At 42.9% G+C, this 72,089-nt stretch overlaps 1 protein-coding gene across 1 annotated transcript; it reads left to right on the forward strand.

Annotated features, from left to right (window-relative positions):
• Window positions 1-3,457: 3,457 nt before the first annotated feature.
• LOC141148037 (lysosomal dipeptide transporter MFSD1-like) lies at window positions 3,458-48,513 on the forward strand. The gene is made up of 9 exons (XM_073635194.1): window positions 3,458-3,767; window positions 7,329-7,487; window positions 7,911-8,026; window positions 10,241-10,341; window positions 10,428-10,539; window positions 12,075-12,212; window positions 29,782-29,921; window positions 30,552-30,663; window positions 45,273-48,513. The coding sequence occupies exons 1-9, from the start codon at window positions 3,458-3,460 to the stop codon at window positions 45,387-45,389; spliced, it is 1,305 nt and encodes a 434-aa protein (XP_073491295.1). The 3' UTR covers window positions 45,390-48,513.
• Window positions 48,514-72,089: the final 23,576 nt, after the last annotated feature.

Below are 72,089 nucleotides of genomic sequence, written 5' to 3' on the forward strand. Positions count from 1 at the left end.
GGGGATGCTTTCCTTCATATAATGCTCAGGAACAATATGACGGCAGAGAACGCCAATAGCTGATAGAAGTGGGCAAAGTCAGAATAGATCAGGATGTGCCTGGGATTCTTAATGATTGATATCATTTGGGCATTAAGTGAAGGTTCAAGATAGCTGCTGCACCAAGGGATATAATGTGGAGATCTATGTTTCTATGGAATTGAGAGTAATCTGCTCTCTGCTGGCAGCACGGTGAAGATCTGGACTGTTGCTCTCACACGGTGAAGATCTGGACTGTTGCTATCACACAGAGCTTGATCTCCAGTGGTCTGACACTTCCCCTGCACTGTACCCTAGCAAACAATGCTCATTCTTTGTGTTGTGGATTGGAGCCTTTATTACACTGAGGGTTGTGTCGGAGCAGCGGTGATCTCTAGCATGCTACTGTAAGGCAGCTTTTTCCAGTTTAGGGCAGAAACATAATTTTTTAAAAATGCCATATTCTTTACTTGTTATGCAGCCTATCTGTATAGAGAAAAAAACAAGACTTTTAATTGTGCTTTAACAACTGCAATCAGATTGGTGCAAGAGCGCATCTTTCATTCATTTCTTGTATGCATAAAGTTTAGGGTGAACTGGTGTGTTCATATTAAGTAATTCAAGTTTTTTTTATCTGGCATGTTATTATACAGTGTTTCAAGTTAAAAGAGAACTATTCATCATGTTGCATAGCTGCACAGTGCCTACTGCTTAATATACTCCAAAGCTGATCTGTCTTGCTTTGTACCATCCTATGCCCAGGAGACAGATTGTAATGTACCCCACATCTGCGTCAATGAAGCAGGCTTCTCTAATAGATTGATTCATAGTGGTTCAGGTGCCTTAAAGCATTCGGGACCATTGCTAGTAATGTACCTGCACTGGGAGTAGCTTGAGGCCAACTCTTGCACAATACGTTGTCCTTTGCATACATGTGAATGGCAATAAAAGGCTATACGGGGTAAGGCTGAACCACACTGGACACCGCACAATATCTAGAAAACTTCACCCTACATTTATACTCTGAACCAGCTACATCTTGTTCGAAACAAACATGGTTCTAAAATTTGTTCACAAAGTTCGTTCCACATTTCAGCTTTTTTTTTTTTTTCTTTTTCTTTTTCTTTTTTTTTTCTTTTTATTTCTCAGCAATGCATTGGCTGTGATCATGGCGGGGTTTCTCATCGACAAGCTAGGGAACAGATGTGAGTTCTAAAGTATTTATTTATGTTTATATTGATTCTTCTGTAGATTTAAATATCAGTTATGGTGATAATATATTTATACACACATACACACATGCAGCTGAGGGAGGCACTGAGAGCCAATCAGGTGTGCTGCATGCATGTGTGCCAACATGCCAAGAGCTCATTAGTCAGCTGCAGCATTTTAACTGTCCAATCACAGACCAAGTTGTGTTACACCACCGGCCTACCTGGTTGCGCTGTGTGGCACATCTATGTAAATCTACAAACTGAATTGACAGAATTACAAACCCTCTACAAGTATATCCACTCCTGTATATTTAATTCAAGTGTATTTAGCTGTATGCTTGGAGTTTGGCTTTAATTTTATTCTACCAAGAATGAATGCCTGGTAGATATTCCTAAAATCTGCTGTGCCCTCATTCTGCTCCAGGATGGAATAGACATATTGAATAATTATTCGAATACAGGAGGCCATAAGAAAAAAAAAAGACAGAATTTAACAATCAGATGTTCTACTTATTGCATTTACTAACTGAAACGATAGCTGAATGTGTAGGGTTATGAAAGAAACAAAGCATTTACATTTTTTTTTAAAAAAGGTGTGATTTTGACTTTTTCTAGTTGGACTTTTCCTCTTTTCCTTCCTGATTGTGCTGGGCTCCTCTATTTTTGCGCTGGGATCACACTTTAAAGGAACCCCTTCCTTGCTGCCTCTGATGTTAACTGGACGATTGTTGTTTGGCCCTGGGAATGGATCACTGTTAAGTAAGATGCTATAAAACTCTCCCAAGGCTGTACAGATCTAGTATTTTCCTTATAAATGCAAAATAAAAAAATATGCTTTGGTGACATTTCCTGTTTCCTGGCGCAAGATGAGAGAACATTTACACTCATGAAAAAGTAAATACACCCCATGGAAAATGTTGGCTCGTTCATTCAAATAGTGCCTACAGATAAATGTGATCTACTTGAACAATTGACACATAATATTGCTTTATAATAATTTCCATGATATAAATTAACAAAAATGAAGATTTGTCATATGGAAATGCAAGTACACCCCTACATTAAGCACCACTTCAAATCCATTAAGTTATAATCTGATAGGTGCCAATGATTTGTACCTCTCTAGGGAGTATGCAGGTGGAACCTGTCATATTTAAACCTCAGACATCTAGGCAGCACAGTGGATAAGTGGTTAGCAATTCCACCTAGTAGCACTTGGGTTCAAATCACAACCACGGCACTACCTGCCTGGAGTTTGCATGTTCTCCCTGTGCCTGCGTGGGTTTCCTCTGGATACTCCGGTTTCCTCCAACACTCCAAAGACATGCTGGTAGGTTAATTGGATCCTATCTAAATTGGTCCTAGTATGTGCATGTATGAATGTGAGTTGCGACCTTTTGATTTTTAAGCTCCATTAGGGCAAGGACTGATGTGAATGTATAATACCTATGTAAAGTGCAGCATAAATTGATGGCGCTATATAAGCACCTGTAATAAATAAATCTAGGGTCTAATGTTTTCTTTGCTATTCATCTGTGTGGTGTCATCATGCCAAGATCAGAATAGCTCTCTAAGGCCCTTCATAAAGAATATGGATGCTTGTGAGTCTGGCAAAGTATTTTAAAAGATTGCCAAGTATTCTAATCATTCCACTATAGGGAAAATAATCTAAGTGGTGTTGATTTTAACAAAATTGCTCATTTGTACTAGGAGTCTATATGCAAGAACGAGTAAGAACATGATAAACGATCAAGAGCAAGTGACCTGGGGTGTACCAAAAGGTTTTCCAGGCCATGACATAAGGCTTCTTGGTGTTGACTGATAGAGATTTATCAATCAACGCTGCTGCGTTGGCCCAATGGGAACAAATCCATCAACAGTAGAGAGGACTGCGAGGATGGCGTGGCACAGGTGCCTGCTTCTGGAATCTGTCGGAAAAACAAGAGGTAGTTAAACCGTGACAGAGCATCTGCTACCACATTCTCTGCCCCACTAATGAATCTGCAATGGATATGGAAATGAAACTGCAGAGATACCCAAATCAGCCTGCGAATGAAGGACATGATGACTAATGACCTAGATCTGCCCTTGTTGATGATCTGCATGGCAGCTTGATTGTCCGTTGAGAAAACAACGTATGCCCCGACTACAACCTACCCCATAACTGGGCTGCTGACATTATAGGATAGATTTCAAACAGTGCTGAAGACTCTGTGAAACCCGGGATGGCCAAGATCTCCTCTGGTCATGGCCCTGCAAAAAATGGCAGCATAACCGGCAGTGGCCGCTGCATCTGTCGCAACCTGAGGAGAGGATATGGACTCTGCGGGGATGAACATGGCAATCCCATTCCAACGCTGGAGGAACTCGTCCCTCATGCGCAGGTCAGTCAAAGCTGCAGCATCCAGCTTGACCCGAGAGCCAACAGCAAGGGGCTTGAAACCATGGGGACTCCAGAACCTGCTGTGATCCCAGAAACCTCAAGTTCCACCGGGGCCAGATCCGGACGGCCCTCCAAAACCTCCACCCTGACCCGTAACTCCTGGAATGAGGCAGCCAGAGAGTTTAGGGTGGAGTGAATTTGTGTGAGAGACGTAGCGACCATACACAGGGTGACCTGCTCAGCACTGGAACCTGAAGAGCTAGGAAATAAAAGTCTAAAGTTCTGCCTTGCGGGCTGACGCAGGGTATGAAATACCCCTCAGCCGTAACTCTGCCATCAGTCTCGGGACAGTCCAGGGCCTCAGAGAAGACGTGCCGCTATGTTCCGAACCCCTAGCTGGAGAAGGGGGGATGGAGACAAAGTCCTCTATGTCCGCTGCTTGAGACATGACCTAAATAAAACCAAAACAAACCATCATAAGCAAACATCAGGTACCAACTGATTTCCCGAACCCTAACCACCCCCTTTTTTTTTTTTCCCAAAACGCCCCCGGCCACCTCCTACCCCATCATAAACAAGCCCTCGTGTGTCTATGAAAGCATGCCCTATACCAAAATGAAGGCTGAGTAACCTGCGGTGCAACAGGTCAATTAAAAACGCTCAACTCAGGCCTTCAGAAACCTGAAAACGAGTGACGAAATGAAAACTGGCCTAACTTAAGTTAACTGAGAACCGGGTGAGGAGACTTGCCACTACACAAGCCAATTAGAAACGATCATCTCAACCCGGTGTACCTAAAACGTGATAGGTGAATGCTATAGTGGTGAAACTTGACGACAAAGGGCGCTGGAGTGAACAATGTATAAGCAGTCATGGCTTACCTCTGGTCGTGAATCCTTCTCACTTAAGCGGACGAAGTCTGCCTGATCGATGTGTACCCTGAAAACATATGAACGGGGCTGAAAATGTGTCAGACCCCCGAAATAGGGATCAAAGACCCCAACCTACGAAAAACCTGTGTGCAGGTGACTGCAACATGCGTTAAGACTTGGTGTGATGATCGTGACATGAACGTGTATGCAATGGATGCGCGGACTTGCCACTGCCCCAAGTCAATTAAAAACGAAACATCTCAATCCGATAATACCCAAAATGTGATGGGTGACCCCGCAGTGTTTGAACCGTGAGGCCTATACGGTGGACCATGACCTTTTTGAATGTGAATGACAGCTGAAAGAATATAACCAACAACACCTATCTGAGCTGCACTGCAACCGAGCAGGAACTACAGGAAACAGAAACAAAACATACAGAAAAAGCAAACATCCGGAAAAAGCTGCAATGATGCGATAATCATATAGGAAAAGAAATATCTTATGAAAATGAAACGCATGAGATGCCTAGGGACCCCTGGCAGGTGCCCTGGAAGTACGTGACTGCCGAGGATCCCCCATGTGAATGGACCCTGTGACCATCAGACTGTGAAAGTTTAAATGTACCACTTACTGAGCACACTGTGGCTGAACGCATCTACACACTGAACAGAAACCTAAAGAAGAAATCACAGAAATATGACGTTCGTGTTGTCTGACAGTCAACATGGAACAGCTAAGTGAAACAACTACATGAGAAACAAAAATGACAAACAAACCAGTAAGTTGTACATGAAATACGTGAATAACCGGATGGACTAGGAGATGCGGTCCGTGTGACCAAGTCTAACCCCCCTATACACCTATGGTTGAACGAGAGCCATGTACCCTGATACACCACATGAAAGGAGCTGTAACTACAGGGCAAGGGCAAGTGCCATGTCATGGGGCTGCTCTGGGCATGACCTGCTGACCCATAGTGCTGGTACTGGAGCACCCGTTCGCACCCTCCCGGCCTGTATAGCAGACACCAGACCCCCCCCGTCATCAGGCTGTGGCTCAACCAACCCCCCCCCCCTACAGCCCAAGAAAGTAAATGAAAAAAGGAACAGCCAAGCCTAACGCAAATATGACTGACCCTCGTGTAGCAACGCACAGATAGACTCAAATGCCAATCCGATTTCCTGCTGAACATACCGCAGAAAATATGCTTGGCACGTGGTCAATATGACAAGTAATATGGACTGCGGGGATGGCAATACAGTAGTGTCATAGGTGCTTATCTGATTTGTTGATCTGTCAGAGGTCAGAGTGGAAAAACCTGTACCTCTCTGCCTCAAGGAGCATGTAGACAGGCTTTCATGACACCTGGAGGTTGTAAACCCTCTTGCTGATGAGGACAAGTAAAATATTATATGCTTTAAAGAGGCATCCCTTCCTAAATGCATGTATTTAAACAAACAACTGCCCATCCCAACCTACATGGCAGTCAGTAAAAGGTTATTGAGACCCCCTAAACTGCTTCAGAAATGCTGACCCATTACCGAGAATTAAGAAGACAGCTCTTGATCATGCAATAATAGAAATAAATATACACTGATAGTTTCCCCGATAATCTATCCGGAACCACAGCAGACAATTAATAAAATACTGTAAAATAAATACATGTTAACAAAGCTATGCAACACTGATACATGCATGATCATTTGCCGAAATGACCCAGCCCCCCAACGGGCCGTCTACCGCCAGTCACCGATCCCCACCGATCAGTACCGGATACCGGAGTCCCCCGACCCTTGCAGCCGCCGCACGACCACCTCGCGGCGCTGAAAAATGGAGATGACGCAAAACGTCCGCAGCGTCATACGAGAAGGAAGGCTGACATGAGAAAGGAGGAGGAGGGCGAGTTTAAGTACAGCCCGACTCCTCCTACAAATTCAGGCCGTCCTCCTGCCGGCCTTCTCATTTGTCCAGGGCTGGCGAACCTAACAAAGTAAGCCCAAGAGCTGACCGTTTGCTAAAGAAGTCTGCAAGATCCCCAGTATTTCATAGCGGGTATTTAGGTAACTTGCAACAGTTGGGGTCAAAGTACATGCATCTACAGTCACAATGAGATTGCACCAATTCAACTTGCATGAGCTGTGCTAAGAAAAAGCCTTTCCTGTCCAAAAAAAACAGGCAAGATTACAGTTTACAATTGAACATATAGGAATAAACCAGGCCTTCTTCAATATGTTGAAGACTGATCAATTAATGATAGATGTTTGGTCTCAGTAACAGTAGACATGCTTGCTGCAAACCACAGACAGTATCTTAAGAGAAGAACCTTATAACCATTGCAAAGCATGGTGGTGGGAATGTTTTATGGTTTAGAGTTGCTTTGGTTCTTCAGGACATGGGCATCTTGCTGTCATTGAGTCAGCTATACATTCTGTATCATGTTAAAGTCTGCTTAATGAGCATGTGATGCCATCTGTGCAGAAGTTGAAGTGGAAATGAGTCTTTCAACATTATAATCGGCACGCTAGCAAATTCATGAATGGCTAAAAAAGAGGAAATAGAAGATTACAGACTGCCCTAGTCAAAGCTGCGATTTTGATTTCCATTGACATTTTGTAAGAGGATTTTGAAACAGGCTGGTCATGCAACTAATCATCCGTAGGCACTGTTTGAATAAAAGACCCAATGCTTGCCTATTCAAGTGTGTTTTGAAGAAGTCAACAATTTCCACGTAGTGTACCTAATTTTTCACATGACGGTGTATGTATAAATGGACAATAGATGATTTTTGTTGCACCCAATGCCCACCAATCTTAACTTGGCTTTCTTTGATTTCTTCAGTTGTACAGAATCGTATCACAGCCTTTTGGTTCAAAGGCAAAGAGCTGGCACTGGCCTTTGGTTTGACCCTGTCATTCTCCCGCTTGGGTAGTGTTCTCAACTTCTTCCTCACACAGAGGTTTGAAGCTCACTTTGGAATCCAGTGGACACTTTGGGGAGGTGAGTGGCTTTTTTAAAGGTAACCTATAATTGTTTTGAGTCTGTTTTCTTTTATTAAGCTAAAATAACTGAATGAAAATTCCTGTCTCAGTCTGATCCATCTGGTCCCTCCTTTCTGTCTTATCAAGTTGGTGCCCTTTCTTCAGTCTTATCCAATTGTGCCCCTCTCAGTCCTATCCAGCTGGTGTCCCCTGTCCCGGTCTGATCCAGCTGGTGTCCCCTGTCCCGGTCTGATCCAGCTGGTGTCCCCTGTCCCGGTCTAATCCAGCTGATGTCCCTTTGTCCACACTGCTCCAAACTTAGCTCGCCATCCCTCTGTCAAAAAGCAGCTGTTTTCACTCTGTTAGCACAGGTGCTTTGCTTTGTGGCATACAAGTCATAGGAAATTTCTTGCAGTCCTTATTTAGCTGTGTTTGTTTGCAGGAACCATTCTATGTGTCCTGGGTTTCTGTTCCGCTGTCATTGTCAGTGTATTAGATAAAGTGGGCATGAAACAGTTGGGTCTCGATGGAACCATCCAAGAAGCGTCCAAAAAAGTTGTAAGTAGTAGTTCCCGCAATCCAGGTATTTATGTGGATTTCCCACAAACCCTTTGCACCACCTATGTTTAGGGCAAGATTTCTACTTCTGGTTCCTCCTAGGCCCGCTGTCTTGTTCCAGCCCACATCCAGCTAGCTAACATTAGTATTTTTTTTTTTCTATAACAATTTTTATTAGATTTTTCATTTACAAGGATAAGTTACAGGCACTATACTCATAGTGAACAGGTTGCAGTCCTAGCATATCAAGGACATGAAGAACTTTGACAATAAGGCCTAGTCCATGAAGTCCTCAACGGAGGCCAGTAGTATAGGCAACATAGAGTACAAGTTGACAACATATAATGCACATCATGCAGATATTCAAGTATCGAGAGAGAGAAAAAAACATGGGGGGGGGGGCTCCATGCTATGACTATATAGCAACTGGATAATAAGCAATAGAGATTTATTCCTGCGCTACCTTGGAAAAAATAGTGTACGTGGACAGCTGCAGACACCGAATGGGATCAAACAGGGCCCATAGGCAGTGTAAGGCTAAAAGAAATGGGTGCTGCGCTAATCCAAAAAATGAAAAAATGTGATAGCTTATAAAAATGTAAATCAACTAAATAAGGTAAACGGGTAACACGCTTGTATGCACAGTGTCCTGTGATGAATTTCAATAGTAACAGTGTAGCGATAACTAACCTATATCAAATTAACCTTATGTGAAAACCGTGACAGCACAGTATGTGTAGGGAACCAGCCTCATACACACATACTATCGTTGTGACATGTGCAAAGTAAAGCTTAAAGTGCTAATGTGCCCCTGTGCAATCCTCAATAAAATATAATCATAAATATGTGTACAACAGACATAAGTATTATCACAAGAAATAGGACAAAAAACATATAATGAATATAACACATGTATATATGATACCTAAATAACATGTGTAGCACAATAAATAAGTAAAAAATGCAAAACAAGCAAAATAAATAATTGAAAAAAAGTGTAAAAAACGTATCTGTGCAAATAAAAGTGTACCATATATCTATAAGCCACAAATAAACAAGATAAGGTCTAAAGCACAGGGACCACCGGCTCCGGTCCAGGGACCCCAAAGAGAGACCATCTCCATTTGTTTTCTATGCGGTTGTCCCATTACCGCAAGGTAAGGGGCCATTACCCACCTGTGTGTGTGTTCAAGCACGAAGAGGATACACACTCTCTCTCTTTCGGCACCCCACTGGTTATTTATTGCACATCCAAAGGATCACTATATATTGCACGTTAGAGCTGTCACTGGCACATATGTTGGATGTGTTTTGGACTGTGTCTGGACTTTGAATGACAATATTTGTGGTCACTTTTTATGTCATTTTCATTTGTGGTTTATGAATATATGCCACACATTCATTTGCACTGATGCGTTTGTTGCACAATTTTTAATATATCTTATCTTGTTTATTTGTGGCTTATAGATATATGGTACACATTTATTTGCACAGATACGTTTTTTACACTTTTTTTCAATTATTTATTTTGCTTGTTTTGCACTTTTTACTTATTTATTGTGCTACACATGTTATTTAGGTATCATATATACATGTGTTATATTCATTATATGTTTTTTGTCCTATTTCTTGTGATAATACTTATGTCTGTTGTACACATATTTATGATTATATTTTATTGAGGATTGAACAGGGGCACATTAGCACTTTAAGCTTTACTTTGCACATGTCACAACGATAGTATGGGTGTATGAGGCTGGTTCCCTACACATACTGTGCTGTCACGGTTTTCACATAAGGTTAATTTGATATAGGTTAGTTATCGCTACACTGTTACTATTGAAATTCATCACAGGACACTGTGCATACAAGCGTGTTACCCGTTTACCTTATTTAGTTGATTCACATTTTTATAAGCTATCGCATTTTTTCATTTTTTGGATTAGCGCAGCACCCATTTCTTTTAGCCTTATAGAGCAACTGGAGCGTTGTAGTGCAAAGTATCATTAATTGGAAAAAGTAGTAAAAAGAAAAATGTAGAAAGAAAACCGTAAAAAGATAGAGGACCACTGCGATGTCTCAACCTCTCTAACAGAGGAAAACTCTAAAGTAGGAGCTAAGCTTAAGATTTTCAGTATGGCATGTTGATTTTACTGTATTATGTGGCGGTAATAACAACTGAAAGTGACATTTATTTTTCTTCTCACTGTACAGCGAGTGCAGGACATTCGGCGATTACCACTACGATACTGGCTGCTAGTCCTTACCATTACGTTCTTCTATAATGGAGTCTTTCCATTTGTTGCAGATGCCAGGTAAATACCTTGCTGTATACATCTCTAGATTGTGAGCGCTTCTCCTTGTTGAAGACTAACACTGTTTGTTTACCTTAATTCACCAGCAAATTCATTCAAGACAAATACCCAGGATATGACCAGCAGACAGCGTCCTATATTGCCGGAGCTGTATATGACAGCTCTCTGGTACTATCTGCAATTGTGGGAATACTGATTGTAAGTGCCGTGTAATACCCTTTATGCAGCTTTCTGATACAGGGCTGTGTTGTCATATTTGCAATGTGGCTGCAACCCAACCTGCATGTAGATCATATTTGGACCATGTGGTTTTAATCAACGCAATCAGAACATAGTGTCCCTAATACTGTGGTTGGAAGTTGACTCTGAATGAAATAATCAGAAATGTTCATTATAATCTCTATAGCTTTTGCTTTCCATCATTTTGAAATGTAATAATTACTTTATAAATGCTATGTAAAGCCACTTTTTTTTTCTTTTGTCAGGTTCATACAGTATTTTTTCTGTCTATGTATTGTCTGGGGGATTTCCTTTCACTTCCTGTCCCAGAGACATGGCAGAAAGTAAAAGTTTGTGTCTCCAAAGCGAGGGGGTAGTCTCACTTTGCTAGCTGTCACTAGGAGAGGTTTTACCTCTCTTCTGTGCCAGATCAAAAAATTGGATTTAATCATAATTTTCTGTACCATAGACAACGATCACCAGGATGAATATTCTGAGGTATCTTCCCAGATGGAACACAGACGGCAATAAAAACCTGACAGGGTTTCAAACCCTTTCCTTACAGAGCTAAATATTTTGTCTTTACATTAACTTTAATTGATTCTAAAACTTTATAGCAGTGCAGAAAATGGCAATGATGGCACAGTGCTGCAACTTATAGCAACCAATATAGAATTCAGTTTCTTAAGTCACAGCAACAAAAGATGACTTGTGATTGGATGCATTAAAGAAGATCCATCATTTATTAATTTATTTATTGCAGGTACTTATATAGCTCTGTCACTTTTAAGCAGCGCTTTTACATATACATTTTACATTCACATCAGTCCCTCTCCTCAAGGAGCTTACAATCTATGGTCCCTAACTCACATTCATACATACACATACTAGGGCCAATTTAGACAAGAGCAAATTAACCTACCAGCATGTCTTTGGAGTGTGGGAGGAAACCCATGCAGGCAAAGGGAAAACATGCAAACTCCAGGCAGGTAGTGCCATAGTCAGTATGTGAATCAAAGACTCTAGTGTTGCTAGACAGAAGTGCTAACCCCTTAGCCACTGTGCTGCCCTATCATTATAATTTTTTTTTTACAGTTCTGACACCTATGGGACAAAGTCGATCTACATGATACATGTAGAACTTTGTCCCATATTTATAAGTGCTTTCTAACCCTAGTTATGAGGTGCAACCTGTCTCCCTTTCCTCCTGCTGCGGCCAATCCGACAACAACTACAAAGGAGATGGCTAATTCAAAGCTGCAGCTCGTCTTGGATCTGAGCATTTACCAGGAGGGGGGATGTCAGCCTCTGCATTCCTCTTTAAATAAGGGACAAAATTGTAAAATAAAAATGATGATAGATCTTCTTTAAGCTTCTGTACTTCTTCAAATGTAATTTGCAGGAACAAAATAAGGGAAATGGTATTGGTAAACCTTTTTGCCATTGCATTGATTATACATGCAGGTTCTGTGCCCTTGTTGCTTGGCCTATACCAGAGTGTTGTTCTCTTTCAGGACTATGTGGGCATGAGAGGGATCATGGCTGTCCTTTGTGCGGTCTTCACGTTGCCAGTTTTTGCTCTCCTGGCTTTTACCTTCGTCCCTCCGCTGGTCTCTACCTTGTGGCTCGGGGTGACATATTCCTTTGCTGCGGTAAGACTATAATGGTTCCCCTAATTACAGCATGCCAGTCACAAGAACAATTTTATGTAAACTTGTGGGTGTAATTTAGTTACTGTAATAGATGACAATTTCAGGGTAAATTCTGTCAAGTCAAAAGGTACCATGGACAGGTAGCTCTAGGCATTGTGAAAGTTCCTAAAATCAGCCAGTCATCCAATGTGTAAGGGTATTGGGTGTAAAGCAAATAGATGGAGTGGAGTGTCATTGCTGGCAAGTGGAGATGAAGTTTACCTTAACTGGAGAAATCAAGTGGGAAAAATACAAACAAATAGGGGGGATATAAGATAAGGGAAAGAGGGGATAGGGTTGGGTGGTAGTGGGGATAGGACCCTTTGGGGAGAGCTGGATCTCAACCCTAAGTGGATTTGGAAGACAAAGGTGAAATTATAACTTACGGGTTTCTGGCAAAGTCCACTAAAGGGTGGTTTTTGATCCCAAGTCAGCGTACATGATTGCATTGTTTTTCTTTTGGATGTTGTTAGTGAGAAATGCAGATAATTGTGAAACCTTTTTTTTTTTTTTTTTTTTTTTTTTTTTTTATATATGACTTTATACTGAACCCTGGAAAGGGGGCATGTCTAGCTCTAGCTCTCTGCAATGAGCTGAAAGGCGGAGTCAGCTGTCAGTCAGGCAGCCAGGTGGATCCTGAAAATATTGCAAAGATAAATTGGTTACAGGATTAGTTTTATGCCCCGTACACACGGTCGGACTTTGTTCGGACATTCCGACAACAAAATCCTGGGATTTTTTCCGACTGATGTTGGCTCCAACTTGTCTTGCATACACACGGTCACACAAAGTTGTCGGAAAATCCGATCATTCTGAACGCGGTGACGTAAAACATGTACGTCGGGACTATAAACGGGGCAGTGGCCAATAACTTTCATCTCTTTATTTATTCTGAGCATGCGTGGCACTTTGTCCGTCGGATTTGTGTACACACGATCGGAATTTCCGACAACGGATTTTGTTGTCGGAAAATTTTATATCCTGTTCTCAAACTTTGTGTGTCGGAAAATCCGATGGAAAATGTGTGATGGAGCCTACACACGGTCGGAATTTCCGACAACAAGGTCCTATCACACATTTTCCGTCGGAAAATCCGACCGTGTGTACGGGGCATAATACTGTATTGCACTTATTGACGGTGTTGTGCTTTTTAAGGACAGTTTTCCCGCACATTATTTATTATTGGGTAATTTTTAAGATACAAAATCAATCTATATGACACAGTCTATACATATGAAACGTATTCACGGAGACATGAAATTAAAATACCGATTGCGTTACATGAACGTCTTGAAAATCCATAGAAACACCTGCAAAATGGGCGTGCAGTCCCTTTGACATAATACCACCATGCTAACTTCTCGGTAGAATCAATAACCTTGTGAAATTGACAATTAAACAGAATGTCTGTCTGTATTTCACACGTCCAACTGTTACTATACTGCAGGTAAGTAAGTGGTTAACAATGTGAAATAAATTAGACGTTTGTTTTGTCAATAAAAGTGGCAACTATGCAAAAAGAAAAATATAATGAAAAATTGAATCATTAGAGAAAGAGAAATTAGATTAGAGAAATTGAATCATTAGAGAAAAATCTACAAGGCGGTTATTGATTCGGGAGAACGATTATCAATAGTATACCATTCAATCAATCAATATTTTAGAGAACATACATGGAGACACACACTCTCTCCACACTCTCTTTGGGGAGAGTGTGTGTCTCCATGTGAGGAGGCAACTAGGAGCATGGCTGCTTGTTTTCCCTAACTTTGGATACAAAGTGTTTGTGTTTGGAAGGACATTTTACTACATAACCAAGGACTGGTCAGACTACGGACACAGGCACATTTGCGGAGGACTTTAAAAGAGAGAGATACCATTGGCTCCAGCTGCAGTATATACAGTACCAACACAAATCAGAAGTATCTGAACAACACCAATTACTTCTTGATGCGAATACTACTTAGCCTTAAGGTGAGAGTCTTGTGAGACTATAATCCAGGAGACACTATATGGAATTTGATTTGAATAACATCACTGATCAACTCTAACAACTACACCCAGTCACATATTTGAAATACTGTTGATCTATTACTGTGACTTGGAGAATGCATTCATTATATATTTTACGGACCATTTATCATTAACATTATTTGGACAATCTAATATTGATTATTATTCACTTATCACTTTTTTCTTAATTATTTTTTACCTGCTATTTTTTAGCTGCTGCTGTTTTTTTTGTGATTAGACTCAATAGAAGACACTCACAAGGAATATTTATCAGTATTTGCACATGACACTTTTAATATTTATTTATTGATGATTTTTACTCTTCTTGATTCACTCATTAGTTTTATTGCGTTGTTATTTATGTATTTAGATAATTTATTTTGCGCAAAATCACTTTATATATATATCATGAACACAAAATGACCTCAACATGGCATAATTACCCATTCCAAAATGGCTACTGTTCCTAATGGCTGGTTACCAGAGTTAAGATGACTGCCGTTGCTTTCAAAAATGGATACTTTTAAAGAGGATTTATTTTTTGCGACCTCCGAATTCCAAAGCATAAGGTGTTCAGGAGTCTCCATGAATGTAAACGTGTGAGTAGACGCATGGTGTATGTGTCTGCGTGTATGATTGATGGTAATCAGGTGTCTTCAGTATCTTGAGGGTGTGTGTGTGTTCGAGTCTCCCTTCATGGCATCTTTCTTGCTTCTAAATACCATCTTAGACAATAAGATCATAAAACTATAATAGCTCTGCCCAAAAGGTATGGCTTCTTTTTCATTGGCTAAAAAATCTAATGATCTACTTTCCAGGGAGTTCAGTGAGTTTTAGGTAATATCACCTTCAACCTTTCTAGAGTGTGTCTGATAGCAGAAAAATGTGTTCTGAACTATCTTTTGAATAAATTGTTCGATTTTCATGACATGTATTTGTTTGTATCTTGGTGAGAAGAATATATATCTTTAACTATTCTGGTAACTGGTCTAATATAAAATACGCTCAGTATAATTTTGATTAATCACCATTACATAAAATGTTTCTATATATATTTTTATCTATAATGTATATCTATAAAATCTGGTCTATCTATGAAAGACAGATGATATATATATTAACCACTTCAGGCCTGGAAGAACTTACCCCCTTCCTGACCAGAGCACTTTTTACAATTTGGCACTGCGTCGCTTTAACTGCTAATTGCGCGGTCATGCAATGCTGTACCCAAACGAAATTTGCGTCCTTTTTTCCCACAAATAGAGCTTTCTTTTGATGGTATTTGATCACCTCTGCGGTTTTTATTTTTTGCGCTCTAAACGGGAAAAAAACGAAAATTTAAAAAAAAAATGATATTTTCTACTTTTTGTTATTAAAAAAATCCAATAAACACAATTTTAGTCATACATTTAAGCCGAAATGTATTTGGCCACATGTCTTCGGTAAAAAAAATGTCAATAAGCGTATATTTATTGGTTTGCACAAAAGTTATAGCGTCTACAAACTAGGGTACATTTTCTGGAATTTACACAGCTTTTAGTTTATGACTGCCTATCTCATTTCTTGAGGTGCTAAAATGGCGGGGCAGTACAAACCCCCCCAAATGACCCCATTTTGGAAAGTAGACACCCCAAGGAAATTGCTGAGAGGCATGTTGAGCCCATTGAATATTACATTTTTTTGTCCTAAGTGATTGAATGATGATAAAAAAAAATTTAATTTTACAAAAAGTTGTCACTAAATGATATATTGCTCACACATGCCATGGTTATATGTGGAATTGCGCCCCAAAATACATTTAGCTGCTTCTCCTGAGTATGGGAATACCACATTTGTGGGATATTTTGGGAGCCTAGCCGCGTACGGGGCCCCGAAAACCAAGCACCGCCTTCAGGATTTCTAAGGGCGTAAATTTTTGGTTTCACTCCTCATTACCTATCACAGGTTTGAAGGCCATAAAATGCCAAGATGGCACAACCCCCCCCCCCCCCAAATGACCCTATTTTGGAAAGTAGAAACCCCAAGCTATTTGCTGAGAGGCATGTTGAGTCCATGGAATATTTTATAATTTGACACAAGTTGCGAGAAAATTACAAACTTTTTTTTGTTATTTTTTGTTTTGCACAAAGTTGTCACTAAATGATATATTGCTCAAACATGCCATGGGCATATGTGGAATTACACCCCAAAATACATTCTGCTGCTTCTCCTGAGTACGGGGATACCAGACTTTTTGGGAGCCTAGCCGCGTATGGGGCCCTGAAAACCAAGCACCGCCTTCAGGATTTCTAAGGGCGTAAATTTTTTATTTCACTCCTCACTACCTATCACAGTTTTGAAGGCCATAAAATGCCCAGATGGCATAACCCCCCCCAAATTACCCCATTTTGGAAAGTAGATAACCCAAGCTATTTGCTGAGAGGCGAGTGATGAGTATTTTGCAACTCTCATTTGTTTTTGAAAATGAAGAAAGACAAGAAAAATGTGTTTTTTTTTTTTCTTTTTTCAATTTTCAAAACTTTGTGACAAAAAGTGAGGTCTGCAAAATACTCACCATACCTCTCAGCAAATAGCTTGGGGTGTTTACTTTTCAAAATGGGGTCATTTGGGGGGGGGGGGTTTGTGCCATCTGGGCATTCCATGGCCTCCGAAACTGTGATAGGCAGTGAAGAGTGAAATCAAAAATTTACACCCTTAGAAAGGGTAAAAACGGCCTGGGATCCCCCACAGTGCATTACCAGGCCCTTTGGGTCTGGTATGAATATTAAGGGGAACCCCGAACCAAAATTTAAAAAAAAATGGCGTGGGGGTCCTCCCAAATTCCATACCAGGGCCTTCAGGTCTGGTATGGATATTAAGGGGAACCCCACGCCAAAATTAAAAAAAAATGGTGTTGGGGTCCCCCTCAAAATCCATACCAGACTCTTATCCGAGCACGCAACCTGGCAGGCCGCAGGAAAAGAGGGGGGGATGAGAGATCGCCCCCCTTTCTGAACCATACCAGGCCTCATGCCCTCAACATGGGGAGGATGTCCCCATGTTGATGGGGACAAGGGCCTCATCCCCACAACCCTTGCCCGGTGGTTGTGGGGGTCTGCGGGCGGGGGGCTTAGCGGAATCTGGAAGCCCCCTTTAACAAGGGGACCCCCAGATCCTGGCCCCCCCTGTGTGAAATGGTAACGGGTACATTGTACTCCTACCATTTCACAAAAAAGTGTCAAAATTTGTAAAAAACACACAGACACAGCATTGGACAAATCCTTTATTAAAAAAGAAAAATTCCAGCGATGTAATCCTTCCTCATCCCGGGATACGGAAAAAGACGCCACCACAACACGAGCTGCCTCCATGGGAGGAGCCTGCTGAATAACGCTGGAACTGCTGTGACAGTTCTTAAAAAGCTGAGGGTGGGGCCACCCGTAAGGTGCGCAGGTGACCACGCCCCCTCTGATGCAACGGGGAAACGCCACGGGGTTACCCAGTGACATGTACAGGTGACCCCCGCCCCCCTCTGATGTTACGGGGGTTTCACACTGACAGAGAGAGGAAATCGTTCAGCTGTAATCACACAATTTCATTTGTCAGTCCCGACTGCAGGGGGAATTTCAGAGACATCTGTGCAGGTTTCTGCACTAATATCAATACAAATTGCACCCCAAAGTCGCACCAATTAAAACAGTGCAATTGCCACCGCTTTGACATGTCAAATCGCACCAATGTGAACTAAAGCTGACACATACAACACTACCAATCCACCAGCTGAATTCATTACCTGCAATTCCCCACAGCTGTTATATATAAAGATTCCACCTTTATCATTTACTTGCAGGTGTGCAGAAGCCTAGGTTTACATTGGAGCGATTTGTCATGTGATTTGAGAGATCAAATCGCATGACTATTGGCAGCAATGGCACTGTTCCAATCGATGCGACACCGATTTTGTGGTGCCGCCCCAATTTGCTAAAGTAGTTTCTGCACTACTTTTGCCGATTTCAGGTGCGACTTCAATAGACATTTGTGTATGAAGCCACACAGATGTCTATCAAGTAGCACCTGAAATCGTGCTACTTCAAGTGAAGTGAAGATTTCAAAGTAGCATCAATGTGAACCAGGGCAAAGAGATTAGTTTTTTGGTGCACAAATACATATTGAAATAAAATATAAGATATTGCACTTTCCCAAAACCACAACCCACAAAAACTAAAGAGAAAGAAAAGTAGAAAAAAACCCACCACAACAAAGCTCAATAATGTACTTTTATTTTACCAGCAGAAAAAAAAAAATACATTGATTTAATAGCATCAAAAAAATTTGGACAGGATATATGTTGCTACATTTAGCAATGGGATTTTAAGGGCCCTGCTCATAGGAGCTTACAATCTAAAATTTGACAAAACCTTAGAGTGGACACAGCTTTAATTTCAGTGTATAATGGGCAACACCTGACCTTCTCAGGACAAACGAACCCCCCTACTGCAGGCCTTTATATAAGAGAGGTTGTATTGTTAGCACACTGACAAACGCCCAATAGAAGTATATGCCCACCAGTATCTTTCAATCTATCTCTTCATGTATGTCTAAAGTGATTGCACCTGATGAGCAGGAACACATAATACTATTCGCAACTGTGTTAGCTCTTGGCTATGTGCATCAAATCTCCAACTACAGGCCAAAGTTCGAAGTCCATTTGCATCCACATAAACAAAGCAACAGTTTTCTAAGCATATGTACCTGTGCAGTGTAAACCCTAAAATTTGAAATGTCCAAGTCCCTGGGCATGATTAGTGCTAATAAGCATTAACATCAGTCCCTGGCTGCAATGAGCTTCCAATATAAAGTCCAAAATTTACTTTCTTACATTAGAACCTATTTTGACAGGAGACAAATAAAGTGCCAGCATGTCTTTGCATTGTGGTGAGAAACCCCACACAGGGAGAACATATAAACTTCTACACAAGGATTAGCATGTTGGGGAATTGAAGCAGCATTCCAGGTGCTGCTAGACAGAACTGCTACCCACTTAGCCACCAGGCAGCCCCACACATGTTCTCTGCATTTCTGTGGTGTGAACCAGCCCTAAGTCCATAGCCAAGCTCAGTGTCTCAAGCAATATACAATATATTGGCCTAAGTACTGGGACGCCTGCCTTTAAATGCACATGAACTGTAATGGCATCCCAGTATTAGTATTGGGTTCAAAACTCATTTGGCCCACCCTTTGCAGCTATAACAGCTTCATCTCTTCTGGGAAGGCTGTCCACAAGGTTTAGGAGTGTGTCTATGGGAATGTTTGACCATTCTTCCAAGTGCATTTGTGAGGTCAGGCACTGATGTTGGACGAGAAGGCCTGACCTACAGTCTCTTCTCTAATTCATCCCCAAGGTGTTCTGTTGTGTTGAGGTCAGGACTCTGTCCAGGCCAGTCAAGTTCCTCCACCCCAAAATCACTCATCCATGTCTTTATGGACCTTGCTTTGTGCACTGGTCAAAATGATTTGGTGGAGGGGGGATTATGATGTGGGGTTGTTTTTCAGGGGTTGGGCTTGGCCTCTTAGTTTCAGTTAAGGGAACTCTTAAGGCGTCAGCATACCAAGACATTTTGGACAATTTCATGCTCCCAACTTTGTGGGAACAGTTTGGGGAAAGCCCCTTCCTGTTCCAACATGACTGCACAGCAGTGCACAAACAAGGTCCTTAAAGACATGGATTTGCAAGTTTGGGGTGGAGAAACTTGACTGGTCTGCACAGAGTCCTGGCCACAACCCGATAGAACACCCTTTGGCTGAATTAGAGTACAGACCCTTTGGCTGAATTAGAGTACAGACTGCGAGCCAGGCCTTCTCATCCAACATCAGTGCCTGGCCTCACAAATGCACTTCTGGAAGAATGATCAAACATTCCCTTAGACACACTAAACCTTGTGGACAGCCTTCCAAGAAGCTGTTCGAGCTGCAAAGGGTGGGCCAAATCAAATTAACCTTACGGATTAAGACCGGGCTGCCATTAAAGTTCATGTGTGTGTAAAGGCAGGCGTTCCAATACTTTTGGCTAAATAGTGTATCTGGAAAAGACTTACAATGGTGGTGGAACCCTCCTACACATAAATACTACCTTTAGACATAGTTATAGGACCTGGGAGATGAGACAACTCTTCATGAGGCAACATGGTTGGGATTATGAACCCAGACCCTCAGGGATACTAAGCAGAAGTTCTAACCTCTAAGCCATGGAGCTGCCACATGTGAGAGCCTCCTACACATAACTACACATAAATACACATAAAAACACATAAATACTGCATTTTTTTGGACATACAAGTGATGGAATTACATTACTCAAGAGTTATTCTTCTTGATTTATTCTGTGATATTTGGTGTTTTTTTGTGGGTGAGCGTAGAATATTACCCTCAAAATTTTGGGAATTACATTTTGCTTTCTGATGTTGGTACACATATCACATTTTTTGGGCTCAAATTATGAATATTTGGAAATAATAAAAAGCACAAAAATTGTGATTCATTTTAAATTTGCTTCAGCAATGGTATTGTTTATGGATTGTAAAGGCACCTGTGTGAGTTTGGGTAAAGATTGTTGTGAGATGGAGAGTAACAAGTGAAAGTGACAGAGAAAAATATATTTTACCAAAACATCAAAACATTCCACATTCTAGTATTCTTAAAAACAAAATATTTTAAGTAGAAGCAACAATGTTGCAAAGGAAAGTTTATTTCAGAGAAAGATACATTTCATTTCAACATTAAGAGGTTTTTTTTGTGAAAGTTAGAATTGTTCCATTAGAATCAATGGCTGAAACTTGATTTGGACTAGAATAGAACAGATTTTCACTTAAAAAAAATGCTCTATAATTAGCTCTCATTTTGGTATTTACTATAGCGCCGGGTAAAAAAGACACTTGAGTTAAAATGAGAGCTATCTTCAGGTCTGAGCATGCTCAGTTGTGTTGGCACCTAGTTGTCCAAAACGGGGAATTTTTCACTTCTCAGACTTTTAAAGATATTTCAGAATAGAAATCACTTTTTCACAGTTTAAAAGCAGATTATCTTTTAATAATATACTGCATATTTCAGTACCATTTAGGCAATTATATCATACTCTAAACATTATTACCATGTGCACTACTGCAGGTTTTAGCAGAGTAAGGGTTTGGGAGCTATTTGGTATCAGGGAACTATACTAAATTCGATTTTGGGAGTATTTTCTCACCAGCGCTATAGTGAATACCGTTTTAGCGCTAATTAGTGCTAATTACTGGCAATTAGCGCTAATTAGTGGCAATTAGCGCTAATTAGTGCCGCAGCTCTATAGTAAATGACCCCCTTAGTGACAACTTTGTGCAAAAAAATGAGAGCTATTTTCAGGTCTGGGCATGCTCAGTTGTGTTGGCACCTAGTTGTCCAAAACGGGGAGTTTTTCTCTTCTCATACTTTTAAAGATATTTCAGTGTAGAAATCACTTTTTCACACAGTTTAAAAGCAGATTATCTTTAAATAATATACCGCATATTTCAGTACCATTTAGGCAATTATATCATGTCATGCTCTAAACATTATTTGCATGTGCACTACTCCAGGTTTTAGCAAAGTAAGGGTTTGGGCGCTATTTGGTTTCAGGGAACTATAGTAAATTCGATTTTGGGAGTATTTTCTCACCAGCGCTATAGGGAATACCGTTTTAGCGCTAATTAGTTCAATTAGCGGCAATTAGCGCTAATTAGCGCCACAGCTCTATAGTAAATGACCCCCTTAGTGACAACTTTGTGCAAAAAAAATTGTCTTTTTCCGCAACTTGTGTCACAATATAAAATATTCCATGGACTCGACATGCCTCTCAGCAAATAGCTTGGGGTGTCTACTTTCCAAAATGGGGTCATTTGGGGGGGGGTTTGAACTGTCCTGGCATTTTATGCACAACATTTAGAAGCTTATGTCACACATCACCCACTCTTCGAACACTTTTTGTTTACATGAAAAAATTATTTTTTTTTGCAAGAAAATTACTTAGAAACCCCAAACATTATATATTTTTTTAAAGCAAAGGCCCTACAGATTAAAATGGTGGGTGTTTCATTTTTTTTTCACACAGTATTTGCGCAGCGATATTTCAAACGCATTTTTTTTGGGAGAAAACACACTTTTTTAAATGTTAATGCACTAAAACACACTATATTGCCCAATTGTTTGATGTAATAAAAAAGATGATCTTAGGCCGACTACATGGATATCAAACACGACATTCTTTAAAATTGCGCACAAACGTGCAGTGGCGACAAATGAAATACATTTTTAAAAGCCTTTAAAAGCCTTTACAGGTTACCACTTTAGATTTACAGAGGAGGTCTACTGCTAAAATTACTGCCCTCGATCTGACCTTCGCGGTGATACCTCACATGCATGGTGCAATTGCTGTTTACATTTGACACCAGACCGACACTTGCGTTCGCCTTTGCGCGAGAGCGGGGGGGACAGGGGTGCTTTTTTTTTTTTTTTTTTTTTTTATCTTATTTTTAAACTGTTTCTTTCATTTTTGACCACATCAAGATCGGTGTGATAAAATGCTTTCCCAATTTCCCAATGGCGCTGTTTACATCCGCCGAAATCGAAGTCATAAAATGCTCGTAGCTTCTGGTATCTTAGGCCATAGAGATGATTGGAGCAATTCTGGTCTCTGATCAGCTCTATGGTCAGCTGGCCAAATCACCGGCTGCATTCTCAGGTTCCCTGTTGGGACAGGAGAGCCAGAGAAAAAAATGGAAGACGGTGGGGGGGGAGGACATTTCCTCGCACTGCTTGTAAAAGCAGTCTAGAGGCTAATTGGCCGCTGCTTTTACATGAAAGCCGACCGCTGGCTGAAAAGAATAATACCAAGATGATAACTAAACCTGCAGGCATCATTCTGGTATAACCACTCAAAGTCCAGCAACATACCAGTACGTTGCTGGTCCTTGTTGGGCATATATTGTAAACTTTTTTTTCATGCAGCCTGTGGGCTGAACGAAAAAAAGAGATTGATCGGTGGGTATGCCCACCATTAAAAATAAAAACTGCGCTGCAGAGCAAAAAAGGTCAAAGGTAAAAGCTGCACACAAAATACACCAATATCTGTGTATACCATGAAAAATAAAAAATAAATAAAGTGCGCTAATTATATGAAAATACACACATAGATGTGAATACATGTGGGTAGTAGTAAAAACCACAATCTACTGAGAGCAAGTAAATGACTCCATGAGTGGTAAAAATATATAAGTGCAAAACATAAAAACTCAAATAAAAAGAAGAAACAAAAAATGTGTACATGTGAAATACAATGATATTAATAGCATGAAAATCTGAAAATCAAACAAACTCAGTCCATGGGTTCAAATATAAAAAGTTCATCAGTGAAAAAAAGCTTCCATCCACTATACAGCTCAGCAGCAACTAATCCCCCTATGAGTGGATTGACAAGGGAGAGAGATGTGCAGGATGGTGCAAATCCACTGGCGGTGACTCCAATAAGTAAGAAAGTGATAAAGGTGGACTCTTACCCTCCGTGTTGGACCCCCTCCTTGGCAGGGTCTATCAGGCATGCAGATTTTTGCCCTCTGCAGGGACCATGTAATGAGTTCACATGTACACATTTTTTGTTTCTTCTTTTTATTTGAGTTTTTATGTTTTGCACTTATATATTTTTACCACTCATGGAGTCATTTACTTGCTCTCAGTAGATTGTGGTTTTTACTACTACTACATGTATTCACATCTATGTGTGTATTTTCATATAATTAGCGCACTTTATTTATTTTTTATGCCCACCATTAGAATACCTCCCTTCATCCACCCACTTCTAATGATGGGCATACATGCACCGTTTATATATGCCGAAGCATGGGGGCATCCGCCCCAAAGGTAGGAGCAAATCGCTCCTCCTCCCCGGCTGCCCCCATGCTTCGGCATATATGCTCTTTTTTTTAATTGTGGTGGTGAAATCACCTCCTACAGCGCTGGAGTCACGGCTTTATGTATCATGGGAGCAAACGCTGTTGCTGTCAAGATAAATAAATCTGCGCTGCAACTGAATGGCGTACCTGCTAAGCAAATGATGGTTAACAATAAAACAAAGTAACATTACAGTATAACAGTAATGCCCCGTACACACGGTCGGACATTGATTGGACATTCCGACAACAAAATCCTAGGATTTTTTCCGATGGATGTTGGCTCAAACTTGTCTTGCATACACACGGTCACACAAAGTTGTCGGAAAATCCGATCATTCTGAACGCGGTGACGTAAAACACGTACGTCGGGATTATAAACGGGGCAGTAGCCAATAGCTTTCATCTCTTTATTTATTCTGAGCATGCGTGGCACTTTGTGCGTCGGATTTGTGTACACACGATCGGAAATTCCGACAACGGATTTTGTTGTCGGAAAATTTTATAGCCTGCTCTCAAACTTTGTGTGTCGGAAAATTCGATGGAAAATGTGTGATGAAGCCCACACACGGTCGGAATTTCCGACAACAAGGTCCTATCACACATTTTCCGTCTGAAAGTCCGACCGTGTGTACGGGGCATTAGACTTTCCATACCTGCAAAGTAAATACAAAAAAAAATATTATAAAAAATAAAACATTTTTTAACGCAACCTGTGCCTAAAATATATATCTATGCCGAAGCATGGGAGCATCCACCCGCAAAAGGTAGGAGCAAATCGCTCCTCCGCCCCTGCTGCCCCCATGCTTCGGCATATATGCTCTTTTTTTAACTGTGGTGGTGAAATCACCTCCAACAGCGCCGGAGTCACGGCTTTATGTATCGTGGGAGCAAACGCTGTTGCTGTCAAGATAAATAAATCCACTCTGCAGCTGAATGGCGTACCTGAAAACAAAAAAATGGTTAACAATAAAACACAGTAAACAGTAAAGTATAAAAAAATTGCATACCTGAAAAGCAAACATGATAAAACATAATAACAAAAAAACATTGCAGAATAGAATACAGTAAAAAAGAGCAGAACAATAGAGAGACAACAATAAAACAACAACTATTTTTGTTTTTTTTTTTATACATTTTTTTTGTTTTTTTACACTTTTTTTTGTAACTGTAACTTTTGTAACTGTAACCGGTTCCAGGTTCGGGTCTCTTTGAAAGTGTGTCTAGTCTGTGCAGTGCTGTACCCTACGCTAATACTCAACTAGTGTATGGTAGCGTTCAAAACATTCACCAATGCAAAGACCAGGATTGTCAGGACAGGAGGGACAATAATAGTGGGTGTCACGCCTATATCTGCACTTGCTGCAGACACGACTTTTTTTTGGGGGGGGTTTGTTGGGTAGGGGTACTCGGGAGGACATAAAGAAAATGCCTCTCATGCAGCTGGCTTACTACATTTGGTTGGGGAAGGTGAGGTGGAGCACCGTCTGGAAACAGAAGGGCTCTGACGATCTCTTCCTGGAATTTAAGGAAGGATCCAGTCCGTCCTGAAGCTCTGTATAGCACATGAGCGTTCAGCAAAGCCAATTGAAATAAATAAACAGACACTTTTTTGTACCAGCGTCTGGCCTTATGGACAATTAGGTACGGCGCCAACAACTGGTCGTTGAGGTCCACCCCTCCCATATTTTGGTTATATTAGTGGACACAGAGGGGTTTCTCCACAACACCAGTCGCCGCAGTAATTTGGACCGTCGTGTCTGCATGAAGGGAGGTAAGAACGGGAACATTCTTATTATCCCTCTACTTCATAGCGAGCAAATTATTACACTGCAAGCAGGCTCTCTCCCCCAGCCTAAGATGGGAATCTACAAGCCACTGGAGAACGCCCCGGCAATTAGGTCGCACGATGCCACATGCTCCAATCTGCTGATCAAACAAGTGACTAAAAAGTGGCACGCTCGTGTAATAATTGTCCACGTACAAGTGGTACCCCTTTCCGAATAAGGGTGACACCAAGTCCCACACAATCTTGCCAGCGCTTCCTATGTAGTCAGGGCAGTTTGTCGGCTCTACGTGGCTGTCTTTTCCCTCGTAAACCATAAAACTACATGTATAGCCTGTGGCCCCGTCACAGAGCTTATACATCTTGACGCCGTATCTGGCACGCTTGCTGGGAAGGTACTGTTTGAATGACAAGCGGCCAGAAAACGTAATCACGGACTCATCAACGCAGACAACTTGATGGGGAGTAAACAAGTCTGCAAAACGTTGGTTGAAGTGGTTTACGAGGGGCCGAATTTTGTAGAGCCGATCATATCCAGGGTCTCCACGAGGACAACAGAGTTAATTGTCATTGAAGTGCATGAAACGCAAGATCTGCTTGTATCGTGCTCTGGTCATGGAGGCAGAGAACACGGGTATATGGTAAATTGGGTCAGTGGACCAATATGACTGCAACTCACTCTTTTTATTTATGCCCATGTTGAGGGAAAGGCCCAGAAAGAGCTTAAATTCAGAAAATGTAATTGATCTTCAATCTCTGGCAAGGGAGGACTGGGGAATAGTGGCGATGTGTTGACCAGCGTACAAATTGCTTTGGTCCACAATAGATCTATAGAGATCTTCGGTGAAAAACAGCGAATAAAAATCAAGTGACGTAAAATCAACTGTTTCCACCTGAATGCCGGGTTGGCCAGTGAATGGGGGAAGTACGGGTGCTGCAAAAGGTGGGTTCCCAATTAGGTTCGGCGAATGCTGCAGGAAGGGCACTATGGGCACGACGGGCCTGTGTTTGTCTTCTTGGTGGCAGCGGGACACTACTTGTGCTTGCCAGCTCACCAGCTTGAAATGCACTTATGGGACTCGCAACGTCACCACGTGATACTGCAGTCCTGGATTGACTATGACCAAGGTGTACTAGGCCGCTGGTGCTTGCCAGTTAACCAGAAGGAATAGCGGCACTAGTACTTCTCTGCTCCATACGAGGGACCTGCGGTTCTTGCATATCAACGACAGAAGAAGAAGTTCGAGGTCTGGTACGCCTGACCTTGGCAGGGACCACAACTCCGTCGTCAGAGCTATCTGTCATGGAGCCGCTGTCCTCTACAGGATCGTATTCTGAGCCTGAATCTGACAGATGAGTGACTTCCTCTTCACTATCTGTCATGCTCAGAAACATGTAGGCCTCTTCACTAGTGTACCTTCGATTTGCTATTTTGGGCTCTAAATTTAGTGGTACACTAGTGAGACTCACAGGTAGAAAAAGCTCCTAGACTGTTAGCGACTGTATCAAACGCTACCAAAAAAACTGTTAGCGATCGCAGGGATCAGGCCTGACTCTGCGAATGCTGCAGTTATGTGTGTTTAGTGTTTTGTAAGTGACAGTGATCGATCGATACTGCACTTGGGTGGGCTGGGCGGAGGGGCAAAACGCAGGTGCTAGCAGGTATCTGGGCTGATCTCGCTAACACTGCATTTTTGGGAACCCTAAACTGCTGGGGACGCAAGTATAGATCTGATCAGATCAGATATTGATCCGTTCAGATACTATACCACTAAGGGAGGTGTATGCTGCTTGCGTGGGTGTTAGCGGTACTGGCACTAACCTGATGCTGCCTGGGGCGGCGCAGACCCTATCTGACCCTAAAACCTAACTTGTATCACCCGCCGGGTGATCAGGGGGTTAAACCTTTATTAGGTAATAAATGGCAGGTGCCCTGACACTATAAAAAATAAACAAACTAACCAGCGTCACCCGTAACAGTTATACGGTGATCACTGGTAAAAGGGTTAACTAGGGGGCAATCAGGGGGTTAAAACCTTTACTAGGTAGTATATGGGGGTACCTGACGCTATAAAACGCTGACGGCGAACCTAAATACTTACCTCCCTAACTAGCGTCACCTGTGACACTAATACAGCGATCAGAAAAATGATCGCTTAGTGACACTGGCGACGGGGGTTGATCACGGGGTTAAACCTTTATTAGGGGGGGTTAGGGGGGTACTCTAGACCTAAAGGGGCATAGCACTAACTGCCCTACCACTTATAACGGTGACAAATGACACTAATGCAGTAATCAGTAAAAAAAAAAAAAACTGCTATCGGTGTCACTGTGACAGGGGGTTCAGGGGGGTGATTGGGGGATGAAAAGTGTGCCTAGAGTGTTCTACTGTTAGTGTAGTGTTGTGCATACTTACTTGATGTCTTCTCTCCTCTGCACCGTAACGAAAAGACCGACACGAGGAGAGATGACATCACCTCCTCTGCCGCTGTTTATATTACAGCAGCAGAGGAAGATTGTCATTCGTTGGGAGCGATCGCGAGGTGGTGGCCACAAATGAGTGGCCTCCCCCTCAGCGTGGATCGCTCCCCTAACAATGCCGACCGCCGCAGGAGGCAAATCACATATCAGATACGTGATTTTGCCTTCCCGTGCCATTCTGCTGCAGTATATCTGCGTTAGGCGGTCGGCAAGTTGTTAATCAATATCACATAAAATGATTATATGGATAAATGTATAATTCTGGTATATCCACTGAATATTTGTTTATCTAAAGACACCTGCTTTGTGTAAATTTTTATACAGTTATAATTACGTTTATGTTTTATGTATTATGTTTTTCATAATACTAATTAGTTTCTTAAAGCACTTCTACTTATAATCACAACTTTTATATTTTTACCTTATAACAAAGCTATTAGGTCAGCAGATACTAATTATCATATCTGTGACCTACAATATCATACATAATTCGAATGACTTATAATAACCATATAGGTACTTTTAAAATATTTCTGACTTGCACAAACTTCAAATCCTTTCCACCATGTGTTGAATTGAACAGTTTCAATGGATGTTTAGCGGTGTCCATAATTCTTAAAATCTACACAATGAGTTGTGTTAGCCGAGGTGTTTTTTATGTGTTAACAGTCTAGTCACGTATTTGTGTAACTTTTTTTTTCTATGGTTGTGTTTGTCGCTTTTATTTACAAACCAAGATAGGTACACATCATCTTTGTTTCGTGAAATGGGACCTTATTGTTCCCCGAATTCAGTTTCAACACAAAGTTTGTAGAAAATATTTGATCCATTGAAAACTTGGAAAACATCTGAACTCACAAAGACCTTTTAGTTCATCTGTCTTGTTTATTTGAATTTTAACATCTCCATCAGAATATTATAACACGTATTATTTCTTCTTCATAATTACAACAATATAAAATGTATTATTTCTTCATGAATCCACAACAACGGTATGCATCTAAAATACCTAGCATTTTGATCATGTGATCGCTGTGGAAGGTATAGGTCAGATTGGCTGAATTAACCCTTTCACAGAGATTGCATGACCCAATTTCTAGACTGTTGGTTATTTAAATGGTACAAGAGGGGACCTGAAGCAGCATTTCTCTAAGAAATATTTTGTTTCCTGGTTATGCTTATTTGATGGTCCAGAAAGACTGGTAGTACAGCTTTATGTTAAAATGAGTGTTGGTTAATTTTTATGACCCTGATATATTAGTACATCCAGAGTTCACCTGCTTCCCAGCTGATAATGTTTGTTTTCTACCCTCAGGCCAGTATGTGGCCCTCTATCGCTCTCATGGTCCCACAAGCGACCCTCGGAACAGCCTTGGGCCTGGCTGGCTCTGTGCAGATGATTGGTATTGGAACTTCTAATCTTATTGTTGGCAGAATCCTCGGTACTAAATCCAGGTGTGTCCAAAAATATCTATATATGGCATTGACATTTTATATAGAACCAGTCCCAGTCCCTGTCCATGTGTAGCTTACACTTTAACTATCTCGCTGCCATCATACACAGACACACTTAGGCGGTAGGTGTTTGTGAAGAGGTCAATTACTGTACCTGTATCTTATGGGTGCAGGGAAGAAGTATTTATTTTATTTATTACAGGTACTTGTATAGTGCTGTTCAATTTACGCAGCACTTTACTTTGTACATTCACATCAATCTCTGCCCTGAAGGAGCTTACAATCTAAGGTTCCTAACTCGCATTCATACATACATATACTAGGGCCAATTTAGACAGGAACCAATTAACCTAACAGCATGTCTTTGGAGTGTGGGAGGAAACTGGAGTACCCAAAGGAAACCCACGCAGGCACAGGGAGAACATGCAAAATCCAGGCAGGTAGTGCCCAGTTGGGATTCGGACCAACGTCCCTAGTGCTGCCAGGTGGAAGTGCTAACCCTTTAGCCAATGTTCTGCCCAGGAAGTTTGTATAAACATCAGGGGAAAGGGTTTTGTAAATACAATGTTGCTAAAGCCATGGTGGAAATTGTTCAGTTGTTCTAATTATTCGATTTCCTTCTGTCTCTAGTGAAGCGAAGATCCCATTGTGGCGCTGGCAGCAGATGATGATATTCATGTTGGCGAATACCATTGCTTGTATAGTGACCTCTGTGATTTTAAACGTAGTGGATAATAAACAGGTAATTACAATTACAAGATACCCAAGCTCAACCGCACAATTGAAAAATACTTGCTGAGATTCGGTGCTTAGGCTGGGGGGATCCCCACTCCCATGTTCGAACATCCAAAGTAGAAAGCAAGCCGGCAACTCAATAACTCCCTGGTAATATCCTTTATTTGACTACATCATATACACAGGATCAATGCTGACCTGTTTCGGCTATTACAGCTTTACTCCTAGCATTGAGTACTATGAATAAGGCTGTAATAGCCAAAACATGTCCGCATTGATCCTGTGTATATGATGTAGTCAAGGGATATTACCAAAGAGTTATCGAGTTGCCAGCTTACTTTCTGCTTTGAAGAAATAGGTAGTAGCTGTTACTGATTCATGACTGCATAGAACTCTGAAACACTCTATAGAATGATGTGAGTAATTAGAGACTATATAGGAAAATGAGCGCAACCAGCCACTGAATAGAACACATGGAATCTACCAATAACTGCATAGAAAACTGATTTTGTGTACTAATCAAAGAATGTATTGGTCTAATTGATTTCTGAAAGTTATGACAGTTTGATCTAATTGATCATTACATCAGATGAATGTATCATTGCACGGGGGCGCATGCGCGCTAGTGAAGCAAATGGATGCCAGATTCCTCCGTTCTGCGCCGTCGGAACTAAAAACCCAGCCTAATCCGACATAGACAGATCGGGGACTCTGCACTTATACCCCCGGAGGCTCCGCATCACTTCGGGCTGCCAGCGGTGATGTACCGCTCCGTAAAAAACAAGAACCGGCAGCGCAGCAAATCCTCCCCATCCTCAAGCAGGGGCAGAATCAAGATGGCGCCTGAACCTCCAGAGCCTGACGAGAATACTCAGCTCTCTGCTGCGGGCCTAGGATCTCCTGCTGACAGTCTCCATCTGTTCTTCATGGTGAGTCCTCTACCTGCTGACTCCGATGCCATGTTGGCCAAATTTCGCAATATAGTGAGGGATGAGATAACAGCAGCTTCCAGCAAACTCTCCTCAGATTTTGTGTGGGGCCTTAAAGAAATAGGCCAGCGCACTAATCAATTAGAGCACTGCATGGACCTGGCTACCACTGTGCTGGAGGGTCATGGGGAGGAGGTAGAAAAAATGTCCGCTGAGCTGGAAGCCCTCAGAGATAAATTAGAAGACACGGAAAATAGGGCACACAGAGACAATCTCGGCATTCGTGGTATCCCCGAAGCTATCGCTGACCTACAGGGAACAGCTCAGGGGCGGATCCAGGGGGGGAATGCGGGTGACAGTGCGGGCGGCTCCGCTGGTGACAGTGCGGGCGGCTCCGCGGGTGACAGTGCGGGCAGCTCCGTGGGTGACAGTGCGGGTGGCTCGGGCTCCCCAGGTGACAGTGCGGGCTGCTCCACCGCGGGTGACAGTGTGGGCGGCTCCCCAGGTGACAGTGCAGGCGGCTCGCCAGGTGACAGTGCGGGCGGCTCCCCAGGTGACAGTGCAGGCGGCTCCCCAGGTGACAGTGCGGGCGGCTCGGTCGGTGAGTGGGCAGGTGAGAGAGGGGGGGTAGCTGGGCGGCTCCGTGTGTGACTGTGAGTGGGCTGCTGGCCAATCAGGGAGCCGGCGGGCAGGGGAGCAGAGAGATGACATCATCTCTCACCACCCTGCGCCCGCCCTGCATCCCTGCAGTTCCTCTCTCACTGTGAAGGCAGCTGTGGGCAGCAGAGAGATTACATCATCTCTCTGCTGCCTGACTCTGGGACATAGCAAGAGACCACCTTAGCAGGAAAGTGACACGGCAGGTGACAATCCGCATCTCGTGACAGGCGACGTGGCAAGTGACAATTCGCAACGTGTGGCAAAGGACAATCTGTAACTTGTGGCAGGTGATGTGGCAAGTGACAATCCACAACGTGTGGCAGGTGACGTGACGATCCGCAATGTGTGGCAGGTGACGTGGCAAGTGACAATCCGCAGCGTGTGGCAGGTGACGTGGCAAGTGACAATTCACAACGTGTGGCAGGTGACGTGGCAAGTGACAATCCGCATCTGGTGACAGGTAACGTGGCAAGTGACAATCCGCATCTGGTGACAGGTGATGTGGCAAGTGACAATTCACAATGTGTGGCAGGTAACGTGGCAAGTGACAATTCGCAACGTGTAGCAGGTGACGTGGCAAGTGACAATTCGCAGCGTGTGGCAGGTGACGTGGCAAGTGACAATCCGCATTTGTTGGCAGGGGACGTGGAAAGTGACACACTCAGGGCTCCCACTGATTCTGCATTATGATGAGTTGAACTATTTGATTTTATATTACAATGTAAGAATAGAAATAATGCGCTTCAATCATCCTGACACCATAATAACCATGGTACCGTGGTGATTAAAGCGACAACACCAGCCGTTTCCCCAATAAATTGCCTGCAAAAAAGGGTATTTTCTGGCAGTGCCCCTCCCGAGACTAGACTCTGGATCCGCCCCTGGAACAGCTACCACTTTTTCCCAGGAACTGGCTCCCGAGATCCTGGTGGACAGGCTCGAGTTTGACCGCATTCACAGGTCCCTGGCCCCCAAACCCTCTGAGGGTCCCCCGAGGGATGTTATCATCAAATTTCATTATTACCGAACCAAGGAGAGGCTCCTGCAGTCCACCCGAGAGCAGCAGGACCTCTCCTTCCAAGGTAACTCCCTCCAACTATTCGTTGACCTCTCGCCGGTCACAATCGCCAGACGTCGAGGACTCAAACCTTATCTTCAAGTTCTACAATTCCACCAGATCAACTACAGATGGTGGTTCCCATTTAAGCTTTCTGGGCCTGGGCCGCCAATTTCATGCCACCTCCCCATCTGCATTAAAACGCCACCTTCAGGATCTGCAACTGGGCCTTCCCCCATCTCAACCTGATGCACCGTCTTCATCCTCCAGGCCCGTACCCTCTAGGCTTCCCCGCCAGCCCTCTCAAGCATCTCAAAGATCACAATCTGGATCTCAGGCGCTGCGGGACCTACAGGCCCAACGGTTTCAACAATCCAACAATGGCTGAGGTTCCCTATCTTGTCTCAGTGACACTTTCAGTTTTCCTGGCTGCCTGATCCAGTGTCGCACTAATCGATTTTGCTCCAATCACTAAATTTACACATGGATTGAGGTGGCGTGTTTGGAAGATGCCCCCCTGCCATATTTCCAAGGGGATAAAACATTTTGTGTAGGGGTGCACCTCCATTGATTGCTAAGTTGGTTGTATGTTCTGTTTCCGCGCCGCAGTCCTCCATTCCTGCTTTGTGGATTTGTGGGGCTCAGGGTGCGGTTATGTTATATTTGTCCACTCGGCCTCCTGGAATTGACGGTCCTGTGGTTGTTGTCTCTGGGAGCCCGGGGGGACCTCTGCACCTACATCTCCGTATGCTGGTCATGCACTACGGTTGCCTTATCGTGATTGTTCTTAACCTGCTCGTTTTGACCATGTTTTTAGATACTGTTTAGAGTCTATCTTAATGCTATTTAAGTTGTTTGCATTATTTCCATAACAGGCCGGTGTTTCCGACGGACCACTGCTCCCCTTATGTGTTGGCACCTGGCTAAGACAAACGTCTTGGTCACGGTCCCACTCCATTGTGGGCCTTACAGCCCACGTCGTGATACACCTATGTATTTGCTACTTATTCTATTCCGAGCTCTCCTTGGCACTCTTATCTCCTATGTTCTTCTTCTCTTTCCTCTTTTTTCCTCTGTCACCTCTTTTTCCCTCCCCTTATTCCCCCCCCCCCGGTCCCTGGGGTGTGTGGACAGAGTATGCCACAGCTGCATATTCAGGACTCAATGACCCTTCACTGGTTGTCCCTGAATGTTCAGGGCATGAATTCTATTGGATGAAAGCTATTGGCTACTGTCCCGTTTATAGTCCCGACGTACGTGTTTTACGTCACCGCGTTCAGAATGATCGGATTTTCCGACAACTTTGTGTGACCGTGTGTATGCAAGACAAGTTTGAGCCAACATCCGTCGGAAAAAATCCTAGGATTTTGTTGTCGGAATGTCCGATCAATGTCCGACCGTGTGTACGGGGCATTAGTGTCTCGAGCGCCACTCTGGGGGCTCCCCCCTTCCACAGGAACGTCACACATATCGTGTCAATACGTTTAAAAATAGATTTAGGGATTGCACATGGGGAATTAGCCAGAACATATAGCAATTTCGGGAGGTAGACCATTTTGAGGAGATTTGCTCTTCCCATAAGGTCAAGGGGCAGATCCATCCATTGTTTAGTTTGCTCCTGTAAACGATTCAATAGGGGATCTAAATTATTAGTAACGTAAGTGGATAAGGGTGATTGTACCAGGACCCCGAGGTATCGGAAAGAGGACACCACTTGTAGTTTAGAATCCGGATGAATCTGGGGAATCGCTGCTGTATCCAAGGGGAAAAGACTTGATTTATCCCAGTTCCCCCGGAAACCGGAGAAATCTCCGAATATATTAATTTCGGCTAGCAAGGACTGAAGTGACCCGTTAGTATCTGCCAAATACACCAGTTTGTCGTCCGCATAGAGCGAAATTCGCTCTTCTATAGTGGCAATAGGAAGTCCTTTAATAGATAAAGAGGAGCGAATACGTGCCGCTAGGGGCTCCATGGCTAGGGCGAATAGGAGCGGGGACAGCGGGCAACCCTGCCTGGTACCTCTTGAAATAGATAAGGCCATTCCACACTGTCAAATGCTTTGCAAGTATCTAAGGATACTATGGCCCGCGTTGGGGGGCAATCATGTGGATATTGCAAATTGTGAAATAATCTACGAATATTCATTCTAGTGGATCTTCCTGGTATGAAGCCCCCCTGGTCAATGTTAACCAGGGTGGTGACTACCTTATTTAAACGATTTGCAAGCAATTTAGCCAGTATCTTAACGTCCACATTTATAAGGGATATTGGTCGGTATGATTCACATTTAAGTGGATCCTTTCTAGGTTTCAGCAGAAGTACGATCAAGGCCTCACGCATAGTGGGGGGAAGGACCCCAGTGCCTAAAGCTTTATTATGTGTACGCAATAAATGTGGGCATAGTAATTCCCTAAACTGTGTGTACCATTCGGTGGGGTAACCATCCAACCCGGGGGTTTTATGGGCTGGCATTTGTGAGATGGCTGCAGCAATCTCTTCCACCGACATGGGCGCCTCCAACTCATCCCTCCTCTCAGAAGACAGGGAGGGGAGGGATATGTCACTGTCCCAAACACTTTGCTGCAAATTACCCCCAAGTCTATTTAGCCAACAGCCCTACTAAACAGAAAGGGGTTCTCATTGCTATACGTAAATCGTTCCCGTTTATTTGCAGTAAACAGATAGCTGACCCTGATGGCAGATACCTTCTTTTGCAGGGTTCCATTCAGGACAATGAGGTAACTATCATGACTTACTACGCCCCGAATGACAATCCGGGCCCCTTCCTGACTCATGTCTGCTCCTTGCTAAAGGTCCACCAGAGAGGCACCCTTTTGTTGGTGGGTGACTCTAATGTCACCCTAAACCCCTCTTTTGATAAGTATCCATCGGATCATAAAACTCCCTTCCCCCCCCGCTAAAAAATTCTCACAGGCTCTGCAAAACCATGACCTAGTCATAGGCGTGCTCAAGGGGTGTGCCTGGGAACACCCTAATCCTGGAGTTGGCAACCCATCAATTGTGGGCAGGTGACAGGTAAGCCGCGATCCTTACTTGCCGACCCCCAGAACCTGGACAGGATAAACGTCTGGTGTGGAACGATCTGTATTTTCTTCTGCAGGAGCTGAAAGTAGGCTTCTCCTCCTCTTCCTATTCAGCTGCCACGGGAGGAAAATAGAGGGGATTGGTACCAATGTATGCCACCCATCTTGTCCCAGTTCCTTTTCTTTCTGCTGCCCAGGTCCCCCTGTGTGCACGCCTGCTCCCCCCCATTGTTTTAGGATGACGAGTGGGGAAGAGGCCGGTTAATATGTCACAAAGGCATATGTGTTGGAGCTTTAAGATGCACACCCTAATACAATCGGCTGCGCACACCTATGGACCTAGTAGATATTTGGCGAGAGCTCCAACCCCTGGGTAGGAACTACACTCACTATTCCCACCCTCATTATTCTCATTACAGGATCAACCATATGTTTGTACTGCGGAAACACCTCCCTTTAATTGACTCGGTCTCGATCCTAGCAGCCCCCTGGTCTGACCATGATCCGATTTTGACTGTTTGTCATTCCCTGCTCAGCAAACCGCAACATGCCCCTTGGGTGATGATTGATTCTCTTCTGTCCTTAAAGTTGATCCTCAGTGACATCCACAAAGCCTCTGTAGAATACTTTAAACTTAATGCAGGGACAGTCTCATCTCCGGTAACACTCTGGGAAGCTTATAAAGCTGACCTTCGGGGCCACGTTTTTCATATAGCGTCACAATGCAAGAAAGAGCAAATTCAGGCCCGTCGCAAGCTGAAGCAGTGTCTGGAGGACCTGTCTACGGCCTTCAAACAAGCTCCCACCCCCGCCAACCACAGGTTCTTAGACAAGGCCCGTACGGACTTGGATTTATGTCTAACTGACGAAGCAGAACTGACTTTGTGCTGGGCCCGCCAGAAATGGTATGCTAAGGTGAACAAACCCAATGTGATGTGGGCCAACAGATTGCGTACCTTCACCCCAAAATTTGCTCCCATAAACTTGCGCACCCGCCACAATATCCTCACGGGCAACCCTCAGCGAGTCTTGGATGAATTCCGTCATCGTCTCACCAAGCTCTATTCCGCCCCTACTCACTCCTCAACCCAGGGCCTGAATGCTTTCTTGAACAAGTTATCCTTACCCTCCCTATCCGACACTCATATGTCCCTTATGGACCAAGATATACAGGTCTCGGTAGTTCTCCAGTGCATTAAAGACTTGAAGGTAGGTAAGAGACCAGGCCCGGACGGTTTCACGGCCTTGTACTACCGGAAACTAGCGGATGTTCTCGCCCCGCATTTGGCGGCAATTTGTAACTCGGTAAAGGGGGGGAATTCATTCACACCAGATCTGCTGACTGCCAACATTGTGATGATTCCTAAGCCAGATAAAGACCATTCTTCCTGGGCTAATTTCCGGACAATCTCCTTATTTAATATTGATATGAAAATTTTGACGAAGACTCTGGCCAACCGCCTGAATTTCTTTCTCCTGCGCCTGATAAAAAAGGATCAGGTGGGGTTTGTCCCCCGTAGACAGGCAGGGGATGCTATTAGATGGCTCCTCCAAATCCGACATATAGCACACAATAGATCCCTGGAGACAATGTTTCTGTCTTTGGATGTCAATAAGGCTTTTAACACTTTTTCTTGGCCCTACCTAACACAGGTGCTTAGCCACTATGGTTTTGGCACCTCCTTCTTTAGCTGGGTTTCAGCTATTTATGATTCCCCCCCAGGCCAAAGTACGATACTATGGTTGCACACTCTCCCCACTTCTATTTATCCTGGCACTGGAGCCCTTGGAGCCCAGACATATCAGGAGTTGAAGTAGCGGGTACCTCGCACAAATTGTCACTGTTTGCGGATGATATTTTGTTGACAATCACTAAACCCAGAATTTCCTTCCCCAACCTACTGTCTCTTTTAAATTCTTTTGCCACGTTCTCAGGCCTATCGGTCAATCCGGTCAAATCTAAAGCGATGCCCATCAACCTTCAGCCCTCAGAATTGGAATCCCTACAATCTGCGTTCTCATTCCAATGGTTAACCTCATTACCCTACCTGGGTATCAAGCTTACTCCGAGGTACTCGGGTTTATACCAAGCCAACTTTCCCCCACTTTTGGGAAAGTTGGAGGCCTTGCTTGCCTCTTGGTCCACACTTCCGATATCCTGATTTGGAAGAATTGCAACGATACGCATGACTTATCCCCCGAAATTGCTCTATTATATCCGAGTTTTGCCGGTCCAGGTACCCCCCCCACATCCTCCAAATACATCAATGTAAGATAATGCAGTTCGTCTGGGGCTCCAAGAGACCCAGGATCAAGAAGCAAATTCTATACGCCCACAGAATCAATGGTGGCCTTTCGGTCCCTAACCTGCAAGCCTATTACACAGCAGCGGGTATCGCCCCATTGTCTCATCTCCATAAGAAGCAACAAATGCCACTGTGAGCCACCATCGATTTAGTGGATTCTCACCCAACGCCACTTGCTTCCCTCCCCTGGCTCCCCCGGGCACATCGCCCATCTACCATAGGTCCTTGTCTGGCCCATTCCCTTCGTTTGTGGGATGCGGTCAAATACTCAGCAGGCCTGATTTCCTCTCATCTTCCACTACTCTGCCTCCTTCGTTGCCCACTATTTCCACCAAGTTGTGACAACCCAATGCAGTTTGATTGGTGGTCTGAACATGGCTTTGTGGACGTCCATTCTATGTTCACCCCAACCAAGATTATCTCATTCGCGGCCCTATGATCTTCTCACGATATCCCCCTAAGGGAGTATTACAGTTATTTGCAACTCAGACATTTTCTCCAACAACTTATAAAATCTCAATCCACCCCCTACACTATGACCCCGTTCGAAAGCCTATGTAGGTCTTGCCCCCAGTCCTCGAGTCTCATATATGCAGCTATAATTAGCTCTAAGAAATCACCACTGAGACCTTATCACCTTCAGTGGGAGGCTGAGCTTGGGAAACAACTAGATCCAGAGGACTGGCAGATCTTGACTATTGCACTATCCAAATTCTCCAAAAATGTTCTCTTTTTGGAAAATGCTTATAAGGTGTTCTATAGATGTTACTATACTCCGCCTAGATTAGCGAGCTTTATTCCATCCTATTCCCCCCTATGTTTCCGTGGATGCTCTCAGGAGGGTACATTGGCGCACATTTGGTGGACCTGCCCCAGGGTATGCAGATTATGGGTCAGAATCTATGCGCTGGTTCGCAACCTTTTCAACACCACTATAAAGAGGGACCCTTTTGAGGCCCTTTTGTGGAAACCAATCACAGAACTTCTCCAACCTGAACGCCAGCTGGCAGCACATATCTTTACTGCAACTAAATTGACCATAGCAAGGGCCTGGAAGACCCCAGCCCTTAGCTTTGAAGCAGTTAAAAACTGCGTGAATGACATCATGGTAAATGAGAATCTTACTGCCGTATTATCGGACACTCATGGCAAGTTCCTCTGGGTATGGCAACCCTCGGTGGCTCATAGCTCACGATTTGATCCAGCGCTCCTTTCCCTTTAATGAGCCTCTGTTCCCCCCCACCCCAGGGACCTCCCTCCTTCCCCATCCCCCACTTCCCTCTTAATTTCTTTCTTTTTCTTTCTCTTTTCTTGCATCATATGCTACGCTATTCTTTTCTCTGCTCCTCTTTCTCCTCACAGTCTCTGTATTTCCTCTCTCTTTCTTCTTCTTGATGCTCTGGCCCTCAGGCTTAGCGCTGCTGGGATTGGATACTTGATATGACGCAGTCTATCTTGCATACTGGTGAACGTTGCCCTCTTTTATGTATTCAGTTTAATTTGTTTTTATTTTTGTCTTATAATGCTATGTGTTATAATATCATCGCGCCATATGTTTCACATATGACCTTGAGTGTCAACTAATATACAATTCTACATAATGGCACTCCACCAGAACTCGCAAGATGCGGACATTCTTTTGCAAGTCACCTGGGTTCTCCCTTAGACTATTAAGGACTGGCTCAAGTTTTTGAATGTTATATTAATCTGCCTGAAACATGCAGTTTTATACCCGTTAGTCCACAATGTATCCACCACTATTTTTGTACTATTCTGATGATGTATATTTTCAATAAAACCCTTTGTACAAGAATGTATCATTGCACATGGCCAGCAATAGATTATTGTGACGTAACACATGGGAGGAGCTAGTGATGAGCACTGCTGTTACGAGATCTGAGTACAGTAGCAGCGGCTTTTGGAGGATTTGCGCTCGTAGCAGCTGACTGTTTTCTCCCTTCATGCCACATGCCGGGATATGTGAGTGTATCGGTCTCTGTGTTACTCATGGCTGCATTTCTTGTTTGATCTCTGCGCAATGATATATTTGTCTCTTTTTTACATGACCTGTCTGTGTAAACGCGCAAGTCATCATTCTCCCTTACTTGAAAAAGCGATACTCCGGCATCTTTCAACATTGCACATTGATGCAAAGTAACACTTCAAAGTTAGTTTAAAATCGTTACAATGTCTCTATAAATGACTGTGAATTTAAATGGATGATGTTGCCCTCATTAAAGACTGTCTTATTTGGGGATTATTGTTATGATTAAGAGGTCATATTCCCTTCTTTTCCAGTTGCACATTTAATCACTTTTTATATATTATTATATTATAATATATAGTATTTTATTTATTAATTTTTCACCAAAGTGTCAATTGTTATTATCTTAGTTCTCACCTAGGTGCAAATTGATCAGTGCTGATACATTGTTCACATTGGTTTGTAGGTTTAGCGATATTCACAATATTTTTGAGTTGTACACAAGGTATTTTTGATTAGAGAACACCTGCAGTTTTGTCTCTCTCTGGGTTATTTCCTGTGGCAATCTACTGCTGGCTACAATACTTTATACAGCTAAAGATTATTGGTACGATATGATCATGAAAAGTTGCATTGGATAACATGATCAGGTACTTGAGCAGGTGTGCAAAAGGCCGATGGCTAATGCTCAGGGGCGGATCCAGAGTCTAGTCTCGGGAGGGGCACTGCCAGAAAATCAGCAATGTCCGCCGGCCACCCTCGATCGCTCCCCACAGAGATAGAACGGTGGTCTGCCTATGTAAACAAGGTAGACTGCCATTTTGTCAGAGATGAACAGAGTGATCTTGTGTTCCTGCTAACCAGGAACATGGAGCACTCTGTTCATATAGTGAATCCATCCCCCACACAGTTAGCAAAAACCCCCTAGGGACACACTAAGGGCACTTTCATACTGGGGCGTTGGGGGCGTCGGCGGTTAAGTGCCACTATTTTTTTTTTTAACAATCAGGAGTGCTTTATTGAAAAGTAGAAAATGCAGTACAAAAAAAAAAGGAAATAAAACAAGACATGTGTAGGCAAGTACATAGAGAAATGGATCATACATTTGACTAGAGGTAATCTCTTACTCACAAAAAAATGTATTCTGCTGTATCCGATGTAGCTAAATAAACTCGCTTTAATATTGAATTATTGATCATGCTCGGTATTCCTATCAGGCTTGTCAATACATCAAAAGATAAGGAGTCAGGAGAGGCGTCCACGACACCAGAGAGGGGAGAGTGCAACAGTTTAGTTACACCCTCATAGCAACTTAACCACGGAGCAATCCATCCCCCCCCACCCACAACCCGATGACCCGTCACCCAGCTGAGAAAACCAAAAGACAACATTATCCACCGATCCATGGCAGCCAGACCTTGTCGAACTTCCAGGGGCACCCTCTACTGATATATGTCAGCCTATAGAGGGGTAGAGCAGTGTTTACTCTCTTTTCCCAGGAGGAAAGAGTCGGAGGGCTAGTCGAGGTCCATCCAGCAAGAATCTCCTTTTTAGCATAATAGAAGAGGAGTGAAATTAGAATTTTACTATGATGTGACCTGTGCTCATCCTCGTGTATTCCCAATAGGGCTATCTCAGGTGTTTTTGGAACAGACAAATCCATTCTAACATTTAAATGATCATATACTCCTAGCCAGAACTTTGACAATGCAGGACAGTCCCAAAACATGTGTATATACATGCCTATCTGAGTTTGACATCTAGGGCAATGTGGATCCCTATCAGGGTATATTTTAGATAATCTCGCCGGCGTGAAGTAAACCCTGTGTAGAAATTTTGTTTGTGTCAATTTGTCTCCGGCTGATATTACCAGTTTGGGACCCTGCTCCAAACAGGCTTCCCAGTCCTCCCTTTCTAGAGTGGGGATATCTGATTTCCAGGTATTCCATAGCCTGTCCATCTTGGGTACCTCCCTAGGCAGCAGCGTGGTATATATGGCCGACAGGGGTTTTGTTAGGTCACTGCTAGAAAGCAGGTCTTCCAACGGGTCTAGTTGTAGGAGAGGAGGGATAGGAAATTGTGCCCTAGTCGCGTGGCGCAATTGTGCGTATCGGAAGAACATCCATCCCGGGAATCCATACGTCCTTGACATAAGTGCAAAGGACATCAATTCCCCATTGGGCATAATGTCTCTTAGGGTTTTGATTCCAAATTCCGCCCAGAGCTGAGGATCAGGAATTGTTCGTAAATGAGGCAACCGAGGATTTCCCCAAAGAGGCTGGACAGGCGCCCATCGCCCCACAAGGGAAAACCTCCTTCTAGCCATCCTCCATACTTGAAGTGTTGCCCTGGATGGAGCAGGAAGCTCCTCGTATGCCTTTGCCCCCCTATAAACCAGGTTTTGCAGATCCTGTATAGACCCTAACTGTGCCGCCTCCACACAGACCGCAGCGTTAGAGCGTTTCCCCTCAAACCACCAATACGCCGTCACCAGCATCGCCGCCCAATAATACAGTTTGAAATTAGGGAGGGCAAGTCCCCCCATCTGAGTCGGTAGTTGTAGGGTGGATTTGGCCAATCTTGGAGTAGCTCCATTCCATATAAATGAGATCATTTGTTTGTCTATTTCCCGAAAAAAGGACGCTGGAAGCCAAATCGGGCTATTTCTAAAAAGATAGGTGAACTTGGGTAGAAGCATCATTTTTAGGATGTTTATACGTCCTAGTAAATTAAGTGGCAGTTCAGACCATGCGCGACACCTTTCTTTAAGGAGACGGAGCAGAGGAAGCATAGTTAGATTATAATATTGGGCAGTATCCCTGGATACCAAGTGCCACTATTTTTAGTGGCGCTTACTGACGTTTTAGTGGCGCTTTTAGGTCACTAGCGGGGAGCTTTTAACCCCCCGCTAGCGGCGGAAAAAGGGTTCAAAGCGCCGCTGCAGCGCCGCTTGATTTCAATGGGCAGGGGTGCTTTAGGAGCAGTGTATACACCGCTCCTAAAGCACCTCAAAGATGCGGCTTGCAGGACTTTTTTTAACGTCCCGCAAGCGCATCGCTCCAGTGTGAAAGCACTCGGGCTTTCACATTGGAGTGAGGGGAGAGGCTCTTTACAGGCACTTTGCAGGTGCTATTTTTAGCACTATAGCGCCTGTAAATCGCCTCAGTGTGAAAGAGGTCACTCTTAACCCTTTGATCGTCCCTGATGTTAACCCCTTCCCTGCCAGTTTCATTAGTACAATAAAAGTGCATAATTTTTAGCACTGATCACTGTATTGGTGTCACTGGTCCCCAAAAAGTGTAAAAAATGTCAGGTGTCCGAATGTGCGCCGCAATGTCCCAGTCCTGCTAAGAATCGCTGATCGCCGCTATTACTAGTGAAAAATAAATAAAAATAAAAAAAATTTGTAGATGCTATAACTTTTGCACAAACTAATCAATATACATTTATTGCGATTTTTTTTTTTTTTTTTTTTTTTTTACCAAAAATATGTAGAAGAATATATATCACCCTAAACTGATGAAGAAATTGATTTATTAAATAAAAACTTTGGGATATCTATTATTGCAAAAAGTAAAAAATATTGTTTTATTTTTCAAAATTGTCGGTTTTCTTTTGTTTATAACAAAAAATAAATAAAAAAGAGGTGATCAAATACCACCAAAAAAAAGCTCTTTTTGTGGGGAAAAAAAGGACATCAGTTTTGTTTGGGTACAACATTGCATGACCGCGCAATTGTCAGTTAAAGCAACACAGTGCGGGATCGCAAAAAAATGGCCTGATCATTAAGGGGGTAAATCCTTCCGGGGCTGAAGTGGTTAAGATTAAACAAGATGAAAATATCAATACTAAAAGAGCAGGTTTTTTTTCTTATAAATAATTGGCATACATGTATTCTGCGAATTTACACAATCCATTACTTTTTGTACTCACTTTAATTCCTATACTTTGGTGCTCTGGTGGGGGGAGGGGCTTCCAAGGACCAAGAGAGATAAATAGGATTGAAGGCAGCATCGCCATCACTTCACAATTCACGACACACAGCCATTGCAGCCTTCATGTCTTCATCCTGACTGTCAGTGTCTTCACATTCACGTTGCGCTGGAGACTTGGAGAAGATCATGGAGGGAGGAGGTGGGTGGAGCCAACACTCTCACACTAGGCGTGGAGGAAGAAGAAGGCTCTGAATGCAGCGCCTCGCTCTCCTCCCCCTCAGCAGCGGCTGGGACGTGACTGACCTAACGTCACTGGTTGCTAGCATTAGAGAGGCAAGGCCAGTGGCCCGGCTCCACCCTCCTCTGAGTTCTCCCTCCTTCTTCTCCAGGCTCCAGCGTGGCATGAAGAGAACAGGGTCTCTCTCTCTTGGCGCCGCTGCTGATGTGAGTGAGACTCGGGACAGGAGTCGTTAATATTTTCGGGAGGGGCAATTTCCCCATTGCCCCCCCCCTGGTTCCGCCCCTGGTAATTCTGTTATTGTGGTGACACATACCTTTCATTGAGGGAGGTTTATTGTTTTCTTGGCAACAGTAACTGTAAGGCAAGCAATCTGTACTGCTGTAGAGTGACTCATGTGACAAGTTTTACCATGTATTATTACGTCTTTTGCTGATCTCTCCTTTCTGCATGTCACCAGGGAGGCACACTAAACAAGATGTCAAAGCGAAGACCTCAGATGAAGCACAAATATAGAGATGATGCTAACGGAACACCTCTATTGAATGATGAGGATGATTGCAACTCTATCAACTAAATTAGAGTCTCACCAAACTCAACGTAAAGGAAACTCGCTATGAGATATATACGATGTTTGCTATTGCAGATATCTCCTGAAAATGCTAGTTCCCTAGATTCATGCTGACCCTGGTCTTCACTCTTTCAAGTCGCAGACTGGAAACAAGTATGGGTTTAAGGATTTCCGATTATCATTTCCTGTCTTGCTGGCCTAGGTCATGGAAGCATTGGCGCTAAAAACAGACCAACAATTAGCATTTGCAGAAGAGGACCAGCAATGGCAGCCAGCATCTTTTATCACATGACCGGTGCACTTTAATGCCTCCATAGCTCCTTTCTAATCAACAATACATAAAGCAGGGCAGTGATCGTATTACTCAGCAAATCACAGTTATTATTTCCCTATACAGGTTCTAGAAGTTTTAGGTGTATATATTGAGGAAACAGTAGACACAACTCCCATTCAGTGCCGAGCTGTATTTACCATAATGACACTTGTGAGCCAGTGCCATGTAGAAGTGACTGGAAGGCTGCAAACTTCTACTACATAGCTGGGAGCCAGGAGTAAAAATATAAACAGACTCCCAGCTGCTGTAGCGGCCGGGAAATTGTTTACAAGCCACCACTGTCACCGACGTAGTTAGGTTGGTGGCAGCAAAAACTGTTGTATATTGATCCCCACAGCCTGGAAAGCAGTGTGTTTTTTTTTTTTTTTTAATGGCTGTGCTGCTGCTTTTTAAATTACCCCCTAGAATCCTTATATTGATTACAAATGTTACAGTTAGTACAAATGGCAGATTTGCTGAATGAGTGTTGTGGTAGGATGGACTAGCTAGAGACCTTTTATTAGTAGCAGTGTGGAATATACATTCTGTACTGCTTGATTGAAAGGAGTGGGATGAGTTAGATGGCCTGTAATTTTCTTCCCTATTCCATTTCACTTCCTGTCTCGTGACACCCAGGGTAAGCACGAGTGGGAGCATCCATACTGGATGAGAGGGACCGGATGTTCGCTCTGATCTTCGTTCTCTTAGACGTTTGTCTATTTGAATAGATAGGTTGATGAGGGCGTCTAGGGTCTCTGGGATGTCCACTCGAGCCAGTTCACCTTTTAGTGGTTCAGAGAAGCCCATGAGAAACTGGTAACGCAGGGCGGCGTCGTTCCAGTTTGTGTCGGAACTCCAACGCCTGAATTCTGATACATAGTCTTCGGCCACTCTGCGGCCCTGCTGGAGGGTATGTAGAGCCGCTTCCGCGGTAGCAGTCTGTTGCGAGTCCTCATAAAGCAGAGACATGGCTTGAAAGAAGGTGCTCAAGCTGTTGAGAGAGACATCTTTCTGCTCCAGCAGGCGGTGGGCCCATGACTGAGGCTCTCCTAACAGGAAGATGACAAAACCCACCTTGGTGGATTCAAGGGAGAAAGTCCTTGGCTGCAGAGCCCTGAATTTACTATGTTCCCCAGAGAATCTTTCAGGTGTGGGGACCTTGGGTTCAGGCGGCATCATCACCACCGCGGGTGCAGCGGACGTCCCCGAAATGGAGGGAGCAGAGGAAGACAGGGCCTGAACACATTCCTCCAGGCGGGTATAGCCCTCTTGCAAGTCTATACCGGCCTGGGTGAGTCCAGCAAGATGACGGCAAAGTTCGTCCATTGGAGACGCTCCCTGCGTGGGCTCAGACATGACTGTCTGGTACTGTCACGTACCTGGTGGTTGAGCCCAGTATGCAGGGAGCGGCCTCTCGTATACCTCTGGCTCGAGAACCCCCGATAGAGCAGACAGGGGCTCAGGAGTACAAAGGTGAACAAGTGCCTGACAGGTTAGCTGATGCAGGGGGCTGGTCCAGACTTCCGATGCAACTGAGAGGAGACTGGCAGCAGGTGGCAGGCAGAAGAGACTGCAGATGGTGGCAGGCTGGAACAGTAGACCGGCAGGAAGCAGGATACAGCAGACAGTAGGGAGGTGTTCTGTAGTTCATATCACAAGCAGGTGCAGGCAGGCTGGGTCAAACACTGGCGGGTAAATTAAGTACAGGAACAGATGCCAAAGAAGAGTCAAGGTACTAGCCGGGTCGGTAGCAGGCAGGCAGCAAACAGGCCAAGAGAGCAGCAGAAGAGTAGTCAGGACAAGCCGGGATCGGAGACGGGCAGCAGACAGGGATGGTCAAGAACAAGCCGAGTGTGCGTGTCCCCGTGCCTTCATTCGTGCTGTTGCACATGTGCCGAATGGCTCTTCTAATGGGGAACCTGCGCACAGGTATTCATATGTCACTCTGGTTGTGGAAAGTCTTTCTTGACAATGTGGAAACGTAGGTATCCCTTTTAAGGAGGAAGAAGAGAGGTTGTTTAAAACATCTAGACTAGATGCTTCCCTGGAACAGGTGTTCAAGCAGTCTGACCTCTCTTTTGAGGATGCAGGCAACATCAGAGACCAGATGGACCGACGAGCCGAGACCCTCTTCCGCAGGGCCTGGGAAGCCAATTAGCGGCTATAAGTCCTGCATTGGCTTCGGCTTGTGTTACGAGGAACGCAGACATGTGGGTCGCCAAACTAATGGATCATGTGTTACGAACCTCCAAATCCAAACAGGTATTGGACTCTGGCAGTAGCCTACCTGGCAGATGCCGCAGTCGAGGCGGTGCGTACAACAGCCAAGACTGGTGCCCTGTTAATTTCCGCAAGGAGAGCCTTGTGGGTTAAGACCTGGGATGGGGACAACTCTTCTAAGACTCGGTTGTGTGGCTTTCCATTTGAGGGTTTTAGAAAATGGCTGCAATATAACAAAGAGTAAAAAATTTAAGGGGGTCTGAATACTTTCCGTCCCCACTGTATGCCTGATAAATAATTTAAAAAAATAAATTTAAATTAAATAGATGAATAATAATCTAGCTGGTGATACTATATAATTAATATGAGCTAAGAGATATTAGATAGAACAATAAACATAATATATGTCAAGTGAATATATCAACAGGAGCGCAACTGAAGTAAAGTGCGCGCCTTCATCTGGGAGGTACATACACGCGCCAACCAGGAAACAATCACTAAAAATCGCAATATATGAACTATAATAGACACTAAATTGCAAAGGACAAATATACTAGTAATGGAAATAAGAATGAATATAAGAATACATACTGTACATACACAGACACAAATCAGTTAAAAATTGCACAGGTTCACATAAAAATTCAAACATTATAAAAATTATAAAAATTGTTAAGACTATATATATAAAAATTAATGAAAGAAATTAGATTAATGATTTTACAGAAGATATATGATGATAATAATAAACAAAGAATATATTCATAAACATGCAGGTACATGTTTGTAAAGGCAAACACGTGCGTACATACAGATGCACATACACGCCACCACACGCAACTACTGATAGATTATGGAAATTAAGAAAATATATACATTTAAGAATTATTGTTATATAAAAAAGGTAATAACAATAATTCTATAATTTTATAAATATGAGAAAATTTTCATAAGAAATGTATTCAATAGGGATAGGTTGGTATTAATCACCCAGATACAATATTGGATAGATACTATAGAACTATTATCAGAGGAAAAATGAAACAAAACACAAAAAAAAGAAGAAATCACCTGAGCTAGCGAGCGATTGGACTGTCTACTATTAAATTAATCTAATTTCTTTCATTAATTTTTATATATATATATATATATATATATATATATATATATATATATATATATATATATATATATATATATTTATTTATATATATATATATTCTTTTTTTTATTCTTTATTTGCGAAAAAATAAGATAAAAACAGTAAACATGCAATAGTACTTATATATATATATATATATTCTTAACAATTTTTATAATGTTTGAATTTTTATGTGAACCTGTGCAATTTTTAACTAATTTGTGTCTGTGCATCCAGTGGGTAGATTTAACACCTTACGTGCCTCGTTTAGTCCCTGTCCCAAACTAATTCTTGGATAATATGGAGATACACGATAGGAAGGTGAGAAGTTGGTATGTGTCTTTGGTGCACCTGTTAAACTTATATGTTGACTGTACTACCAGATGCTAAAGTTTGCCAGAGTTAGAATGGTAGTATTGTCAGTGACAGACTATCCCCTGGTGTTCGCATGTGGTGTCATGCGATTACCAGGTTGTACAGAGAGTAATGTAGAAGGAGGAAGGAAAGGGAAAAGAAAGAAGGAGGGGAGGTCTTTTAGGCATCGGAGAGCTACTTAGTAGTAGAATGGTTGTGTACTACTAATTGGGATGTGTAGGTTTTTGTATATAGGTCTTCCAGGGTTCCCATATCTTGTCGTATTTGTCTGTAGTGGACAGGAGTATACTGACTGTTTTTTCTTGAACCATTACCCATGATATTTTCCTTTTAACAGCAGCTAGGGACACTGTAGGCTGTTTCCAAGCTCGGGCTATCTTGAGTTTGGTACCCAGCAAAATGAAATGTATGAGTGTCCGGGGATGCCTAGGACATCCTAATGGGCTTCCGTTCAGAAGGGCAATCTCGGGTGTTTTTGTTACAAATAAGTCGGTCACTTCACGTATTAAAGAAAATATCCTGTTCCACAGTCCCCGAATACGAGGACACTCCCACCAGATGTGGTATAGAGATCCAGTCAACCCACAGCCTCTAAAGCATAAGGGGGATCTGCCTGGAAAGATCTTAGCCAGACGTAGGGGTACATTATACCACCGCGTTAGTATTTTGGCATTCGCCTTTATAAGGGAGACATTGGTTATGCCCTTAAAGGCTTTCTGGAATTTGGAGTACCACGTATTGGTGTCCCAAAAGACTTTAAGATCCTGTTCCCAACCCAGTGCGTATGATGGGAGGCACTGACACACAGAAGGTACGCCGTACATTGGACCTGGACACTTACAGGACACATCCACAGGATATTCATCCGCCCGTTATGTAGCCCACACTATAGCGTGAACGATCATCCGTCCTATGCTGCTTTGAAATACATTCACTGATGCTGGAAATATAGTATACTTACAACTCTTCTATCATTATGGTCTGGCATTCATGGAATATTTTATCACATTTAACTGCTGTTGGTGCTCTTTGAACACAGAATCATTCATCTGGAATCTATACATATGTAAATATACTCAACTCTCAACCCCTGATGAAGGTATCAAAATACTGGAAACGCGTTGGGTATCAGGGTATACCACCCTTTGGAGAGTACATATGATATGATGATCTGTACTTGTGCATTTTTTGTTCTGTTCTTCATGTAATGTATCTATGTAGTGTGTAGACACCTCTACGTCTTTTTATTCTATATTATTAAAGATATTTTTAATCACAGAGTTGGTGGTCTGTCAAAGTCCCATTTAGGGGGTATTTTTCTTTGTTCTATGATGGTTTCTTGGTATTCTCAGTGAGTGAGGCATAAATCCTAGAAATTCCTCCCCTCTGATCCATGCATCCCGAGCACCATTTTTCATATGCTGTTACATTCAAGGGTTCAGGTTTTGTGGTCCATAATGAGAAGATAAAATGTCGAATTTGATGCAGACTGAACCTTTACAGAACAACCCCTTATTTGTCCACCACTGAAATGCCCCAATATCCTGGCCTGGGGGAAATCTGGGGTTGTGAAAAATATGTGCTAAGGGGTGAGTATCCGATATTAGGTAGGGGTATTTGTATAGGAGGTCACTAAGGGTCATGGAATGCGATAGAGTAGGAGCCATTATGGGGGGTCTGTTTTGATGGGGGATCCAAGCTAAGAAATCAATAGTGTGCAATGGGATAGCTTGCCTCTCCATGTCTACCCAAATTGGCCTATTTCCCTGAAAGTATATGATCGAGAACTGTGATAACTGAGCAGCTTGGTAGTATCTCCAGAGGTCCGGCAGGCCCATTCCGCCTTGTGTGCGTCTTCTAAGGAGCACACTGTTCGGGCAGCGATGTCCCTTATTTCCCCAAATGAATCTAGTTATCTGGGATTGGAATTTTTTCAGGGGCCGTCTCAGGATCAGGATGGGATCGGAATAAATATAAAATTCTTGGGATGAGGGTCATTTTCACTGCGTTTATTTTACCTATCCAGGACAAATTCCCCCAACCCCAAACTGATAGGTGGGGATGGCTATTCTTAAGAGCTGTAATTCCTAAACCCTTCCTCCGATTTGGATGTACATTACCCTCAAATTAAACCCAAGAGGGTGCACTTTCAGCCCGCATAAATTATATAACTATTGCTTGAATATGTTTTGGTAAATACCTGAAAAAAACTAAAATTGTGCATGTGTCCAAATATATATGGACCTAACTGTATGTATTCTTATATTCATTCTTATTCCCATTACTAGTATATTTGTCCTTTGCAACTTAGTGTCTATTATAGTTTATATATTGCGATTTTTAGTGATGGTTTCCTGGTCGGCACGTGTATGAAGGCGCGCACTTTACTTCATTTGCGCTCCTGTTGATATATTCACTTGCCATATATTATGTTTATTGTTCTATCTAATTAATCTCTTAGCTCCCATTAATTATATAGTATCACCAGGTAGATTATTATTCATCTATTTAATTTTAATTTATTTTTCAGCCTTTAGCAGGCATTTAACATTATCCTTTAATCTTTCATCTTTTTGTCCCCATAGTGTTATGCAGTATAGATTTCATTATGCAGTCAGCTGGTTTCGGTCAGCAGATGGAGTATTTAAGTGCTGTCTCGCCGGTTCCCTGTCATTACACTTGATAAAGGAGCGCGCATGCGCCTTACGGACTTCGCACTTGCTCTGAAACATGTTGTGTTTCCCCCACCTGCTGACGTCACATGTAGTTTCCACGAGCCACTCGCTACTTTCCTCTGAAAGATACAGCTGGTCTCCTCCCCGGCTTCCAGGGTTATTGCAGCATGGAATTTTGACACTCCTGGGAATGTGCCTCTGATAACAGCCACATCACTCTGTTAAATGTTGACCCGTGTAGAGCTTCTTTGCATTTTGACATGTAAGTGCCTACTATTTCTTTTTTAATACTGATTAAAACACTCTAACTCAGAGGCACTCTCTTATCTTTGTTTTACCAAGTGATGCAAGCGTAGGGGGGGAAGACTTTCCCACTTCCTCTCTCAGTGGGGAAGGATTACTCAGAGTCCCTACATCCCCCAGATTGTAAGAGAGAGCTACAGGCTAGAGTTTCTTTACTCTCCTCCCCCAAGTTTCCATTTTTACCCACTTGCCCAAAGATCCTCTCAAGGCAGCGGGTATCTTGCAAAATGTCAGAGAGCTAGCAGAGCAGGGAGTCATAGAGCCCTTTTCCAGCAGGACAATGCGGGCAGAGATCCTACTCGTACATCTTTGTAGTCCCAAAGCACTCAGGAAGGTACCGTCTCATAATAAATTTAAAGAGGCTAAATGCGTTTCTGTGGTACAAGTGGTTCTGCATGGAAAGTGTTTATACTCTCAGAAAGCACCTTCTCAAGGACGTATTTATGATAACGATAGTCTTGAAGGATGCCTATCTCCATGTCCCTATCTTTCCAGAACACCAGGTTTTTCTCAGCTTGGCAATCCCCTCGGAGCAGGAAATGCAGCACTGGCCGTTCTCTGCCCTACCCTTCGGACTGGCTACCAGTCCGAGAGTGTTTACAAAGATTCTGGCAGAGGTGGTTACTTTCCTGATCCCCTATCTCGACGACATACTAGTTTACAACCAGAATCGAGATCTCCTTCTCTCCCACCTGGCCAAGGTAGTGAGTACCCTGGAGTCTCTGGGTTAGATCATCAGACAGGAGAAGTCCTTGCTGGTTCCTGCTCACATCAAGGTCTATCTGGGATTCCTGGTGGATTCAACAGCACAGAAGCTTGTTTTACCCCAGGGCAAGGTAGATGGCCTCATTTCAGCAATAGAGTCCCTTCTAGAATTAGAGGAGGTCTCTTACAGAGGGGTCATGAGAGTTCTTGGACTGATGACATTCTGTATCCCAGCAGTTCCATGGGCTCTGCTCCATTCCAGGACTCTCCAGCAATTCCTCCTATGCTCCTGGGATGGGAAGAGAGGAATGCTGGACGACAGGGTTTACGTTCCAGCAGAGGTAAGGGAGTCTCTACAGTGGTGGCTGTCAGAGGCTATAGAAGGGCCACCTTTGGGGTCAACTCCAACCCCTCAGGATAACAATGGATGCAAGCGCCTGGGGTTGGGGGGCCCACTTAGAGGAACTTCGAGCCCAGGGTGCCTGGAACCAGGATCAGAGGACCGCTTCCTCCAACTTCCAAGAACTCTTGGAGATCAGAGAGGTCTTAAGGGCCTTCGAAGAAAGAATCAGGGGCCGAGAGGTCCAGATCCTTTCCGACAATGCAACTGCGGTAGCATTCCTGAATCATCAGGGAGGCACCAGGTCTCGCGCTCTTCTGATCCTGACTCTGGAAATGCTCAGGTGGGCAGAGCAACGAATCCCCTCTGTTTCAGCTGCACATATAAAGGGGCATACAATGTCAAAGAGGACTATCTCAGTCGGCAGCCGATTCACCAGGGGGAGTGTTCTCCCTTGTGTGCCGGCACTTCGGCAACCCAGAGATTGACCTCTTTGCCCGCAGAAGGAAAAGAAGAGTGAATAGATTCTTCTCACTTTCTCAGGAAAAGGATTCAGAGGGGGTAGACGCGCTGGCCCATGTTTGGGACTTCCACTTAGCATATGCCTTTCCCCCCATAGTTCTAATCCTGAGGATACTGCAGAAACTAAGTCTTTCAGAGGGCAGACTGATTCTGATCGCCCCATGGTGGCCCAAGAGGACCTGGTTCCCTTCCCTGGGAAATTGGTCCATCTTCCCCTCAGCATCTTCCTTCTCCTTCAGGGCCCAGTCTGCCACCTAGATCCCGGCTTCTTCAAGCTGAAGGCTTGGCTCTTGAAAAGGAGAGCCTACGAAAAAGGGGGTGTTCTGAGAGAGTGATCGACACACTTCTTTTAAGTAGGAAGCTAAGAGGACTTCCCAACGAGAGATCCCTGCCATCCTGGACTTTCTCCAGAATGGCGTGGATCAGGGGCTGGCGACCAAGACACTTAGGGTTCAGGTTGCAACTTTGTCCTGTTTTTTTGGACTGGAGATTGGCTCTGGACCCTCTGATTAAAAGGTTCTTGTCGGTCAGAGAAGACTGTCCCCAGTGCAGATGAGCAGATTTCCATGCTGGGACCTTACTTTAGTTTTGGAATCGCTAACCAGGGCACCGTTTGAACTGTTAGCTCTTATCCCTCTTAAGTTCCTTACCTTTAAAATAGCTTTCCTGATGGCGGTTACAACAGCCAGTAGGATAAGCAACATTCAGGCTCTGTCAATAAGAGAGCCCTTTTTTCTATTATTTAATGACCGGGTTGTACTTGGGCAGGACCCCCTGTATCTCCCGAAGGTAGCCTCAATGTTCCACAGAACTCAAGAGATTGTCCTTCTTCCTTTTTGCACCAATCCTCAGAACGAGAGAGAAAGTTGTTTTCATTGTTTACCAAGTTATAAGTACGCTGCGCTATCAAAATGGCAAATATAAAATTTAGTGCTAAATTACAAATAAATTGATACTGTGCTCTCTCATAACATGTGAAATATATGTATAAAACACCCACAATATAAAATCCGTTGTTAATATGTACTTACATGCGATACTTCAATAAATTATATAAAGTGCTCCAATATGCCTGTGCAATGTCCAAATAATGATAAATAGATATTCCAAAGTGCTTGTGCAATGTTCAAACAATAATAGATAAAAAAATTCCAAAAAATTGTTCATGCGATTCAGTGCTGCATCCATGCAATTCAGTGCTGCATCCATGCAATTCGGTGCTGTTGTGCTTTGTGCAATAATCAGATTAGTAGTCCATAAATATTCCAAAATACATCTATGCGTTTCAGTAAACACAAGGTAAAGTGCTATACTCATACAAGTGCTCCCCCCCAGGTGATAGCCCCTCACCTTAGGGCGTGTGACCTTGCTATTAGGCTTGGTCAGAATACGCCTTAGAACCTCTATGGGTTCGGTAGTATATGCAGGATCCTGGATGGATTACACTTATGCCTCTGTTCCTCACAGCAGTCCTGCTTATAACCTCAGTATATTAACACAGAGAGAACTTCATGGTGCAGTATGTACTAAGCATTTATTAAAACCACAAAAAAAAACCCACAGTGGGTACTCACAATATGAAAGCGCTTATAGGGCGCCACTCTAAAATAGCAATAACAAACAGGTAACGGCGGCCGGTATCGAGGTGGCGTGCTGATCATTCCCAACAGGTTGTTTGTGTAACGTACCGTCCTGTCCCCTTCCCCAACGCGTGTCGATACAAGGGGTATTACGTATCTTCATCAGGGGGTACCTGAAGAAACTCCAGAGAAGAGGAGTGTGAGGAGGACATGCTGTTGTTCCTAGTTTTCGTAGAACAGTATTTCTCTTCTAGATTTTTCTTAAAGAAACCAATTTATGAGTACAGACAGGCCTGTCATGTGATTTTCAAAATCTTCTGGAAAGTTCTGCAGCCTGTCAGGTGACCCAACGGACCTGGTGCTGTGCGATTCTCTCGACACTCTGTTGATGTCAGACCTTGTCCATTGGCTTATTTAGATAAAGTAATGCCCTGTACACACAGTCGGACATTGATCGGACATTCCGACAGCAAAATCCTAGGATTTTTTCCGACTGTTGTTGGCTCAAACTTGTCTTGCATACACACGGTTACACAAAGTTGTGGGAAAATCTGATCGTTCTGAACGCGGTGACGTAATACACGTACGTCGGGACTATAAACGGGGCTGTAGCCAAAAGCTTTCGTCTTTTAATTTATTCTGAGCATGCGTGGCACTTTGTGTGTCGATTTGTGTACACACGATCGGAATTTCTGACAACGGATTTTGTTGTTGGAAAATTTTATAGCAAGCTCTCAAACTTTGTGTGTCGGAAATTCCTAGGGAAAATGTGTGATGGAGCCTACACACGGTCGGAATTTCCGACAACAAGGTCCTATCACACATTTTCCATCGGAAAATCCTATCGTGTGTACAGGGCATAAGTGTTTAGAAGGTCCAGCCATTTATTAGTTATTTTTTCTTTCCAGAAGAAGGGTCAGCAAGCATCTAGGGCAGTGATGGCGGACCTTGGCACCCCAGATGTTTTGGAACTACATTTCCCATGATGCCCATGCACTCTGCAGTGTGGTTGAGCATCATGGGAAATGTAGTTCCAAAACATCTGGGGTGCCAAGGTTCGCCATCGCTGATCTAGGGCATCCATAGCAAGATGGATCAAGCAGACTATTTCTTTATGTAAAGGTAAATAAATTTAGCGCTCGTCTCTAAAAGGTGAAAAATTTAAATATAAATGCTGCAAACTTGTAAGATTAAATACTTAATCCAAACAATATTGCTAAACAAAAAAAGTTGCGCAAATACAAATGGTGAACATGTGTGTGTAAAAGCACCCTTGAAATAATTCATGTAATTTTATAAAAATCGTGATAAAAATGCAAAAAATGATTTATGTGTAAAAATTCAAAAAATCTATATAAAAATTGAAGGGACTATGTGAAAAAATCCAAAAAAATAAAAAAATAAATGAGTAAAGTTGGGTCATATATGTTGCATGTAAAATAATGACAGTAAAAAAGCTTCTGAAACACACCAACCTACAGAAAAAAATAAATGATCAACAATTCAAGAAACAAGTGCATATAAAATTGTGTATATATGATGATAAAACCTCAAAAAAAGTCCAAAAACATACAAAAAATATATAAATATAAAAAAATTATATATATATATATATATATATATATATATATATATATATATATATGTATATAGAAAAAAAAGTCCAGAGCCGAGAGATGAAAACAGCTGGTGATCCTACAGACTCTGTATCCGTATCAAATTCATCTTACACAGGTATGTCAGATATTGCACATCGATCCTTGCGGGGGACAAAATAAGCAGCCAGATGGCTTCTTACCAGATCTGATGGACTCCCAGTTATGGGAGTCGTTCTCGCAAGAGTGACTGAAGGAATCAGCTTCTGGTCTTCAGCTCTTCAGTAATCTGCATGCACACCTGCCTGTGTTTCTCCTCAATCATGGGGCTGTTTTCCTGGATGGTGAGCCACAGGTCTCTCACGGTCTTGTTACACAACTATTTCCATAGAGTGTTTTAGCAAAAAAATAAAGCGGTTCTTTATTTTATCAGCTCAGCTCAGAGATTCCATTCAGGTTTTATAAAAGGAGAAAAAACAGAGGGGAACTCATGTGCGGTAAATTCTTTAGGTGTTTATTCCAACGATAAAAACTTTTACAAGCACATTTAAAAGGATAATATAAAAAAACACTCAGCAGCAACAAAAATTCATTCACATTGCCTGCTGGTGTGTGGTGACGTCACGGACCCCCACCGACCGGTTTCCTTGTAAAAAGCATCGACTGGGAATGGAAATATCCAGGACATCAGCCACCACCTACTTTTATAATCAGGCAGGGGTGACACCGGACGTACGGATTGGATCCGATCCTCCCCCAGTGTCACACATAATTATACAACACAGTGGCAAATTTACACAATTCAAGTGCAACTAAAACACTAATGCCGCGTACACACGAGCGGACTTTCCGGCAGACTTGGTCCGGCGGACCGGACTCCGTTGGACAATTCGATCGTGTTTGGGCTCCAGCGGACTTTTTTTCCCCAAAAGTCCGACGGACCTAGAAATAAAACATGTTTCAAATCTGTCCGACGGACTCGGCTTTCTAGCGTGCAAACCGTTCGTCTGCTAATCCGACGGACCAAAACTGACGCATGCTCTGAAGCAAGTACAAGACGGAAGCGCTCAGTCTGGTAAAACTAGCCTTCGTATTGAAGCTATCACATTCTTCACTAATTCAGTGATCTTTTAATACAGCGCATTCTTTTTTTCTTTATAATGATAGAAGAATGAAGTTGTTTTGCTACTTATATTCACACAGAGTTCTCACAAACTTCTTTCTTCTTTATTCATCCTCATGTCATGACTAATATTCTAGTTTTTAAAAGCCACATCTGCATAAATAATGTTTACAATCCTTTTTTAGACTCATCTTTGAGGGCCGGTTCACACGGGGGCGACTTGTCAGGCGACCTAGCCGCCTGACAAGTCGCCTCCCGTTCTGTACAATGGAACCGTTCTAATCGGAGCGACGCAAGTCGCTCCGACTTAGAAGAAAGGTTCCTGTACTACTTTGGATAGACTTCTATACAGAAGTCGTCTTGCAAGTCGCCCCGGCAGTCGTGTGCAGGTCGCCTCGGTGAGGCGACCTGCAAGTCGTGCCGCGTCTAGTGTGAACCGGCACTTAGAATTCTATATTTCAACAATTTATATTTTTCAATTTCTTAAAAATGTTAAAAAATTCTTGTGATTTCCATTTTATTTATTTTTTTTGTATTTTCAAGTTACCACAATAATATTATTATCTTGTATTTTATATGAACTTTAATGAGGTTGGTGTCCCTTGTTAATTTGACAAAAGGCAAATTCATTTAGCACTACAAGTGCAAAAGTGCACTTGAAATTGCACTGAAAGAGCACTTGGAAGTGCAGTCGCTGTGGATCCGAGGGGCACATGCAAGGAAACTAGACATGTGCACACTGAAATATTTTGTTTCGGAATTTCGTTTTCGTCCAAAAAATAAATTTATTTAGTTACTCCCGAAATTCGTTTTTATTTATTTCATTAAAAATTGCATTCGTCCGAAAATCCAAATTAAGGTTGAATCTGTCATTGAAGGCTTATGGTGTCTGTCGAATGTTCAAAGAAGATTCGACGGAGCAGCTAAACTGTACGACGCCGTATAGTTTACCTGTTCCGTCGAATCTTCTTAGATCTTTCAACAGACACCATAAGCCAAAGTACGTGTGTACTTAGTTCTAGCTATTTTACTGCGCCTCCTCTTTGGTTACAATCAGCCAATAACATTCATCATCATCATTATTTTTATTTATCTTTTCTCCCCTACGCCAAATCTTTTCTCCCCTACGTCGAATCTTTTCTCGCCTACGTCAAATCTTTTCTCTCTATGTCAAATTTTTTCTCCCTATGTAGAATAATCTTGGACTAATAGAGTTAAGGTTAGGCACATTCGACCACAGGTTTGATGGACACAGATTGTTATTGTCATCATCATGTCGAATCTCCTAGCTATATCGAACTGTTGTAGCAACGAAAACGAAAATAAAGCATTTGTTTATGTCGGATCTTTCGTTTTTCGGATTCTGCACTTTCGTTATCGTTTGTTAAAACGATAACGAAAATACCTGAAATTCGGACAAAAATGCATTCAGACGAAAACGAATGCACATGTCTAAAGGAAACTAAAAAACAGCATTTTAGCTTGCACATGATTGGATGATAAAATCAGCAGAGCTTCCCCTCATTTCAGTACAGTACAGCGACTGCACTTCCAACAAGTGCACTTGCAGTGCAGTTTCAAGTGCACTTTGCACTTGTAGTTTGCACTTGTATTATGAAATGAATTTGCCTTTTGTAAATAACCCCCATAGTCTTTTAGACATGTACCTGCCTTCTCACAAACAAACTGTCCTTTTGGAATAAAAACACATATAACATTTTTTTGTGTAAAGAAAATAGCCATTTATTCTGGTTAACAAAATAAAGAGGAAGGCAACACTGGAGACACTTTTGGAATTTGTGAATCCTTTTGTCCACCAGGGCACACATCAAGTCATTGGAAAACAAAATTGGGATCTTGCGGAGTCCATATAATAGGGAGCATAATCTACGTCTTCTGTCAGACCAGACTGAAGCCAGGCAATCACTTTCGACTCTTCCGTAGAGCCTTCACTCCACGCTGCCCTGCAGCCTTCCCTCCACGCTTCTCTGCAGCCTTCCTTGGAGGCTATGCCTCTGGTGGTGTACTTGTGGCAGGAGGAGGAGGAGGAGGAGTAGGGGCTTCATTATAAATATGGCTTGTTTTTAGTAATCTGGCCCCACAACCCCTTCTGAAGGGCCTCAGAAAAAAGCCCCTCACAGAGGAGGCGTTGGTCCTTCTCCAGTTCCATCAACCTGGTGGCCAAATATGTACCATAGGCCTCTTCAGCATTGGGGGGGTCACTGATGATTTTGGTTGCTTCCTGAATGAGGGCAAGTGATTCCTCCTCTATTCTGGTCATCTTCCTAGGCCTATTGGTGGGAAGGCAGAGGGGAGGCACCTGGCATTCTGTGAGGCTCCTACTTGGCCCAGCCACCTCCTGCCTGCCACTGGGCACAGCCTCCTCCTCTTTACCACTGGGCACGGCCTCCTCCTGGCTGAGCTCATCCTGTGTATAAAAAAAGGGACATAGTTGTATTTTTGGCTTCATCAATCACACACAATTTTCAGCTCATGACTTGCAAATTTAATTTGAAACCAATAGAAAAGGCTATCATTTTGACCCTACCCTTTTTCTAGCTGTTCACCAATATTTGAACAACATTTTTGGGCACTACTGTCTAGTGATATGTATACATAATAATATTTGTGATGAAATCATTGATTTGTAAGCAAATCAAACATTTTAGTTAACATCATTAAGATTCAGACAATCAATAATTACAAAACAAAAAGTATACCTGGCTTCCGCTGGGCGCATCCACTTCTTCAAGGATGAAAGGGCCCCGTTCTTCCTGGGACGGGAAGGGTCGAAAGCGATTGCCTGGCTTCTGTCTGGTCATCCAGAAAACGCAGTTTTGGGTAGTACCACAGCTTGGGGACATGAACCTTGTCTGCTGCTGCTCCTGATTTGAGGGACTCCTGTATCTTCTTGTGCTCCCGCCTCTCAATATAGGGCGCACACACACACACAAATTTAAATCTTACCTTCCCTTATGATGCTCGCTACTTCCGTTCGGACATACGTAGGCCAGTGCACTAGCTTTATATACACTGTGCATGTGTCATGCTCCGCCTGCATCGCCCGCCCCTGACGTTCTTTATGACGAAGTTTCCCCGCCCCTTCTCTCTTTGTTGCGCAGTGGGATTATATAGTTAAAGATGGCGGAGACATTCTGAGGAACTAGCGCGGAGGAAAGCCCGGAACCCCAAACATCCAGATCCAGGAGGAGATATAAGGCCACCAACATGGACTTTGAAGAAATGGTGGAGATGGTGGCCATATTGAGGAGGGAGGACTATGATGGCAAAAATGGTCCGTACACCAGACCCAATTTGCGGAAGGACAAAGAAAGGTTTCATATTCCTATTTCTGTACTCTAATATCAGTGTGCTAAGTATACCTTTTTTTAATTCTCATAGGGGAGAAAAGACTCAGACAACAGTCAGAGGATCCCAGGACCCCCCCAAACTCGCCAGCCTGATTGGGTAATTAGCCCAAGCCGAAGCCCAAGCCCACCCGAGGATCTTGAGGAAGGAGAGGTGGAGGAAGTGGGCGAGATTTTCACCCCACCAGGTGAGTGTCTGACACCCCAGCTTAAGGTAATCTATGCCTGCATATTTCTAAATACATATTTTTCCTCAAATTTTAGGTGATGTTCTGGTTGTGGAAGGCCAAGCGGCGGACCCATTTAGCACAGACAGTGCACAAAGACTTATTGGGCAGATAATGGTCTGGAATGGCCACATTGATGCAATTCGCAATTAATTAGACAGCCTTAAAAATTGTCTGGACAGCATGCAACAGAAAATGAAGAATACGGTTGATGTTTTGGGGAGAATATAATCACTTTTTCCCTAAAACATCAATCGTGTTCTTCATTTCAGTTTGAAATGTGAACATTGTTATGTTTTTCTAGTTGTAAAATAGTAAATGCCAAATTTTGCAGATGCACACGGTGTGTCAACATGTGCTATTTGCCATCAGGGGATCTCAATGTACGCGTTTTGTGTTTGCAACCCCTTCCTCATAATGCTAGTTTGTGAGAGGAAGGGATTGCACCCACAAAACACGTCCATTGATCCCCCATGATGGGAGATAGCACATGTTGACATTACCCATTTGGAATCCCAATTTGTGTGCATTTGCAAAATTTGGCTTTTACATTGGTTACATCACCAGCACATTTTATTACATGTTGAACTTTGTAAGTTCCAGAGTTGTGTCTTTTTTTGTGTGTGAAAAAACCCTGTTTTAACCCCAAAAAATGTATAAAATAAAAATATTTCGAATGTGCCCACATTAAAAATTTTAAATGACAACAATGTGTGTGGCTTCTTCTTTGAATACTCAGTACCAGTTTAGGAATTCATTTTGTGTTTACACTGACAAAGGGCCTTATTTACTAAAGGGAAATGCACTTGGCACTACAAGTCCACTAGGAGAACCTAGGAGACAGCCAAAAATAAAAGCAAACAAGAATAAAAACAAAAGATTTGATCGTAAATACATTTTTTTTCATTTTTTTTTAAGTTTAAATATGTTCTGGCATTGCAATGGCCCCCCTACCATTAAAATAATTGACATATCTGTCCCACACTTGACGGGTGGTTTGGGGGGTCAAGCCAGTATGGCCAGTATCCAGGCCTGCGAGTACAGATTCTGCCCTGGTCCGGCCTCAGGCCCAACAGAACTTATATAGGTTTGTGAATGTCTTCTTAAATAATTATGTAGTACACAACAAGACATGATGATATGATTTATTTTATAGTCCGCCATATTGATGGCTGAGAGAAACAAACAGAACCGGCTGGCCATAATCCTAAAGGCATTCTCCACAACTCTTCTTGCTCTGGCCAGCTGGTAGTTAAATACCCTCCTCTCCGGGGTGAGGGTCCTTTGGGGGAACGGCCTCATGAGGTGCTCGCCAAGACCGAAGGCTTCATCTGCGATGAATACAGAGGGGAGTCCCTCAACGTTCTCGGCATCAGGTGGCAATCCCAGGCCACCAGTCTGGAGACGCTGGCACAACTCGGTCTGGCCGAAGACTCCTTCATCCGACATCTTGCCGTTCTTCCCCACATCCACGTACATAAAATCATATTGTGCCGATACCACCGCCATCAATACTACACTATTAAACCTCTTGTAATTGAAGTAGTAAGACCCCGAATGGGGTGGTAGCACAATGTGAACATGCTTCCCATCGATCGCCCCTACACAGTTGGGAAAGTCCCAACGGTCAGCGAACTGGGAGGCCACAGTCTGCCATTCCTGTGGCATGGAAGGAAACTGTGGAGTCAAACAATAAAAAAAAAATATAAGTACTTTTAAACATAACTTTGCAAGCAGATTGCACAAAAACATTCTTGTAAAGGGAAACAAGGTGCGCCAATCTAAGTGCAGTATCAAATGCAACTTTATTGGATAAATATAAAAAAAGAACGGCCAAATGGCTACTCACAAACACTCAGTAGAAGTTAAGCATGTATTAGCATGTAGGTAGTCCATAGGCAAAACCGCGGCTGCTCACAGTGAGTGGTCCCAAGGATGTGCAATGCGCTGTCTGGAGGGAGTTCAGAAGATCCCAGATGTCAGCAAGGCAGTACGCTGTTCATTTTGGACACCGGAAGCCAGAACAGGACGGGGACCAGCGTGAAGCGCACGGTTCACTGGAGTGAAGGCAGCGGAAATGACATCTGGTCATGTCAGATGACGCGTTTCAATGAATCCGCATTTTCTTCAGATCTCTAAAACATTCTTGCACAACAGCAGTATAACATTTTTTAGAAGTAGTATTTTAAAAAATCTAAAATATAAGCCCCCTTTATAAGATTCCTCACTCCCTTCTGATGGCCCATTGATCAAATTGTATGGAGGGGGGTGGGGGAGGGTTCAAATTTAGTTGAAGACCACACATTACATTTGGAGACATTTGAGGGGGTGGGGGAGGGTCCTAATTTAGTTGAAGACCACACATTACATTTGGATACATTTGAGGGGGTGGGGGAGGGTCCTAATTTAGTTGAAGACCACACATTACATTTGGATACATTTGAGGGGGTGGAGGAGGGGTCTAATTTAGTTGAAGACCACACATTACATTTGGAGACATTTGAGGGGGTGGGGGAGGGTAAAGCAGTACAATGGAGCTGACAGTATACATTGTTAAAGGGACTAGGCCATACTTACCAACTGTCCCGGATTTCCTGGGACATTCCCGGGATTTAGACTCTTTTCCCGATTTTATTGTTTCCCAGGAAATGTCCCAAGAAATCAGTTTTTTCACGAATTTTCGCCACCGCTAAAGGTCCACGGTCGGCGGAGACATTGTCTCTGCCAGCCACCATTTTTAAGAAGACCAGGAACACGGCTGGGGGGCTAGATGGAGCTCTTGCGTCGCTGCCCACCCTCTGCCCCACTCTGCCTCGCCCCACCTACCCCCCCGCCCCGCTGCCGGTCTGTTATGGAAAGGGGCGGGGGTTCTATTGTAACCATGTGGCCTGCGGAGGGAGACACTATTTTGTATACCCCCTCTGTTCTGCAATGGCGGTGGAGACCTACTAGGACACCTGAGGTAAGGGGGGGGCATCGCTGGGGACATCTGATGTAAGGGGGGGCTCCGCTGGGGACACCTGATATAAGGTGGGGCTCCGCTGGGGACACCTGATGTAAGGGGGGCTCCGCTGGGGACACCTGATGTAAGGGGGGGCACCGCTGGGGACATCTGATGTAAGGGGGGGCTCTACAGGGGACACCTGATGTAAGGGGGGGCTCCGCTGGGGACATCTGATGCAAGGGGGGCACCGCTGGGGACATCTGATGTAAGGGGGACTCCTCTGGGGACACCTGATGTAAGGGGGGCTCCGCTGGGGACACCTGATGTAAGGGGGGGCACCGCTGGGGACATCTGATGTAAGGGGGGCTCTACAGGGGACACCTGATGTAAGGGGGGGCTCCGCTGGGGACATCTGATGTAAGGGGGGCTCCGCTGGGGACACCTGATGTAAGGGGGGCTCCTCTGGGGACATCTGATGTAAGGGGGGCTCCACTGGGGACATCTGATGTAAGGGGGGGCTCCGCTTAGGACACCTGATGCAAGGGGGGCACCGCTGGGGACATCTGATGTAAGGGGGGGCTCCTCTGGGGACACCTGATGTAAGGGGGGCTCCGCTGGGGACATCTGATGTAAGGGGGGGCTCCGCTTAGGACACCTGATGCAAGGGCGGACTCTGCTGGGGGCACCTGATGCAAGGACGGATGGCTGGTGGCGGGCGACGTGGCAGGTGACACGCTCAGGGATCCCACTGATTCGGCATTATGGGGAGTTGAATGATTTCATTTTATATTACAATGTAATAATAGAAATAATGCACTTCATTCATCCTGACACCATAACAACCATGGTGCCGGGATGATTGAAGTGCTAACACCAGGTGTTTGGAGTATCTTTATCTGCTGATTGTTAAACTTTCTAGAATACACATATTTCCATTGTTGTGAAGGATCTGGGGCTGCTGTCCCTCCATCCCTCTCCCCCCTTTCCCTCTCCATCCCTAATTCATCTCAGACTCTAACCACACCCATTTCGCGTAAACCAAGCCCATTTTTCGCAGCACTTTTTACTTTCCCCCTGTGCCACGCCTACAAATGCATGCCCCGTCCCCTAATTATAACAAGGCTCCGCTTACAGCCAAAAAAGTGTCCCTAAAATTTCTTTTACAATGTTGGCAACTATGCTAGGCTATAGGTGTATATGGGCCCAGGATTGCATGTCAGGGAGGTTAGTGAAGGCAAATATGCATGTAGCCCAAAAAAAGGATTTTAAAAAATAAAAACATGCATGCATGAAGATAAAGGGGACATTCACAGCATATTCCAATCACGGTAATTAGGTAATAATGAAATTAATACAATACATTAGCAAACATTAAATACATATAATGTAATAAAACTTACCTTAATATAGTCCTCCTGCAGGACCTGAATAATGGCAGAACAGGTCTCTGGGATAATGATCCCCAGAGCCTGGGGGGAGATGCTGAAGGCTTCTCCCAGTCGCCAAGTAACGTAACGTGGCAACTAGCCTCTGCTCCGCAGTGATGGCTTGCCGCATGCAGGTAACCCTGCCTGCATATATACAGGGTAAGCATAGCCAGCAGACGTTGAAAAAAGGGGTCCGTCATCCTGAGATAATTCCTGAAATCCTCAGGATTATTCTCACGGATCTCACGGAGCAAAGGCATGTGCGAGGATTGGTCACGCTGGCGCAGCCAATTCTTCATCCATGAACTCCTCCTCGCCCTGTTCATGGACTGGGCTCGGGTCAAAGTATGAACCCCAACACCAAGCCCCCACACAGCACGAACTCGAGAACGAGTACGTCCACGCACCATGGCTTCAAAATGGTCGGCTGGTCAAACAAACAAACTTAAACAAACGCACTGAAGAACAGCAAGGCCTATGAAGAGCGACCTGAAGATCAGGAACGAGCGGACCAGAATGGCCTGCTATACAGGTTACGAACTGACCAACACGCACTGAAAACCAGATACAAACCTCACAAGCACAAACTGAACCGCAGAAAACGAGTGAAATAAGCTGAAGTCTAAAAAGCGCGAATCGTCTCTAACCAAAGTTCTACTAACACGCGGTAAACACGAGATTAGCAGAAGGAGCCCAAAGGGTGGCGTACTGGGGCTTGAACTTCCTTTTTCTAGTCGCGTCGTACGTGCTGTACGTCACCGCGTTCGACACCACCGGACTTTTGGAGTGATCGTGTGTGTCCAAGTCCGTCCGTTTGTAAGTCTAGCAGACCTACACTACAAAGTCCGTCGGAAAGAGCGTCGGACTTAGTCCGTCGAAAAGTCCGCCGAAAAGTCCGCTTGTGTGTACGTGGCATAAGTCTTTAAACCTTATGTCAATAAAACACTGTGCCACAAAATAGACAGCATTAAACATACAGCAATATATGCATTCCAAATACATAAAAATGGATTCAATACCAGAACCCAATTAGCAAAAATGTTGCTTATAACATTTCTAAAATTATCAGCCTATGTATATGGTATATTATTAAAATGGATAATTTAATAAAATAATAATGAAAATTGAAAAAAAAAAAAAAACACCAAAAAGAAAAGAGATAGGTTTCTAACTAGCTAAACTGGCATAATGTATATACCCCTTCTCTAAATGCCAAACTAACTTTAAAAAGGAGGTATTATCATAAGGAAAACATCCTCAATATAAAATGCTACATCTTCAATTGGGGGTGACCTCCTATCTGTTAACGTATAGAAGCCCCTGTACCACATATATTACCAGCCCAGAGGTCTTAATAAAAAGGTGATAACTTATAAAAAACAGGGATGCGAAATAAACATATCCTGTCTAAATTACCCCTCTTTCTGGCAGGATCAAAAACCAAAAAAACTTTATTGTTTTGCTTAATAAAAGACAAAATCTTTCCGTACCCACCTAAAAACAAGGTGCGAATTCAGCTATAATGGATTTGGCGAATATTATGAACCACAACTCATACAACCCATTAGGTCCTAATATGGAATTGGCCGCTCATCTATAAAGTATATGGAGGCCACTGTAGCACATATATATGTTATATACAACAACAAAAATTGCCTATGAAAAAACAGGTTATTCTACACACCTATATAAAAAGGTATTTACCAATAACATCCTGATTGTGAAAAATTCTCTTATATACATATATGTAGCGCATCCTACCCAGGACAACCCGTACTGGCAGGATCAATGCAAAAAGTTTCCTTTAAAGAGAAATCTGATTTCCCTGCAACCTCATAGTAAAATCAGATCTTTCTGTAGCTTCATATACAGAAGGGGGTGAACTTCAGCTATTATTAATGTAGCAATTTATATCCCATTCTATATTTAACCCCATAGGCTGATAAGAGCAAAAGTCAAAGATCCATCTGGTTTCCCTCATTGAGATCTGTCTCTTTATATTACTTCCTCTCCAATGTGCGGAGTATTTTTCAATGGCCACAATCATTAGTTCAGAGTGATCCCTATTGTGCATTCTCTAAATTGCCTAGACACACTGTGACCAATTAATCCTTTGCGAATATTTACCAAATGTTCACCTATGGGGATCTTTAGGGCTTGTGTAGTTCTCCCTACATACTGAAGCCCGCATGGGCAAATCAGTAAGTAAATGACTCCCACTGTTCCACAGGTGATAAATCCGTCAATTTGATACACCTTGGACATGATGTTAGACATAAAAGATGAGGTTTTGATGGTCTTAGATGTTTTACGCATTTTGCATCTTTTGCAAGGAAAAAATCCTTTCATATTACCAAACATACCAGGAATTTGTTCTGGTGGGTCAATGCTGCTTGGTGCCAATGGGTCTTTAAGAGTGGTATTCCTTCTGAAGATGACACTCGGTTTGTCTGGAATTTTAGGACCCAGAATGGTGTCGCTTTTTAGCACCCGCCAGTGTTTTTTTATGATTTTGTTAATCCACCAATATTGGGAGGAGAAAATGGTAATCAAAGACCATTCATAAGGGTTGTTATCGCACTTGTCTTTTTTTCCCGGTATTAATAACTGGTTTCTGTCCATTAGTTTTACTTTTTCCACCTATTCTTTCAAATCAACCCCACAGTATCCTTTTTCTAGAAAACGTTTAGTTAAAATCTCAGTTTGAGTTGTGAAAATTAAAATAAATTCGAAAATTAGAGCAATTCCTTCTGATTCGTTGGTACTGTCCTTTTGGAACCGCTTTCAACCAACTGGGGTGGTGACAACTTTCTTTAGGGATAAACCCATTGCGATCGGTGATTTTAAAATGGGTTTTAGTCAGCAGACTATTTTTTTCTCTAAAAATAACTAGATCTAAAAAGGGGATAGAGGGTAAACTCGATTGATATGTGAATCAAATGCCCCAGGTGTTGGAATTAAAAAATTCCAAAAAATCGCATAGTGATTCTTCATTACCCTTCCACAAGAAGAAGGCATCATATGTATCGTTTCCAAAATAAAAGATGCGGGTCATGACAGGAAAATAAAAAAAATTCCCACAGAGCCATGAATAAATTTGCTAAGCTGGGGGCAAATTTAGCCCCCATCGCAACACCTGTGCATTGTAGATAAAATTCTCCACCAAAATAAAAATAACTGTGTTCCATTGCAAACTCTAAAAGTTTTAAAACAAACTCTTTAAGTGGTTTCTTTATACTTTGATCCTTATTTAAAAAATATCTAGCTGCCATATAACCTATCTGATGAGGTATAATAGTGTATAGAGAGGAAACGTCTGCTGTAACAAGCAAGACATCACTCTCTATACTAATGGCAGAAATCTTGTTAATGATTTGTCTGGAGTCTTTCAAAAACGCAGTAGTCTTAGTGACTAAGGGTTGAAGGAAATGGTCTATGAATTTACCAATGCGGGATGTGATTGAGTCGATCCCACTTACTATGGTGCGACCGGGAGGTTTGAGAGGGTCTTTATGCACTTTTGGCAAGTAGTAAATGATAGGGATCCTCAACGCTAAAGGGATTAAAAAATCTTTTTCTTTTTCATTTATTAACCCTTTTCTAAAACCTTCCTGCACCAACTGATTTAATAGTTTCTTATATTGATCAGTGGGGTCTTTTTTGAGGATTTTATATGTATGTCGATCTGACAACAGATTCCTCATCTCCTCCAAATAGTCTTCCTTCTTCAGCAAGACAGTTCCTCCCCCTTTGTCTGCAGGGCGGATAATTAATTATTTTCTCTCAGAAAGGGACTTAATTCCATCATTAACCAATTTTTGTTCATTGTTGTTGGATTCCTGAAAGTCACTTTCTTTAAATCCTGTAGGACCAAATCTTTAAATACACTTATGCTGGGAGTCGGTTTCCCTGGCAGATTGAAAGTCGATGCATTTCTTAGGCCTGTACAAGAAGGTTTGGTACCACTTGCTGTATTCTTAGGTATATTCAAGAAATGTCTTTTAATGCTCAATTTCCTAGCAAACTTTTGAACGTCAATAAATGTTTGGAACTTATTCAATGATTTCTGTGGAGCAAACTTCAGGCCTTTATTTAATGTAACTTTCTCTGCCTGTGTTAGTTCCAATCCGCTAAGGTTAAAGATTCTTTCACAAGTTATCTTTTCCTTTTTTTGGGAACGGCTCCGCTTTCCTCCCCTGCTTCCTCTTTTTTTTTTCCCTTTTTTGTCTGTCCTTTCCCTAAAAAAATTGTCGGATCTCGTCCTAAGAGGGACTATATTCTGTGGATTGTTGGGATGTCTCCCCTCATTTTGCTGTGATCTGTAGTCCAATTCTCTATATGGTAAATTAACATCATAATTATGTCTCTGCAGTGGGTCATAACAATTTTCAGTTTCTATTCCATAATTGTATGTGACACCTGGGGAATTCTGATATTCATTATACTGGTCCCCCTGTATGATTGACTTTGTGTGTATCCATCATAATTGCCACTATAATCCATTTGGGGCTGTCTTCCTTGTTGGTATTGGATAATTTGATTCTCATATTGTGGATAAGAGTTTCTATTATGGTTATACTGGTTATACTGTAATGGCCTTTCACAATTATTTGAATGGTTACTGGGCCGAGAGTAGGTGTATTGGGGTCTGGGAGAGTTATAAGATCTATTCTTAACAGATGCATCTCTTCCATTCGGTTTTTGTGGGGTACGGCTCCCTTTAGATTTGTTGAAACCCGAATCTCTATATTGAGGTATAGGTTGGGTAGGTTTGGAATTATTTTCAGTCAGGGAATTAACCCTTTCATGTCCTTCCATAACTTCTTCCTCCGTTGCCTCTATATTTGCTGTCACAGATTCTTTGTATATTTCCTGCCATTTAAAGACACTTTGGGTTTTCATAATCCTCCACATCTCTAATGTATTTCTTCCTTTTATTTATTTTTTTGTTCCTCCTCTTCCTCTATAATTATCTCCTATATATATATATATATATATATATATATATATATATATATATATACAATTTTTTTATATTTATATATATGTTTTTGGACTTTTTTTGAGGTTTTATCATCATATATACACATTTTCATATGCACTTGTGTGTTGAATTGTAGGTTGGTGTGTTTCAGAAGCTTTTTTACTGTCATTATTTCACATGCAACATATATGACCCATCTTTACTTTTTTTTTTTTTTTTTACATAGTCCTTTAAATTTTTATATAGATTTTTTAAATTTTTACACATAAATCATTTTTTGCATTTTTATCACGATTTTTATAAAATTACATTAAGTATTTCAAGGGTGTTTTTACACACACATGTTCACCATTTGTATTTGCGCAACTTTTTGTGTTTAGACTATTTCTTTAGCCTATGATCAGGCTGGTGGGGCAGCTCCGATTGACCTTAAAGCACTTGCCCTTGGTCTCTCACTTTGGGCAGAAAGGGCCAGAGCATCGGTGGAGCAGATATGTAGAGCAGCTACATGGACAACCCAGAGCACCTTCCTGAGACATTGCAGGGTGGAGTTGCTGTCTCCTCAGGATCTGGCGTTTGGTACGAAGGTCCTACAAGCTGTTGTCCCGTCCTAAGGTAGGCCTGAGCTACTTGCTCTTCTCTCAGGGTGCCGTCCTGAAAGACGACTTGAGAAAATGACCAGTTACACTTCACGGTGACAGTGTTTCTGGGAAGTCTTCCAGGACGGCGGGCCTACTTCCCACCTGCTCTTTTTGGTATGTTGGTTTTGTATGGAGTTTTGATGTGTTTTACTCTTGTGCACTGGTGTAGGTCAATACTTTTTCACGTGATAACAAAAACATGTCACAATACTTTTTCACAACT

Source organism: Aquarana catesbeiana, linkage group LG06, assembly GCF_042186555.1.
Source record: "Aquarana catesbeiana isolate 2022-GZ linkage group LG06, ASM4218655v1, whole genome shotgun sequence".
Taxonomy (NCBI): domain Eukaryota; kingdom Metazoa; phylum Chordata; class Amphibia; order Anura; family Ranidae; genus Aquarana; species Aquarana catesbeiana.

Coding starts and splice junctions, on each gene's coding strand:
- LOC141148037 (XM_073635194.1), top strand. CDS start 3,458: ATGGCCAAGATCTCCTCTGGTCATGGCCCTGCAAAAAATGGCAGCATA. Junction 10,342..10,427: donor CCATTTGTTGCAGATGCCAG/GTAAATACCTTG, acceptor TTAATTCACCAG/CAAATTCATTCAAGACAAAT. Junction 30,664..45,272: donor ACGTAGTGGATAATAAACAG/GTAATTACAATT, acceptor GCATGTCACCAG/GGAGGCACACTAAACAAGAT.